Raw genomic sequence first — 72,089 nt, 5'->3', positions numbered from 1 at the left:
CAAGCAGAACTTTTGTACTATGAACTCTCTTTCCTAATGCTCTAAGCGGATGTTTGTGCATATGGATAAATAAACGCAGCTCTAGAAACTGTCAGATTTCTCAAAAACATAAGTTTCTGCTCTATTATAAAAGCATCATAGTTTTTAAAAAGATTATTAATTATTTCAATGTTCATGTTGGCAGATATAGCTTAGTATGTCTATTAAAAATTAATGACGGCAATTTTTAAAGAAAGCTTTCCCAAAATTTGGGTAACATTTAGGCATTAGAAGCTAAATGCATGTTATGTAGCTGAATATAAAATGATGGAAGCAGAGCGCATTTATTCTTTGTTTAGCAATAAACTGTCAAAAAATTTCTGCATGACATTTTAATTATTTGCGGCTAGAAAACAGTTTTAGTGTTGCTAAAATCAAATTGAATTTACTTTGAAATTTTCTTACAGGATTAAAAAAAACTACATGTTCATGTATATCTGTTATTTTGCATTGCAGCTTTCATCCATATTTCACAACTCTGGGACTCCTATAGCATCATAGTATTAACCCTTTTACTGCCATAGACACATTTATGCGTTTTCTATGGTAGAGTGCCATAGACACAGTTTTGCGACTTTCCCAGTCTTTGCGTAGGAACGTAATTTTATTATTTGTTGGAAACATAATCCAAGGTCTTGAGGACTTCACGCTATTGAAAGCGTTGTCCAAAAATTTTTTTATAATATTATTTTAAAATAGCGAAGCAATTTTAAATTTCTGTTTGACATTTTCCAAGCTAAAAACGAACATTTTTGCGTGAGTTTTGTTAAGTACCGCGCGAGTCGGAAAACAGATAATTACTTATGTTGATGACATTATAGCCAATTCAGATTTAGATTTTCCTAATTATACAGATAATTAACGTAGAAGCACTGACTTTGATAGTAGTGAAAGTAATAGTTTTCTAAGAGTAAGGAACCTTGTGGAGGATCGTTTTAGCTTTGTGGCAATGGTGACTCCACATAGCTTTATCGTGACACAAAAATAGAAATATTGAATTTTTTGCATAGCAGTGTTGGCTAAAATGTTGGCAAAATAAAATATGTAACACAAACTTTCTAAATAGAGTTTGAAATTGAACATTTTTTTTACAGTTCATGAAGCGACATCGGCAATTTTTGGTAAAATGGCTGGCAGTAGGCCGATAGCTAAATCTGAACATGGACGACAGTGAAAGGGTTAAACTGGGACCTTTACTATATTTTTGTTTAATCAAAAGTTTTTCTTGTTATAAAACAAATTAGCATCCATATAATTGATTAAAAACTCCTAATTGTTGCAAAACCAAAAAACTTGTATGTGATATATTGTTTTCAGCTCCAAGTGCGCCACAGAACGTAATTTTCTCTTCTGTCAAACAGAGCATCAATGATAGAGAAATGTGGAATTACACAGCTACTTGGGAGGTAACCAATTATGATAAAATAGTTACTTATATAGGAGAAACACCTACATATTGCTGATTAGCTTTCTAAATAAAAATGACTGAGATAAGGATAATAACTGTAGTAGTTCACTACAAATAACATTCTCACAGAGCAAAATAAAACTGTTTAGCATTATTTTGCTCAAGAGAACACACAGTACTAAGATGAGTGATAAGTTTGTTGTTACACATTATAGTAATGTAGCCAGCAAACTATTGACCCAGCTGACTAAATTGCGCAAAACAGTGAAAAACCACTTATTTTTGCCATTTTTCTTTATTTAGATGACTTTAAAAGTGTGTATTAATTTTGTCTAAATGAGCACCCTCCAAACAGTTTTTACAGCCACGATGAGATTGTTGTTTTTTTATTTAGCATTTTTTAATCTAAAAATCACTAAAATATTTACATCTTTTTCATACAAATTTTCATAGATATAATTAATATCAGTATTACTTCGGTCATGGCAGCAAAATGCAGCTACGTTGATTATCATATGCTTGTTTGTCTTGTTTATGTCATATTTGTTTTGTTGCGACAAACATAGTGTATGACAGGTGGTTATAATTTAGTTTTGTAATAATGAAGCTTGAAAAACGCCCACATTTTTTAAACGCTTTCGACAAAAGTTGATGTTTGGTTAAATTCTAGTATGAAATATTTAGTGAGAGCAAACCATGTCAGTAAATATCATGGCAGAGAAACAAAGCTGAAAAAATATATTTCCATCCTTAGTTCAAGCATATGGAAAAGTTTGATAAATTTACATACCATGATAAATGTAAATCATGTGTTACACAATTATCATATCACAATTATTATACCAACATAAGTTTTTTAGTATTCCTTTACAAATAAATAAAGCTGTTAACATATTCTAATATTTTGACATAAATAAACCTTCGGAATTTCGTCAGTGTTTTTTTTAACTAACTAGTCATATCGATATTTTTGAAAAGTTTTTACCTTCTTCTTTTTTAACTTGATTATTAACCTTTAGCTCTACACCAATAGCTGAAAATTGTTTTAACTTTTATTGTAATATTTAATTTTTGCCACAATGCTTCAGTTCAATATGTTTCTTGTGTTTTAAATATTGTTCAGTCACTATTTTTATTTGGCTGACAAATTTGAGACGCAAATAAGAATTTATTGTTTTCACAACTGTAAGTTTAATGACGTTTGAGATCTTGTATTGTATTTCTCCATTAAGATAGGACTTGCAGATTTTCTGCTCAAATGTTTTTTTATGAAGCTTTACCTATAGGTTTTCATTTTTTAACAGTTGTAAGTCATAAAAATAATTTCTGGAGACATTGTGATTTATTATATTTTGTAGGTGTGACAGGGGATCTATAAATTTGGTTCACCACCAAACTTATTTTCACATATATGTGAAAATAAGTTTGGTGGTGAACCAAATTTATAGTATTTACAAGTATGACATAAAACGGTGAAAGCTACAAAGCATTACAAAATATTATATTTTAAAATAACAGCCAAAATGTCAAACACACGAGTGTGTCAAAAGTAACAAAATACAACTAAAGTAAAAATAGCAAGCACCTAATAACAGCAACGAATAAGCTAAATGACAAATATTTAACTTATAGACTCAAAATCGAAGATTAATTTAATCAAAAAGTGTAGTTTTGCTTTATACTAGATCCTAGGGGCAGTTGTAGTGACAATATTTCCTAATTGACATGTAAGTAGAAATATAGCGCTGCTCATCTAAAAAGCGGCATAGCGTTAATGTGTTAATAAGAATAAAAATAACCGAGTTAGACTAAAATCAGTGTAGAAGAGACAAGAAGTTTTTAGCCTAAGTTTTGTAAAGGAAGCCTATATTTCCTTTACTATGCACCACACCAAATCTTGATCCACAACGAGCTTGAGTTGAACTTAGGTATATGTACTGTATATCTGCATATCATAATATATACATAGCAGTCACACATATATAAGCAGCATGGAAAGTTTCATTCACTTACTTTGGATGTCATTCTCTTTATACATTTAAGTCGTGATTAGGTTTTATCTATACTAAATCATTTTTGTTGTCTCCTTGCCAAAAGTCTGGTTATTCAGTTTGAGTTAGGCCAATCTGAGCCAATCTAAAAATTGGCCCACCCACAAGATCAGCTGGATCCCGCCACACTTTCTCCCATTTAGAGTGCCATTCTCCAGCTAGATTTTAGGTAAAAGAGCCAGATTAGCCTAGACTCTGGGCTGCCTGGCCTCATACTCAAGGCTGTTGATTTCTTACTGTTTTAGCCACCTATTGGAGACATCAAAATGGCTATGTATAGCTATTCAGGTGTCACCTGGATATCTTTTTCTTAGCCCTTGGTGTCCTAAAACAGGTGTCTGGCTTTCATCCATAGCTGCTCTTCCATAAATTGACTAAGGAGCTAGAAACCCATCAATTTAGCAAGCGTCTTGGATGCTGTGAAATTCCCTGAGCTAGTTTAAATTGCTGATTTGTGGGCAGAACTCTCAGCTTCTCGATGTCTCCTTAGTCAGATTGGCCAGCTCCAGGAATGATTCTGACAGTTTCTCCACTAAACCGGGTGGTTGCAGAGCCAAACAGTCTTTTTTCATTTGGGGGAGTCAGCTTATGATCTCTTTTTTAATCTTATCACTGCCGGTCCTCTGTGATCAGCATTGGTATATAAAAACTCATCACTGTTTGGGGGTCTCAAACTTGCTTAGTTAAAAAATAGTCTAACACTGACTGATCTATTAGATTGATGGGTAGCTTTTAGTTCTCAGTATGGTGTTCGCCTTGGTACTGCAGCACTTGATATTGAACAACGTGCTGCTGGCCATGCAGGCGTACAAACACATCGAGGTGCTGCATACATGCTGTCTGCTTCTGCGACTGTTTGTATTAAAATGACAAAACTCGCTGTGATCTTTGCCTCGCTTTGATCTTGCCTAGTGTGGTCGCCAACATTTGTAGCATTTGTGTAGATATGTGTTATTTCAACTGCATGATTCCTTTTTTCTGTAGGTCACAAGTGGTTGATAGAATCAACCTTTGTGTAACTTACAGTTTTAAAGCTTTTGCAGAGGTGATGGAATCGACGAATGAAGCTTGTCTGTTTTTCAGGGTGATTATGTCTTTATCAGATATACTCCAACAGTTTATGTTAGGTTAGTTGCAGGATCATCTGCTACTCTTTTGACAGATGTTTCAGCTTAAGCTTACTTCAATCAGTTCGACACGTTATAGAGTTTAAACTCAGCAGTGTCGTTGGAAATATTGCGCTCAAATATTGCTTCTTTTTAAAACCTGGTCCCAATTATCTGACCATTCAGACCAACTAAGAATGAGTTGCGCTTGCTGCCCATTTTTAACCTTTTACTGGCAGTTTCAGACTTTGACAAATGTTTGCATGACCCGAGTTCCATTTTAACATTTCTGTGCATCTGCAACTGTTCAGAATTGATGAATTTTAGTGACGAGTAAATGAGCATAATATGTTAACATAATACTTGCAAGCTTACTATTACAATAGAAACATAATTAGATTGCCTTTAAAGCTGCCTCAGACAGTTAGTACAAGTATTTAATTATTAGTTAGGGAATAAATTAAAAATTAGCAAAATAGCATGCATCTCACCGGGATGTTGCAAATGCATTATAATCAAGACACGCAAAACTTTGTGCCAACTCTCTTAACTTAGTTTTTATTACACTATAAACATCTATACATTTCTAAAACATTACAAAAAATGCTCATATATTTGTTAATCAATTTTGTAACAGCCTGCCATTCTTTTACCACAAAAGTGGGCCAGAGAGTGCTTTTGCCAAATAATAGATTTTCGTTGGGTTGGTTGGCCTGACGTACACTAACTCAGATGGTTTGTGAGGCCACTCGGGCTTTTAGTACCTTAGATCCTCAGAGAGCTCTGCTTGTTGTGCAAAATCTCATGCTCTTTATCCGTGAGCTCCAGTTATTTGAGGGCACTTTCTGTCAGATTTGGATCTGCAAGTTGTTGCCACAGGTTCATGACCCCTGGCCAGCCAGCTCGCCAATTTGGTCAATATTCCTGGTCATTATTTGGGCTGTGTGCGTAAAAACCCCAGCAAAGTTTTAACCCTGATCATATTTATGCAGCTGCCCAGGGCGGAGTTTTCCTTTTCAGAGTCAGCAAAGACTTTGAAACTTTCTAATGGAGCTTCCTGCGGTGCCTGTAGTCGATCCTGTCACTTTAAAGATAAAAGACCCTTTTGGGCGGTCAGCTGTGCGAACACGATTGGGTCCGCTTGAGTTGGTGTTCTTTCTCAGCTAACTCTCGCCAAGTGGGCCTGGCATCCTTTAACTTGATGGGCTTGAATTGGTGGCCGCCTTACCAGTCTGCCTGCTTAGATAATCATCATTTTTGGACATTTTGTCAGTCTGGTAATCCAGGCTGTACTAGAATCTTGCTAGAATCCTCGGCCATTTAACAACTTTGTTGGAAGGTTCTATCCTACTGCCTAACTAATGTATCAAAAAGGTGTGTTCAATCTGTAAATGAAAAATTAGGCTCTACAAGTATAGCCTTATGTGCTTTACAGTTATGATTGCCACCAGCATTTTTCTCCTCATAAGGCGATAGTATGGCTCCAGAGGTGTCATGGTCTAGCTGAAATATAACACCAGCTTTTTCTCTTCTTTGTATATGAAGCAGGATTATTTTAACCGTGTCTGCTGGTGTCGCTGTCCATGATATGCCTTGCTGTAGGGTAATGGTACCTCAATACAAGCACAGTATCGATGCTACCTATGGTCTCTTAAAAGAACAGCTTCTTTTTGCTCAGAAATATTCCAGAACTCTTATTTGGGCTCTAGCTTGTGTAGGGTTTGAGCCACCCAAGCAAACTCATAAATGTAACGCAGGTAGTAACCGATGGTACTCAAGAATACTTGTAACTCTTTGATCCTTGAGGCATCAGTCACTATGTATACCATTTTCTTATTTGCTGGTTTGGTTGACAATCTATCTCTGCTGAAAATGTGGCTCATATACTAAACTTTGGCTGTAAAATTATACACTTTGATGGCTTTCGCTTCAGTTTGCTTTCTGCAGATTCGGTGATACCTTTTCAAAATGGTGCAAGTGTGTCGTAAAATATGAAGTAATTACACTATCATTTAGATACTACAGACAGATGCACTAATTCAAGCTGTGCAAGACCCCATCATGAGTCTCTAGAATGTAGTTATGGTAGAAATCAGCCAAAGGGATAAACCTTTCACTTCCATAAATTTGAATGAGCGGAAAAAGTTTTCCTTTTGACATCCTCAACTAGGGGCACCTGCCAATACCTGCTGATAAAGCTGAATGCTCTGAGGAACTAGCTTCCGCACAATCATCTAGGTTGTAATCTATTTGGGAAAAAGAGTATGTTTCTTTTTTCAATAATGGCAATTAGACATTATTGGTCAATACAGAAGTGCCACTATCTGCCCTTCTACTTGACCAAGGCTTGATCTCAAGGCTAGTTCTAGTTTAGTTAGTTCTATGAGCCGCTTTTCCAGGAGGTCTTACACCTGTTGCTGGGTCTCTACTTCCTACACAAGTTTGAGCCAGTGGTTAAGTTGCAAGATGTGCTTGCTGGGTTATTTTCTTGAGTGAGATAAAGTGCTTGAATTCAAAGGTCTAATTCATGTGGGCCCAGCACCTCGAGTAGCTGCAGTGCTACTGTGCATGTGGGCCTCATCATGCCTTAACAATTGAAAATCAGCTTCATTTTTTGTTCAACCTTATTAATGTTATAACTATATACTTATTTTGGCCTAATGTTATATTTCTACACACCTGAAAAATTTGCATGTATATATATATAATGTAACACCTCTAACTGAACTGCACAACTATTTGAATGCCACCTCTATTTGACCGCCACTTTGGCACTCTTTGATTTTTAAAAACCCATTTAACAGCAAGTGATCTGTTGAAAAGTGTTTACAAAATCTTATTAATATTGAATCATTTACATCAATAACAGTTAAGTCTCTCGTTGTCCAACTTCAAGGCTTTTTTGATTTTTTTGGGTAAAAAATTTGAAAACAACCCCTAAATAAATAATTGGTAAGTGTATGAGACCAATAGTCACTTCTTTTTTCATGCGGTCTTGACACTTCAACATATGGTTGAAACAGCTTACATTCATTACGCATTCTGAATGGCTAGTTTTAAACTAAAAATTGTGCATAGCTCGCATATAGCAGTTTTTGCTAGGTTTGCAGCTTGCAAGTGTTTAAAGGTGGAATTGAATCACTAATTTGGAGATGGTTCTTTGCTGTTTTATTAAATCAACACCAAAACTGTAAAACTTACAATTGAACAATATATTAACAAGAAGTTCTTTCACTGCAATACAAAAAATAATTATCTTATAAAAGATGAAAAAGTATCGACACAAACATTTGCCGTTTTAAAAAAACACTCACTGAGCTAGTTTAAGTAGTACAACAAAACCAATTGACAACAAATGTCTTAAAGTATTGAACAGAAAAAATTGTTTATTGATCATCAGCTGTGTGTTGTTTGTTGCATTCAAAAACCATAATGCCAAGGTTGTTCAGCGGATAGTTACCAGAAGTAAAAATGGGTTGAGACACAGGGCCAGTTCCTGAAGACAGTCCGATTCCACTGGCAAACTACCAGCACAGTTGGCCAAACACAAAACAGGCTGAAACAACTCTCGTGGCGCCTTTGACCCAAACAAAAAATTATTTAATAAACTTAGGACGATTAAATCTGTGAATGCGTAACAGGCAAAAAATGTTACTTGGGTTCTCTCACAGTGCATGCGACTCAAAGTTTATCAATACATGTATTTGTGCTGAAGGCAAGGCGTGAAGGCTTTGCTATGCTTAGCAACTGTTTTGACGCTAATATCGACTAGTTTAGCAGTGCAGAAGAAGGCTTGAGGCTCAGAATACATTGTGGAAGGTATTGAACAATCAGCAAATGTTTGTTCCAACAAAAGCAAACATTACCAATGCAACTGGCCATGGCCAACAAATATCGAGAATATTTGTGTTTCAAAAACGTTAGTCTTTGCTTCTGCATAAGTACATGTAATATAAGTATGGTTTGTTTATGTAGCTTTCATATGAACATAAAGTTGAAGATTTTAATAGATTTTGCCTATATAACTTATAAATTTGCCAATTCACAGCATATTATTTCATATCAGCATTGTTGTAATTTGATCTTACAGTAAATATAAACTGGTAACTCCCCTTCCATTCTACATAAAATGCTAGGTTTAGATGCAAAATGTAGCCAACATATTAATAAATGCAATGAGTTATACGCAAATATGTTAAAAATAAAGATAAAATAAAAATTTGTTAACAAATTTAAAATGAAAAAAATTGAAACCTCCAACAGATTGCAAAGTCGGACTCAGGTCATAATATCAACACAGGTTAATCGTAAGTAAAATATGTCCTCAGGTATATATGTTTCTTTGTTTCTCAAGGTATATTTATTACTACATTTTTAAAAAGTTGGAGGTACATGAACATTAGCAGATTAATTGCATTCAAAGAGGTTAATGTTGCTCTACCGGAAGGAGATAGCAAAACATAGGCAGCATTCACTTCGCTCCTTAAAAGTACTAAATTTATCTTACTAAATTTCTGATGAGCCAATCGAAAAATTTGACCACCACTACTGTGGAAACTTTTACGTCGCGCTTATAATTACTTGGGGTTGCTTGAAGAAGGAATAAGTTTCACTGCCAGTCTTTGTTATATTTAGACTACCGTGAAGTCTGTAAAACATAACTTCACATAAATTAAGGAAAAATGTTACATACATGTAATACTAATTAATTAATCAAACATAAACTGGACAACACAAGAGCATAAAATAGCACAGTATATAATCTAAAAATCATGGAACTAAAGCTGGTAATGATTTGTGATTTTTTTTGTGATTTGTGATTTATTTTCATCAAAGAAATTAGTAGAGCAAAATAAAAAAACCGGAGGAGAAAAAAAGGTGGCTGCCTAACCTTTCCATAAAAAGTCTTTCAATTGCGAAAATTAACTTTGTTGAAACATGTATCTTTACAGCAAATAAACGGTATTACATCAAAAATCTATACATTAAATTTACTGACTTTTGTCTCCTTTTAACAACTTTTGTTTAATAACATTGTTCTGTAGTAAACACTGTTTCCAGTACTAAGGCTTCTAAATTAACTGTTTCCAGTACTAAGGCTTCCAATTAACTGTCTCTGAAATTGGCTGACTTATTTGAATTTAAAGAAATATAAACTAGAGCACCAAAAGGGTCCTTGAATTAGTCAGTTTTTCTGTGAGTGCAACTTACAGTTCAATCAACGTCAGGACACGCAACGAGCTATTGCAACGGGCAAATGCAACGGGCCAACGCAACGCGCTAACGCAACTGGACAATGGAAAAACATGTGGAATTCACCACCAACGCACTCAGGGATACGGGTGCACTCATTGACATGGAAAAAGCAGGTCACATTGGGCCGCCTTATTTAGTGCTTGTAGCTGTTAGGTAATTAAGAGGCAGGGTGCCTTCCTGTAAAATGTTTGTTATTTGTTTCTTTATTAAAAGTCTCACGCACATAGGTGTGTTTAAAAGGTTTTTACAACTACTATAGAGGAAGGGTGTAAAAATAAAGCACAATGACGTTCAACTACAGGTTTTGCAGTATGCATATCTTTATATATATTGTAAAGGTTTTGTGCCACCCTCGCTTACTCCACCAGTATAAGACCCAATGCATAAGTTTATACATGTATTTCTGCTTTGTTCATAAGAGTACAAGAATAGCCAAGCACATGCAATGAACAGGCCCAGAACAGCTCTGCTTTCTACCACAAATGTTCAGGCTTATATAGTGGGTAGGCCACTCTCCTCTCCTCTCGTTTTACTTGGCTGGGCTTGACCCGGCTCGGCCTATGCTTGGCTCTACTCAGCTCGGCTTGGCTTGGCTCTACTCGGCTTGGCTCTGACTGGCTTAACTCTCACCTCGTTATTCTGCCTGACTGAGCACAGCCTGGCATGGCTAGCTCAGCCTTAGGCTTTGCTCTCAGTGGATCACATTCCACAACAATATCGTATAAATATATATCGATGTATTTCCATTCATTCGTGCTTCTGTACTTCTGTCTGTTTAGCTATGGCAAAAAATTTTCAAGACTGAGATATTCGCCGCAAACTGGATTTGAACTCACATCCTCCAGGTCAGCAGACATACATTTATCCAATACAAAACACTGTCTAACTGGCCACACCATAGAATAAATTTGACAAATACTTGGAATACATGCGAATCATTTATGCCTTAAAGTTAAGCACTGAAGCTAGCTTTATGCGTGAAGTCATACCAGAAAAAAAATTTGTGAAGCCTTACCAAAATAAAAAATGTATGCCCATAAAGGAGAAAAAAGCGTAACTACATATAGCCAACAAGACTATTGCAATCAGTGTAGATCTGTAATAGGCACTGCAGCCGGTAAGGATTAAATTACTCAAAAATAAAGAGTAAACAAAAATAACGCACTACACAGAAATAAACAAACAATTTCATTTAAAAGTTACAATGGTAAATGACGATGTTACAAAATTCTGAACTAAGATATAGGACAAATTCTTGAAAAAATACATGCGGTTAAATGCATAAACAAGTTCATGCTTATCAGGATGTTTTTGCTTATGATTGCGTTTAATGTTTAGGCACGAGCCAATGAACAGTGTACTGAACAGCCAACATTCAGATACTTTGTAACTCCGGGAAACAGACCTCCATGGCAGAGTGGATTAACTGGAAGTTTCTACTTAGATGGAGACATACCATATGTCTTTCAGGTTAAAGCTAGAAACAATGGAGGCAACTCTCCTTGGGAAGTTATCAGGGACAGATCTGGTGCACTGAGTGAGTTTTATCCTCTTACCGCCAGCGTTTAGGCAACTGACTAAATAGTTAGTTTAGGCTTTAGCTTTCATTAGGCATGTTTAACTTAACAGCTTGAAACATTTTATAATGCAAAAATGGGCTCCATTTAAATGGCTGCATGAATTTATAAATATCAATTAGTTCAAAGAAGTCAGCAAGTAACTTTCAAGCGTAAAAAAGAAGTAGTTGAAATGTGAACCAAGCAGCTTCGCATAACTAATTGTTTTTAGAATTTCATCTTCAACGTATGTGCCAAAAGAGAATATCAAATTTTTAAAAAGTAACAGAAAATTAGTTTTGATCACTTTTAAATGTTGACAGTGATCTATTTTCTTGTTACTTTTTGCTATGTCACAATCAATTTTTAAGCAATATAATATATTATGACTCTTTAACAAGGCACACGGTTTATATGAATATTTAAAATACAAGTCCATTATGAGTCAAACTATCCAATAACAAAAATAAGATGAGTGCATAAGTACCTAAAAACAAAGGTTCCCTTAACAAAATTTCAAATTTGAAAGAGATTGGTATGCAGGCAGGTAAACCTTGCCACATGGAAAACACTCATACCTGATATGTAGAATTTAATAATTACTATTTGGTATTCTGGTAAGTACTGTTGTGTCATTTTACAAAGTAGAATTTTTTAGTTTTAAAGTAACAAATATATTTAATTTCAGCTAATAAAATAAATTTTGACATTCTCTAGTGCTTAGCCAGTCGCTGTAGAGCATGACTACAATTACCTTGCTAAACATGTAGTCATTTATATTCCTACAAAACCTTTTTTGTGCACAGCAACTAATGCTATCAGTTTCTAATTAGTCTGTAATATCCACACAACTGCAGAAAATCCACTCACAGTGATCAATAAAAGTAAAGCTTTGAAATTGTTAAATTATGAATGATTGTTTCTGCGGCATTTTTATTACCAAAAGGAACATTAGCAACCGATTAATCTTTTTTAAAGTTTTTTCGCTTATTGTCATTTTTGACACAAAGATAATATAAGGCATTTAACGTGTATATTTGGTTTTTGGCTCTAGTCTTGCAAGCCTTCTATAAAAACTGCACTCAAATGATTAACCAAAATCACCCTTAAAATTAGTGTAAGCTTCAATGCAATTATTTGTATACATCCAGAAATCTAATTTTCTTATCATAAATATTGATTCAAATGACTCTTTGAAATTTCTAATTAGAAATCTGATGAGAAAACGTATTTTTGTTACATTGTCTTAATGAACCTCTTACATAAGTTTGCTGGATGCTCAGGTCCACAGTTTATCTCCGGTGATATGCAAGTCATGACAATCAACTCAAGTTGTGTGACAGTATCATGGTCTGAACCTACTTATCCTGGAAGTAACATAAATTCTTAACAGGTGAGAAAGTACTCTTAGGATGTACTATTTTAATTTTGACTTGAATCGAAAGTTTTTATTTCAACTTTGTTTACAATATACATGCATATGTGATCAAACTATTTAAAGTGTTAGTATATATATTTCATAGACTCGTTAGTAACACTTTTATCTGTTGTCTATGACAAGCTTTGCCATAACATAAATCTGAATACCTCACTATACCATATGTTTCAAACTATTAATTCAGTTTCTTCTCAAAAATACTTTGTATCTCTAACCTGTAGGCTAAGGAAAATTATAATGCTCAGACTTTAAATTTTTTTTAGCATCATTTATGTATACTGCAATTAGGAAAAACATTTTCAATATAATCTTATTTAGTGTTTACCAATAAGCCATGCAAAAGTTTTTTTTTATTCAATTAACATTGTAAACTGTCCGTTTTTATATTTTAGCAAACATTATTCATTGGTATGCTCTCATCAACCGTTGTAATTTAGTTGAAGAAAGTTCTTGTTTGAAACATTACAAGTCCATTGAGTAAATCATCAGAGCTTAGCAAGTTTTTGTTGGTTACCTTTATTTCCTTTTTTATGTGAAAATTTCAGAGCAAATGTGAAACCCATGAGTTTACTGCGGCTGCTACTGGACAAAAGAGCAACTCTTTCTGTGGTTATAAACCTTACACTGATGTCATGTGTACAGTACTGGCTTCTAACATTGCTGGAGATGGTGAAATATCAGCATCGAACAAAACACTCTGCGCTGGTGAATAAGATAGATCCATGTGTGTAGTGTAAAATATATGTGTTAAACATGTGTTGCATATAATAAGCAAAAGAGGTCCTTTTTGCCGTACAAATTTGTAGGGCTAGAATTGTTGGTTAACAAATGTATGTTTTAAGGTGTAAACACACTAGGCGATTTTATCGCGAGCTTCATGAGGAGGGCGGAGATATCGCTAGCGTGTGCATTAACACACTTGAGCGATTCCCTAGCAAGCGATATAATGGGCACGCCCACAAACTGCCAATTAAATTCGTATCATTAGTTTCTTCGGAGTTGTTAATAAATTTAGGTCAGTCAATATGGCGCCGTCTAGGCGACAACGTAAACAACTTACGCATTTGTTATTAAACCTATCTCACTTTCACGGATTGTACACTGCCTACACTACAAGGAGACATAAGAAAAACGATTATTGCATTTTAAACTGTAACATTTTTCACTATTTTTATACATATTTTATTTTGTAGTGGTTTTTTATATTTAGGCCTAATGTATTAAATATTTACCGTTCTCAAGATGGTCAACCTGTGCAACGATTGATTCTAAATGTTGGTTTTCAACTTGGATTTTTTGTAATTTTTGTTTGTTATGGTGCACATGACTGGGAGTGCTATTATTAAAATTATGAACAATTCAGTGCTCGTTCTGAAGATGTTTCAATATTAACAAAATAGCAAATTGTCGCTGCTGTACGTTGGTGAACATCGATAAGAAATAATTACCCGCCATAAAATTGCATTCTGGTAAAATCCAACCAATCGAAATGCATCTCGCTAGCGATAAAGTTGTGCAGAGAAAGTCTAGCGTTATCGCTCTGGATGAGCACGCTGGGTGAATTCTAGCGCAGATTAGCGCTACGCGGCGCGATATCGCTCTCAATATCGCCTAGTGTGTTTATACCTTTAAAGTTATTTATGAAGTTTAAGCAGAGGTTTCGACGACAATAAGGTCACCGTGTCTGAGCTTAGACTTCCAAAATTAACTTCGGGGCTATACCAATTTTTATATGCTCAAACGTAATATATTTTTACTTAAACTGTTAAGAATGTTCAGAATAGAAACATACAGTTGGCTCTGCCAAAGCTCTAATTACTATATATGCTGATTATATCGTTTTTGATATCCTAGAAAGCAGTTCTATGTATGAATGGTCTTGTTTTTGTACATAATCTTTGAGCTGAGCATCGGGATTCTGATGAGATTAAATATTTCAACAGTTTGCATGGACAAGTTTAAATTGTAGCTCCAAAGTTCACAGCAGAACTAATGTTTGTGGATAAGTACAACAGTGGTAACAATAGCAGAGAAGTTAAAGTTGAAGTTCAACTTAAGGTATTTATGTATTCCCTCTTAATAAAGTAAATTTTGTGGAATTAGTAAATGGCAATTTCGTTAGTGTGTATTAGTGAATTTGCAAAAAATGCTAACTACAATATATTTCAGACAATAACCATAAACTGTGCCAGCTTGAATGAACTTAAATACAAGATAGGCGATAGGCAGTTCAAGACAAGCGCTACATTTAAGGGTCTGAAGGCAGTTACTTCATATAACTTTACAGTGAAGGCAACCAATGACAAAGATCTTTTCAGTATTCAATCTTTCATGACAACTACTGGAGAAGCCAGTAAGTATCAATTAGATATTACATCACATTTTGGCAAAAATTACATAGTAAATAGCTATCTCACATGTTTGAATATAAAAAAAATTGTTTGTTTTCATAGTGTACTTAAAAGTAACAACCGTTTTTATGTACACCGAAAAGTTCGTTAGAGAATGCTCATTTTATTAAGTAAAAATAGCTTTTAGCAGTTTGCTAGCAATAAGGACAGGCATTACTTCTTTAAAATTTGAAGTATAAAAATAACTTATTTCAGTGTGCTAGGTTATTTTAAAACTGTAATGTTAGCCAGCATTAAAAACTCAAATTTTTCAAAAGAATCAGCCAAGAAAAAAAACTGAAAATTTTTTACATTTTTCCAGTAGTGATAAAAAGAAACATAAAGCCATTTTTAAATATGTTTTGTTATAAAAGTTTAAAGATACTGTCACATGACCAAAAATAGAAAACCAATGCATTTTTATTACAAGTAGCTTACAATTAGAAGATTTTTTATTGCATAAAATGATGAAATAACCAACACTTGAGTAGGACCAATCGAGGTATGTTTTTAGCCAAGCAAACTTTAGCAATACCATGCCAATAAAATACAAGCTTATAATTATGCCAACCCTCTACAGCATATTTTCTAGTTTATAGCATTTTAGTGATTATATGTTATATACATGTACATCATTTGTCCCTACTGCATAACACTAACTACGTTCTTAAGAATTTTTTGTAGCCTATGTGAAACAGTAGAGGCTAGGCTCAGTTAGCCGTAAAATAACATTCAAAATTTCTACTGCTAAGTAGCTAATAAGATGTTAAATAGGTTTACTTTTCTATGGAATATATACGTACTTGGAGAATATAGGAAAGGGATTTTTAACTGCAAATCCAGCGTGCTATACCGTACATTGTTTCATCTTGCTGCCATTATTGTTATTAAAATTACATTAGCTGATTAGTTTTTATCCTTATAATTAGTGGACTGTAATTTTTTAATCTTCACCAATTATCGTAAGTAAATTTCATGGCATAATAAAGAAGCAAGAAGTACTAAACAAAGATATTTTTGGTAGTTTTAGTCATAGCCAAATCGGCACCATAAAGAAAGACCAATTACTGGGGTAATTTTATAGTAGTTGTAAAATGCCCCTAACATATTTTAGCAAAACTATCAAACTCTCCTCAATTCTGACAGCATATATAGAAACTTACTTTTTATATTTGCAGCAAACGCTTACTAAGTTTTTTCATTTCAGTAGATCCTTTCAACTAACTAGACTGATCAGTATTCTTCATGCTGACACAGGAATTCCTTTTAAAGCTGTAACATAACTTTTGGCTAATGTTGCACCATATTCCTAAAAGGTAACACCAAAACCTAACCCAATTTTACCAAATTTATTATTGAGTAATTTAGTTGTTGCAATTATTCCATATATCAAATTAAAATGTTATAACATATTTATAAGGAGATGTATTAAAGTAATTATAGTTAACATAAATACAGGTACAAACAAACATTTTAGGTTTTTTCTTCTGCATGCATATATGAACTTTTAATTTTTTATCTTGAAGATGATTGCTGATACAGTGAATAATGAAGCTATTTAATATTTAGCTTTGTCTGCCACACTCTTGGTTATAGTATAACTACTCCAAATAGTTTTTTAGTAAGGTGTCATCTATTTTTCAAGCTTTATAGCAAAGTACTTATAACTAGTTGTCAGTTTAATCCAGGCTTTTTGACCAAAAACCAGTTGGCATTCAATCACAACTATTTTTTTACAATTAGCAATTAAAATTAAAGGTAGTCATATACAATCTAAAGACCTTGAGCGATCAGCTCAGTTCAGACGCTTGGGGTTTCACGCGATCTGCAATAATAGGCTTCCCATGATATTAACAAATAATTAATTTTACATAACGAGCAAGCATCATAAGCAATGGTGGCTAAAATGTTCCAATAACTGTAAGCTTGTGGGAAACCACATGTTATTTTTGATCTATTTTTGACGTTTTTACTTGATCTTCAGACATCAAGCAATAACCATTAGCAGAAAGGTTTTTGGAAAAATACCATGGTAATGATTCAACATAAACTTGTTTTCTGGCTGTACTGACCATAAAATATTATGAATCGGTTTTTGAGGTGAATCCAGTTAAATTCTTTTCTTTTGAGCTGCATTAATGAAAACTTTTATCTAAATAAATACTCGATCAAAAAAGTTTAGTCAGTGTTTTATATGCATTTTCATTAAGAAGGTTCTGCATTATTTCTCTGCAATTATTCATTATTAGTCACAAGGAAACAGCCATGGCATTGTGATTAACGCTTCAGTCTGTCTAGCAATGAGTCAGACAACAGACCAACTGACTATTAATTGTCAAGAAAATACTATTGAGTCCCCAAAGGTGCACTAATCATTTTGTAGAGTAAATTTTTAGCTGATTGTAACTCCTTGTAAAGCATCTCGTAAATGTTCTGTGGAATGCAGACTATAATCTGGGTAAAATAGCAAGACTGACTGCAATTTCATTTCGAAGATTACACACTGTAACTTGTTCTAAATATTTTGCTATTGTCTGACAATACTAAATATTGGATATTGCTGGATACATGTAAGTGTTTAAAATAGAGCTTTAGGAGTATTACCATTGTTTGGTATCATCCATACAAATGGCTGTTGCGTAATATGCATTGAATCATTAGTTGAAAACAAAGAGTCGTCTGCATTATGCGAAGTAATGCATTACAAATGATATCACATGCTTGTAAGAAACATTGAAAGACTGGCATTGTGTTATAGAACCTAAAGAACCCAGCAACTTGACATACACAGAAAATACTCCATGTGTCACGATACATTGGGAGGAACCTCTTACTCCAAATGGAATTATTATCAACTATTCGGTAAGTGAAAATTATCCATTATTTGTTTCAAAGTGTTTATAGAACTAAAATGCTGTTCAGTCAAACTTCTGAGGTAAAAAAATCGTGGTAAACCAAATATATTGGTTGCATAACTTGTACATATGTGGCATAATATTTTTATAAGTAAGTGCTACTATTAGCTGTTTCTCATGTTTCTGTTTATTCACCTGCTTTTTTGTAGCAAAATTTAAATAATAAAGATTTATACTATTTTTGGAAGCTTAAAGAAGCCAGCAGAGGCTGATGTAGATAGTAGGCTCAGCTCTTTATACATTAGTTTCCCTACAATAAACTGGTTATTATTTGTTCAAGCCTCATCATTGCAAATATTTTAGTAATCTTGACCAGCGCATGCGAAGAAATTGGTTATTGCGTGAGAATATTCACATTTAGGTCGGCTGCTGTAGGCACATAAAAATAAAAGTTTCAATATCTTAACTGCACTTTTTCTTCTCCAACATTTTCAAACTCAATTAGAAGGTAGCATGCATTTACCAATAAATCTATGAGCCATATTAAAGTAGTATCAAATTTAGCTACATTCGGGTGGAAAGCATTTCAACGGAAAACCGTATTTGTCCAATGAGGACCATTTTTTCAAGTAATCAAATGCGCAAAGTTGATTCTCCATCTTTCTATTCAAAAGGCTCATAAATGGAAATAGTTGATGGCATTTATTATTTAAAATATCCAATGGTAATAGAGAAAAATACTTTAGAGAGCTGTTTCTGATTTGATACTACTTACAGATTAGCTGAATAATAGTAGTAGCTGTCTTTCAGCTGGTATTCTGTTAATATTTGAAACAGATTCTCTTTTAATTTTTTGATTGTTTTCACAGTAGTTTTGAATTTCTCACTTCATGAGTTACAGACTATACCTAGTTTTAGAAAACCTGCAATGCATGGAATGGTTTTATAGATGAGAATTTGTTAGCACAAGTGTGAAGATTAGATATTTTATGAGTAAAAACCTCTTCGGCCTCATTTTTTCATATAAGTCAGTAATAATCTTATAAATGTTTGTAGTACAATGGCTATCAATTGTAGTATGACGACTTCATTTTAGATTGGCAACATCAAAGCTGACAATCTGAAATGTTTGCTGGCCGCAAAGAATAGCATTTGTTACGAAAAATTGCAAATCATTTTATCACCAAAAAAATTATGGAAACGGTTTTTAAAGCTAAAATATCATCAAAATACGCTTAATGAAAAGCTTGAAAAAATGTCCTCATAAATATTATGGATTCAAAAGATTTTTTTATAATAAAGTAACTAGTGCAAAGCAGAAATTAGCATTAGTCAAAAATTGTTAGAGTAAACTTTACAAAAACTGGTAAACATTTAATTAAATTCAAAATAAATGTAAGTTCCGCTACTGAAGTAAATTTTTGCCACTGAATGTCTGTTTTGTGCTTTTAATTGTTTTGTTTACAGATACCATGATTGCTTCAAATCCATAACTTAGCAAATTAAGTCATTGAAACTTTTTCTACAGTCTGTTGTCTATCTAGTGCCTAAGAGCCTAACATCAAACGTTGAAGATGGTGAAGTGTGCATTCAAGTACTTTTAGGTACAGCTCATGAATATATTGTTACACTAAAAAATTTATTTTTTCAGAGAGCTATTATAATAAAATATTTCAGCGATTTTTAGCTCTTTAGAAAAAAGTAGATATTAGGTTGTACATCAATGAGAATTTATGTATAATTGCAGCATTTGTGCCAAAACGCTGAAAGCAATGACAATACTAAAGAATGGACTCGTACAGAAGAGAAGGAGGCTGTATATTGCGGCTATGATGCAGGAGATAGAGTGAAATGCATAATTAATGCATCAACTTCAATAGGAGTTGGACCTGGTGCACAATTAGTACTACAGATGCCTTGTAGCAGTGAGCTATTATATTTTATTTAAATAATTTGTAGCAATTTTGCACCAAAGTTAAACAATTCATATAAACTGAGTTTATAATGGCAATTAACCAGATGGTGCAAAACAAAAAATGATTTTATTACAAAATAATTATACATGAAAATCAACTACAGAGTAAGCCTGAAGTAGCTGTTGTTAAATCTCATTTTTCAGAGAGTTTAGTTAAAATACAGTATCATAGTTTGATTGAGAAAAAAACATAACACCTAAAGCCATGGTCTTATTCTATTTATTAGAATAGTTTATCAATTGATCAATTAAAGATGTGCTTCTATATTCTACCTCCCGTAAATTACCTCATAAATGTATTTTTGAGTAGCAAAAAATATCAAACCGCTTTACAGACCTTTTAAAAAGGTAAACTTTCTAATGACAACAATGGAAAGGTTACTGAAGAAAACAAACAATAAATCCTTTAACAGTCAATGAAATAAGCTTTATTGCTGTTTGCATTTGCTGAGAGCAACAGAAATGGTTGCGATGATTGTAGAGATTCATGCTTTGTGACCACTGGTAAACTTGGGAGCATATTTAATTGATGCTCTAGCATTTCCTGGACAAGTCTTAAACATTTAGCAAGTTTGCTTTTGATCCATATTATTGCAAGCTTTGCAAATAATGATAAGTTTCAAAAGCATATGTCATTTACAATAGCTTTACACTAACAATTTTTGCTATTAGATCACTACAAAACAAATCTCCAACCAATTTTATTGTTTAAGCAATCTCCATATCATTGGTTCAACCATTTCTTTTCAGGTCCCGAAAATCCAAAGTTTGAAGTTAATCCTTTCCAAACCTCATCAGCTTCTCTCAACATTTCACTTGAGGTAACTTTAATGTATCATGTTTTGTTTAATGCATGATTGCTTTTGAAATGCTAAACTTACATTTTTTCAAGAGGATGGCTACAAAAGTTTGCTAGCTACTTTTATGGAAGCTTTCACTCGGAAACATTTTACTTTGTTTTAAAGCAATTAATTGCAATAAATTTCATTAAGAAAAACTTACCATATTGCAAGAAATTTAATCTATTTCCTAAGTAAGAAGGCGCATTTGGAAAAGCTGATTGATTTCAAGTACAACATAACTTACTGTGACCTTGATTGATGCTCTAGGGATCAACTCCCTATTGTGAGAGGATAACCTACTATGTCATCACTGTTGGCCGTGATGGATCGGTGATATACAATGAGACTACAGAATCTCATGGGACCATTATAATTTCTGATTTGGAAGGTTTTACTAACTATTATGTGACTATAAAAGCCGTTAACAATGAAAACCTTACGAGTGCTGCAGTCATCCAGCAAGTTCTCACAAGTGAAACAGGTAAGCGTGTCATCTCATGCTTACCTTTACATGACTTCATGCTCTCTGTAGCTGAAGTTACAATTCCTGGGTATAACCTAGTTTCCGTAAACGATATTAGATAAAAACAAAAAATTTAAACCCCTTTTAGTCTGGCGCAGATTACGTTTTAAACATTTAGTTTGTATCACTGTGTACATGTATTAAACAATCCTCGAGACGCTTTACATACTGTTGTTACTACTAGTTGCTATTAGAGTCTGTTATTACAAAACTTTCTCACTAAAGTTTGGTAAATCAAAAGTGTTTATTTTGTTAATTCTAGCATTTATTAGATGCTATGATGACCTGGATAGAAGTAGCGTTCAATTAGTCAACTCTTTTCTTAAGGCGGAGGTCAAAAAAGTTGGCGTTAAAATAAAGGTGGCATTCATATAGAGGTTTTATGGTAATTGAGAATGATAAAATGTCTTAGCATATTGGTTATATGAGGCTGTCTGTAGATTTACAAGTTAAAAGTTGTGAGTTTAAATCCAGTGCAAAGTGGACTTATCTTTTCAAAAGATTTATTGCTATAACTTAATTTGCAATCTACTGACAACAGACAAATACTGAGTTTATATATATGTACATGTATATACATATATACAACTCAGTATATATACATATATATATATATTTATATATATATAAATATATATATATATATTTATATATATATATATAAATTTACCTATATGTCTGCCTACTTATCCATATATAGGCAGATGTAACCTATCTCTATATGATAAATTCTACATCATATGCAGACCTGAAAGTTCTACTTTAAACAAAGAGTGTGAGCTTGTATCAACATGTATACATGCTGGCAGATTCCTTCTGAGTAACTATAAAACTTAATGTTTAACAACTAAATTTTTAAGCTTTGTCCCATTACTTTGTACATCATTGCATTGTTTCCTAATTTTAATCCTACATATAAGCGATGATTTCAGGTATTTTAACAACTATGCTTTGATTTCAACCAATATATACATGGCACTTTCAATGTTAGCTATTTTATCTGATGATTATTGCTTTGCAATATGAAACTACTAATAATAAAGTTGTTTTACACTGAACTCATAATAATTTTAACTTATTTAATTTTATAATGTGAAGGATCTGACTATGGTAGCTGAGTCAACTTTACTTCACTAATAAGGGGGAGCGTAACCTACATTCCTGGGATGCCTTATCTGAGGCCCGCTTAAGGCGCCCGAGGGTGGTCAAGTTAGTTCATGATAAGTACCCGGTCGTCAGGCTTACTCTGAAACTAATCTTGTTCTCTAGGTCCCTATATCAGGCTAGTCTAGATCCACTAGCAGTTCGCTCTAGGACTTGATTTCTTATGCCATGGCACACCTGATCAAGTTTATATAAAACTGAAAATCAATCCTTCATCCTATAGAGCCACCCTGGCAGTCCCGTCCGATGCTTAGAATAAGCCTGCTTCTGCAACTGTTGAGCCAACCAGACAAGCGTTAATATAAGCAGTTCTGTGAGTTTAATAGTTTTATTTCGATAGCTAAGAACATGTATACACAAAGTCCAGTGGTCTCAAGCACTTCAGTGCAACTCGTGCACTGGCTTATATAGCTGTCTAAATTCCGCCCACCAGTCTACGTACATCACAAAGAAATGCATTGGTTATAATAAGATTTCACACGTAGGATAAATATAAGATTACAAAATAGGAAATGAAGTTCAGGCAATTGGATAAAGTCAGGCAAGTGCTAATAAGAATATAATAAAGGTAAAGAATCGGTATACAATCTCAGTCCTCCACACTCTCCCCTCCCCCCCCAATTCCTTGGCCCGGGGATAAACCATTAACGAAGAGTGTCTAACTGTATTGTCGAGCGCAGGCTCTCAGTCGCTGGGCCTCTTTTCGGCACTCGTCGGTTAGCCGGCTGTAATGATGGCAACGCTCCTCTTCCCGTTCTGCCCGGCGAGTATAGTCCTCTTGCCTACGTCATGGGTCATCATTGATTCTTCCACGAGGCTCTGCCTCTCTACCAGCAGGGTTGTGGACCTGTGGACCGGTTTCCGAATAGACACTTGCTATGTCGTCGGCACTGGCATAAACTTCCAAGGTGGCACCATCTGCTCCTTTTACATCTCGGCTATCTGCGGAAACTCCTTTAGTTGGTGAGTCCATCCTCGGGCTGTTGGGTATAGTTGTTTCCTGGCATACCTTCCGACTTAACTTCAGAATCATGTATTTGGGTTGGAGGGGCTTGTTAGCCATCTCCCCTCCTTTGGGTGATCCGCAGCAGTTTATGTGGATGCGAAGGTCGAGGTGGCCACTCCTCTCACCCTGGCTGTCTCCTTGGTAAGCACACCCCTTCCTTTCTGGTGGATTGGTCCTTGTCTGTTTCTGTCCGGCCCTCCTGCCTCTTACCCATCAGCTTCCATCCTTCAGGGAAAGGCAGGCTTCAAACGGGGGGGGGGGGGGGGGCATTTATCCCACTGCATGTGTGCGCAGAAGTCTGGATACCATTCCTGATCCACCTGGCATACGATACCGGGGTGAAGTTGGTGATCTCTTGCCTTTTTGTGGTGTTTATAGATGCTAAAGAATGAGGGAGAGCTTTTTTGGTACTTACACTAGAAGCGCCAATAATGTTGCCCTACGTGCCTCCTGACTACATGGATTTCTTTGTTTTGGAAGCCGCAGAGCCGGCATTCTCCTCTCTGGCGGTCTTCGGCGGCCTCCATCGTTTTGTAGGAGGCGGGGGAGTACCATATGTCCTTTGATATTCCCTCAACTGTTTCTTTTTTCTCTCAATCTTTTTTGGTGGAAATTGGCTGGATGTTTACTGAGCAGACCCTCATTGGCCTTGGTTTGTCCCTATTTGCCGTCAGTAGAATTTGCGGTTGGCGATTCCTTCTGGTCTCTGGCAGAGGGCTACCCTTGGGTGGCTCACCTCTACTCCCGACCCGAGAACTCTGTCCCACGGAATTAGGCCTGCCTTAGTTTGGACTGACCTTGTTCCGGGGCGCCTCGTTCTTCACCAGTTGTATTATTCTAGTGTTTGTTACTACCTGCTCTGTCGGTCTCTCTCCTTTGTAAGCAATGGGTAATACGCCTTTCTTTGTTTGGACATCCATGGATAGTTTTCTTGATCCAATTCTTTTTTTTCTGATGGTATCTATGTTTTCTCCAAAATATCATCCAGTTCTGCTAATGATAATCGTGACACACTCTTCTCGATGGCTCCCTTATCGTTTTGTTCCTGATCCATGTTGAGTTTATCGATATAATTTTTTTAAGGTAGAGCGAGCTTGTTGTCTGTTAGCGTACTGCGTATGGACTGGTTGGAAGTCGCCCCAAATACAAATGATGACCACTTTCCAGTTCCATAACACCTTTTTTCTTGAAAAAATCTGCTGTCTAGAGTCCTCTGTTGAAAATACTCGTTGCCAGACGGTTTTTCTGTCTCTTGAATTTTCACGGCCGTTTCAGCCTCCGCCCTTGTTCCGGGACCTTTCGGTCAAGTTCCGTAGATCTCGGTCATTCTTCTACGTGTTGATTAATGGCCAGCATCTCTTCCAACTCCGAGATTGATTCTTTTAAGATCTAGTACTGTAACATCAACTATTTTTTAGTCCTCAGGTCTCCTATCTCGAGCAATTTTTCCAGTTCTCCCACCATGGCTTTGGTGGACTAGTATCGTTCTATGAGTTTGACCTGGTTCTCTATTTTTCTGACTTTTTGTCCTTAGGACCAATCTGAGGGCATACTGCCTGGCCGTATCTTATGGGTGGTCTTACCGTTTGGCTGAGTCTCCCGTCTCACCTTCCTACTATGTCTCTTTCTGCTTACCTTGGTCCTGGGTCTACCTGTTCCTCTCCTCCAGCCTAAGCTGGTCAAGAGGTATCAGACTGGGATATGTCTCTTTGCTCCGCCGCTCCAGTTGTCAGGGTCTTGCCTGCTGATGTGCTTTCCATCTCCTCTTCCATTGAGTCCGACCCGAGCGGCTCCACCAGGGGCTCTGGACATGGCTCGAGATTCGATTTCTCCGGCTCCATGCTGGTGACCCTGGGTTGATCCGTTGCATCCCTTGTCCTTTCTCATTTAGCGTGTGCATACGGGATACGGTATATGATAAGGGCTCCGATTAATAAAATGTGTATAGCTCAGTGGTAAAGCATGTGGTTTTGAAACTTTGGGTTGCAATCTCCGAAAGTTCAAATCTACCAGAGTGCAAAGATTATTTCTAAAATTTCCATAGCTCTAGCTGGAGATACACACTCATACACACATGCACAAACAAACAAAGACACACACGCATACATACGCATATACACGCATACACACACATAAACATTCATACACACACTTACACATGAATAAACATTCATACACACTCATACACACTCATACACACTCATACACACTCATACACACTCATACACACACATACACACACATACACGTGCAAACGCACACACACGTGTATACACACATTCACACACGTGCACACATGCATGTACGCACGTACGCATGCATGCACGCACACATATATACACACGCACACATATATACACACGCACACGCACACACACACACACACGCACACACACACACACACACACACACACACACACACATACATACACACATATTTATAGAAACTTTGTTGTGTGCAACATCTACTGAAAATTGCTCAATGCTAGAAAAAGCATATGAAAAATGTATCAAAAAAACTAAAAAGTTAGCAACATTTTACTAATATTTAGTTTTGTACAGTTAAAAGGACTGCACTCATCACATAAAATTTGCCTAACACAATATGCTCTATGTAAGGTATACATAATCAGATGGTAAACATGATTAGAAGGGATTACTAAGAATTACAGATGTAATTTGTGAAAATTAAGAGTTACAGGTATAGCTTGTAAAAGCATGATGTTTAAGCTATATAATTAGAAGATGTTATTAAATGACACGATAGCTTAATAAAAACTTTGTGGCATCCTTACACTTAGAAACCATTTCTCTTCTTTTTTCAAGAGATGCTACATGTAAATGTGGTTTGTAAATTATGAAGAACTTTTCTAAAAGACAAATCTCACACCCCCAGATATATTATTACAAGAGGAAGCAGTTCATAAAATTTTCCTATCTATGATGAAGTTAATGTTACTGTCCTTTAATTGCCATATATGTTTAAGTAGCTATCTTGATAGTCTCTTATTGGCATGCTTAAATGAGTTTTTGTGGTGGGTTCTTTCTGTGAGCCCAACGTAGGTGTTGGTTTGCTTAGTGTCTGCAGTGGTCACTGTTGCCTGGTATATAAGCGATCGAGTTAGGCGTTTTCCTTCCGGCAGGCAAGTTTGTTGTTGCCGGAAATAACATTCTTTGGTTTTTCTCCTGTTGCTGTTTAGCTTGTCGTTGATTTATTGTGGCTCATAATTGTATGTTGTATATGGTTCATGCAGCTATAGCTGACTTTCCAGTTGTTGTTGCTAAATATTTTTTGCTTTTTGCTGCTAGGTAGAAATTCAGTAGCGATGATTTGCATAAATATTTTCCTAGTTTTAGTTAGTACACTCTTACTATAGGTAGGATTGTACCATAGGATTTTTTGACGACTTCGGTATATTTTGGGTGTTGTAGTAGTGGGTTGCTGAGTATGCTTTAGTTGGCGTTCATATCTGCTTGTCTTAATGGCCTGTTGGAAATTTGGTCCTGTTCTATTAAACGTGTCTTGGTTTGAGGAGATAGTTGATAACCGCTTGTTTATAGCGTCTGGAATGTTCTTCAGTATTCGAGGATGGTAGTTAGATTTACTGCACATGTATGTTGGTGTGCTGTTTATTTTGCGCATGGCATAAATGTCTCAGTGTTAAGGTTGAGCATGACATGGATAAACTTCCCAATATTTTTGTTAGCACCAATTGTGATATTTAAATTAAACTTATTAAAAATTGAGCATCAATCTTCCTTTATTTTGTCAATTTACCTTGGTGTGGGTTTTATATTGCCAAGTCCACCATCTTGGTAAAGGCTAAAGTTCTTTCCATGGCTTTTTAAATTTGGTACAGTAAGTACGATCCCACTATTTCACAGCATTCAGCACCGGTCATAGCTGCCCATTTTAATGTCAAACAATTTGTCCGCGCCCTTTTTGCCCAAAGCTCTGCCTTCATGGAAAAGAATAGAGTTTTTTGAACTCATAACTATTTCTTTTTCGTCATCTGACTTGCAATTTTACTAAGATGCAAAATTCAATGCCGCTAATAGTAGCTTTTTAGATACTGATGGAAAAAACTCTGCAACATCAAAAGTTGTAAATGAAGGTTCTTGTTAATTATTTATATTATTGAACTAGATTAAGACGTCTGTTGTACTCTTCTACTGAATTAAGTTAAGAGATTCCGAGACCACTCTATTCACTTTGTTCAATATCTTCTTGCTAACTTTGCCAATATCTGATTTTGTGGGATTTATCAGTCGGCATGTTGGTTTATTGGTAAAATCGGCTTTGTAGTCTCTTAAAGTAACAACTGTATCTTTCTTGGCTGTAGAGTATTTTTTGTCAGCGTGCTCTAACTTATTTGCTATTAGTTTAGCCTCGGGTATCGGATACATTGTTGGTATATGCACTTTCATGTAGTCTTTGGTAGATCTGGTTGATGCCTTTAGATATTAGTTATTGTGTATATTATGTTCTTGTGTACTCATCAAGTAGCAATTTCCAGATTCATATGCAAGTATCACCAAAATTTTACCCCCTCTCAGTTTTTGGATTCGTTTTCACTATAATTTTAGCCAACCTTATTAAAACCTTTTTAACCTAGTTTGATAGGAAAGCTCAAGTGATGCTGCGTTCGTAATGGTGTAAATTTTTGTTAGCTGATTAAAAAAAATTGTCTAATATTGGGCCCTCTGATTAAAAGGCTCACAACTCCAGCTTTGTAAAAAGGTTCGAAGGGAGATATTACGTACCACTTTTCACATGAAGAATGCTAACTGAAAAGCATCTCGCCCATGATAATCTGAGATAGAGAAAGTCAAGCGTTATTTCTAAGCATCAACTTTCTGAGCAAGTTCCAGTGCAGATTGACGCAACGCTGCACATTATTGTGCAACTATCACCTAGCGTGTTTGAGCCTTTGAATATTAATATAAACTACCTGAATGTCCGGCGTTGCTCGAGTAAAAAAAGTATATGCATAGAAAATATACTTTTATTTAACATATAACAACAGTTACCATTCAAACTTTCAAACTACATATCATGAGAAAAGGGTTCTGTGCAGTTTGAATAAATTAGGAGAATAAATAAAACAACTAAAGGTTTTCAAACTTTGTCTAACAACTGTAACTTTCAATATTCGTACCCTAAGAAAGATGTTTTCAACAGCTCAAGTAGATTAGGAAAAAATAAAACCTCTGTAAAAGTGTTTAAATGTGCATGTGACATAATCGTTTGCCTGCGTGTGCATGTGAGCATGTGTGTGTGTGTGCATGCACGTATGTGCACATGCGTGCGCGTGCATACGCGTGCGTGTGCATTCGTGTGTGCATGCGCCCGTGTGTGCATCCGTGCGTGCATGTATGCATGTGTGTGTGTTACAGTGTGTGTGCGCGTGTGCATGTATGTTTGTGTGTTTGTGATTACACTACTGTCAGTTACATACATAAGAATATTACAATGTAGCAAATTTCAATCATTCATTTTCCTGAGATTCGGAGGGATTCAGAGTTGACCTCCGACGACAAGTTCTCCCCTACCATTTGAACGAGTCGGAGTTGCACTTAATCAATTTTTCAGTACAACCGGTGTTATCCTCAAAACCGAACTAGCTAAAATAGACTCGCTTTTTGAGTCAAATTACCTTTTCAACCCATGCTTTGTACATTTGTTGCAATTACTCAGCCATGATAGCTTATCAGAATTTATTTTTCGTTAATAATATTAATGTTCTTCCATATTACAAAACAGCAATAAAGTTTTTTACTTACTAAACAGTTATTAGTTCAGGTCGCATAAATGCCAATGGTTTCTAGCAATAAAAGTGTCTATGCGAGATGAGCTAAGCCGTGGAAGAAGTCGGCCCCAATGCCGGGGGAATCCGTACGATCGGTAGGATCAGTTATTTAATGATTAAGGTATTTATTAAATCAAAGTTAATTATTGCATTATTATCGTGTTACCAGCCTATCATTGGCAATAATAGTTAGAACATACTGGGGTAATAGTGAAATGAAAAGCACTGAATTTTTCACCTCCACTAGGAAATTCTTAGCTGGGTGTTATCGATTTGAATACATCAGCAGTGAGTGTTTCTGAGACGTTGAACAGTAGCCTCACTGCAAAGGCCTGCGCATAATTTTTTCAAAATAAAATGGCAGCAAATCGGATTTTACCATCTCTATGATTTAAAGTGGCAGCAACTCCAAATCTATCTGAAGCAAAGAAACCCGTTAATGATGTATTAATAATCATTTTCAGAGTACCTCATGATAGAGTGCTATTGACTGCAAGTGACTATTGACTTCTGATCTGGCCAACCATGCTACTGCTTAAAAAATTTAATGTTGCAGGTGTCTGTTCAGTGACCATGTACTTTATAATTCAACGACTATAGAGCAACATTTTGAGCCAATTTTTAAGATATATTCAGTTATGAGATGTATTTGATCCACATGTAATCTAGTCTCTTTTTTTAGTTGGTAATATTAACTAACTCCTTACTAAATGTATCATTGACAATAGCATAAATTTACACAGTATCATTATTCTTGCCACTGAAGCTCTGAGTATTGAGTATAGGCTGCTCTCTAAAAGCAATTTTACGTATAAGGGCAAAAATTCCAAATAAATACATGTTCATGTATGATTTACATACAAACAATGTGTAACAAGTCTTACACAAGGGCATTACTTCTAGATGGTGCTTCTGTCTGTTATTATATAATTTTGTTGCTACATTTTACAAAATGGGAACTGCTTATTTTCTGCTTGACTATAAACTGTGGCACTAATATTAGCTAGAGTTGTTTTAATAAATACTCACATTCACGCACTATATTCAAGTATTTATCATTATTGTTTCTGATGAAGGCTAAACTTTGTTGCAAACTGTCATAAACAATTTTATTCATCCTCGTTTATTTTATGATTTTAGTTTGTATTATAGGCACAATATGTTTAATAGATGTGCAATTTTATACAAATTCCATAATATTTTGTTCTACTTCAAAAAAGTAATGCAGCATTAATATATAGTTTATAATGTGACAGAGTTGCAAACTTATTAAATATGAATTTCTGTTCAGCTGCCTATGAATAGACCTTTATTTGTATTTAGATCTGCCTGGAAAGCCAAATATCATTGCTTTGGAATCAACTGCAGACAGCGTCTCTATTACTGTTATGCAACCTGAACTTCCAAATGGTATCATCAAAAGATATTCTGTAAGTTTGCTTATTGTCTAATTAGTATTTGAGTTGCTTTCAGATTTTGATTGCTTACACATTCTGAAGCATGTCAGCGGTTCAAAGCATTTAAATAGCGTCAATATCTATAGCAAAGATGCGTAAAATTATAATTATTTCTGTCAAACCTTTTTTGGCAAAAAAAAACTAGAATTGTCCTTGCATATGCTTTACTTCATGTAGATGTACTTAGTGTATAAACTTTACTGCATGATAAGCCTGGTTTCATTTTTTATTTATTGTATTTATGCTTACATAGATTTGTTGCCCTCTGTCATTCAGCGATGACTGAGGGCAACAATTTGTTTTATTGCGACGATTTATTTTATGTTGTAGTTGAGTTGCTACATCAATAAGAAGCAAGAAAAAATGGTTAGACAGTCAAGTGAAAATGCATTTGAGAGTTTTTTTGGCTTGCCATCTGCTACAAAAATAAATTGTTCAGCACAGGCTGGGAACTCAATTGGATTAGGAAACACTACTACTGAATACATCTACACCCAACTAAAATGTAGGTTTAATAGAACTGAAAGAAACTTTAGATTTTGATTGAAATTTATAAATACTTTGAAAAGTTTTTGAACCTGTTTAAGTAAACATTTGTTTGTTTTTGTCCATTTTGTTTTAATACAAATTACGATTTATTTATTGAAGAATAAGTGTCACTCTTTGCCCTTATTTAATACTTTTGCAATTCTGAACATACCTAGTCATACACCTCTATTCATTAGAAACAGCTTAAAAAGCAGCAATGATGAAATACAAAAACATTTAACTGAAACAATTTTTATATATCAGATCGCTTTATTACTCTACCAAAATGTTTAGAACTGAATCCTGAAGCTGCCATGTTTATTCTCAAATATATCTGACGGGCAATTTGTTAATTGTTAATTGTACTAGTGTGACTAATACTGTGAAGTTGCTTTCAACTTGAATATAATCAATTTTACTAAATATTGAGCCATTTTAAACATGCCTTAGCTCCTTTAAAATAAGTTTCACCCTAATTTGGAAATTCTCACTGTATGTGGCTAAATTGATCCTTTTTGTCAATTAATATTGTAGTGCAATGTAAAGAGTTTTATGAAAGAGGATAGTTGCACAAAATTTGTACCATATTTTGTGTGTATGCTTTGTTTATTGCAATGAGTGGGTTAGTAGCCACCCTATTACAATTCACTAGAGTATGTTGATCAAAAGAGTAATTTTGTTCTTGTTCGAAGTTTAGATGTGCCTTTGCAATTCCGTCAAAACTAGTTCACCTTTTGTTGCACATTTTTGATGCTGAGTTCAATAGGTTCTTATTTTCTGTAGTTGGATAGTTATACATTAAAATCTAGTTATTGGCTATCAACAAAATACTTTCAGTCTACATTTTTGACTCATTGCAGTGAAAAATGCAGGAAACATGCAACCAACTATCAATCGACCTCCAAAAAAAGCTAAACTTCCGACTGTGACAATAACCATCAGACCCTTATTGGTAGAAAATGTTGATGTCAGGTAAGAAACGTTTTCTTAACATGCTTGTATTGCTATCATTCCAGTACCGCTAAAATATTTTGTAAAACAAATCTGTTTCAAAATTATGTAAAAACTGCATTGATTTTAGCTAGCACTAAATATGCATTGCTGTAGGAAACACCTTCAGTTTTCAGCTTTCAAAGAACACCTTTAGTTCAACTGGTGTATTTCGTGCATAGAAATCTGACACTGGCCACCTCTTTATCATAGACCTAGAAGTCATAAACATTTATTGATGAACTAAATATAGTACATGCAAAACAAATACTTTGAAAGTTATAAAACTGAAGTGCATATTGTTTGCAGTGAATACCTAGTTATGCTGTCAGAACAGTCTCGAGAAAAAAGATCTTCCACTGAAACTACCTGTCCTCAAGTCTTAGCTAAAAATTGTTATGTTGCTAAAACTATTCCTGCAACTGAAATTGGGAGTGGATACAAGTTTATAGCAGGAGACGGATCCGATGGAAATCCTTCTCTTAATTTTGGGGCAATATATGATGTGTATTTGGCAGTACGAGTTTTTGTGGAGGTAAGTACTTCAAGTTGAAATTTATCTTTAAAGGTTTTAAATCTATTTTAGTCAGTATTTAGCAAATATCAGAGAAGCCTTAGGAAAACTATACTATATGCGTATATAATCAAATCTTTTATTAAAAAACATTTAATTTGAAATTGTTTGAGTTTTAGGACAAAATATGATTTAATATTGCAGGAAGGATATGAACCACTTGTTATGGTCCTTGAACCACAAAGTGTTACTGGTATGTTGAAATACATCTCCTAGAACTCATCCTAGATTATCAACAATTATATTTAACATTAAATTGAATCTAATTATTTGTTACACAAATTTTGGGAAACAACTGACTAACTATTACCTATTACCAGACATTTTACTGGATACAGTTTCAGTGCTCATGAAAAGGTCAGGTTTTTTCCATCGGACATCCTACAACAAATATTTATTTGCAACTTACTTCTGAATTAATCAGCATGGAAAACTAATAGTGCAAAAACCATTTACCTATAAGTACATTAGTTGTACTTTAGGTTCATTTATACAGTGAAGATGAGTAGGAATCAAATTGTAAAGCAAATTTTATCTTTTAGCGCCACTAAATTTGATCTAATTAGTAACATAATGTTAGTTTTACTGGTTGAATTCTACAGCTCAAACAGTAACTCAAGTTTCAACCGGTCATCTAAATAACTATAAAAAATTTACTTGTTTTTAAAACAATACTCACACTTCCTAAATTCTTTAACCAGTTACAGTCTATTTCCAAAGTAAAGATATGTAGCTCGCAGGCTATGTGGAAAGTTTTAGTGACAAATTTGCACAGGTGCTGATAAAAATTAGCAACATTAACGCAAGATATTACTTTTAAAGTCAAATTATTCACAGCCAGTTAAGTAATTAAAAGCCTTCAACACAACAAGTAAGAAGGCTGGTAGGCTACTACTCCAACTAAAAAATTGTTTAACCAAATTGCATAAAGTTATGCCTACGTGCTTTTGAAAGCATTGATATAACAAGCAAATTACCGAAAGCAACATTAAACATTCCTAAAGAAGTTTATTTCCAAAATTAATATTGACAAGACAGAGTCTACCACAATAATACTCATAAGACGTGTTTAATAATCATATGAAGTATTTGCTTTTTAGTGCGATCGGAACAAAATTCAACTGGAACAATTGCTGGAGCCGTAGTTGGCACTTTTGCTCTCCTTGCCATTGGTGGAACAATCTTTTTAATATTGAGGTAAGAACACATTGTAAATAAATAGGCCACTTCAAAATTTTTGTGAGGTTTGTTAAGAAAACTCTAAACAACTTTAATTTGACTTGAATACAAATGCAATGCTGTTAGCAGTCACATATAAAACTACCCAAAAAAGTGACAATTAGGTACAGTACAAAGGGTCATGATTTGATCTTGTTGTAGTCTCTTAGTCAAATCAGTTCAATCTAGGATACTAAAATTACTTTATGAAACTTTTACTCATCTAAGTTTAAACCGTAAAATAATCATTATGCTAATTTTTATATATTGAATGACTCTTAGTTATTAGCTCATGCTATTAGTTGAAACACCCAGATTAGCCATTATAATTTTGCTTATTACCGAGCAAAAATGCATAGATGAGGAATCATTTTTTGAAAAAGTATATTTAACAACCTGATGAAGTATAATCATGGATATACATGTACATAGAAGGTCAAAAGACCAACAAAATTCAGCACTCAACAAAATATTGTAAATTGTGTATTCAACACACTTTATAGGTATAGAAGACATTCTGCAAACCATGATAGGAAGGATTTGAAAAGTTCAACAGAACTTTATTGCCTGGATGAAAGAGAACTTTCACCTTCTGATGAAGTTTCTGCACCTAGTCGAGTACCAAGTCAACCAATAGCATCAGCATCAAATTCCTTACCATGCGCAGCACCAAACCCTGAACCAAGACAAGAACCAGGTAAAAAACTAATTCTCTGAACTCTTCATGCTATTGATTGGTATTTTGCTCTTGACTGATAACATAGTTTTACAGCTGACGGTGAGCAAGCAAATGATGAGATGTTGTATGAAAACCCTACAAGAAGTGAAGATAGGACTAAGACTATTGCTGTTGATGAGCTGGAGTTTCACATCAAAACTAATATTGAACTTATTGAAGAACAGTATAAAGTGGTCAGTTTACAAACCTAGGCTACATGCTAGTATATTTTCTGCTTATGCAATTATAGTGATTGTCCAAAGCTATCTCAACAATAACAATTTTTAACGTTGATTAGTGAAAAACAGGAACCAGTTTTAGCATCAAGTATTTGATCACAGTTTTCATAAGTTTTAACGTTTCTTGGATGTGATTAGCAGTTTTTAGGCTGATAATTCTCAGCATCTCAGGCAAGGAGTATTTGAACATGCAGCTTTAAATATTTTAGGAGCTTCATCAACTGCCCGCTCCTACAATGAATGTGGCTTTAACAACTGAGAACAAAGGAAAGTGTAGATACAAGGGACTGTATCCATGTAAGTATCATATGTTTAGGATGTCATGATAAGTGCAAAAACAGGTCTTCTCCAAACTTCATAATTTGCAACTTAGTTCTAGTAAGTGAAACCTTTTCACATCAAATAAGCAAATCAAACTTAATAGTTTTAAGTAAAGTGTTTTTTATTGTTGTAGCTGATAAATACAGAGTTTGCTTAAAGAGAACAGATCTAAGCAAGTCAGACTTCATAAACGCATCTATTATGAAGGTTAGTTTAAAAAAAAGGTTTATTATAATTGTTACAACACTGTGCTTTTCGATCGTCTTTCAAGCTTTCTCTTATTGCAAAGCACTTGTATTCAGTGCTTTTGTATTTGAGGCTTTTGCATGCCTCTATAAAACAAAATTTTATTTTACTCTTGGCTGAGCATGTAAATAATATAAAACAGAGTGTGATATCATAAAAAAACATTTTGCTATCACACCAGCAAGAACAGTTTCTGGTTTCAGTTTTTCAAGTTGTTTGTAAGTTTAGCTTGCTTCATATTACATTTTTGGCAATGATATGTTATAATAAGTGTATATATATGAATGCTGATTTGTAATATTGAAAATTTGACAACTCAGTCATTTGGTTGGTTTTTGCAAGTTATTGATAAATATTAACATGTTGTAGGGCTATGGCAGAGAGGCACAGTACATTGCTGCTCAAGGTATTTAGCACCAGGGCTATATTTTATATTATATTGGTGACTCAATGCTATGATGAAACATACAACCTCATTGTAAGGTTTCTCTTAAAATAGAGAAACTTAACAACTAATTCAATATCAAATTGCAAGTAGATCAATGTAAGACATTCCATGTTGGTACATATGCTAATGCTAACACTGTGGACTTAGAGTTATCATCAAGCTGACACTTTCAAGTAGATTTCTGACAGAAGTTTGGGTAGAGCTGATGCAATATCAGACTTGTCAAAATAACTTTTTTGATACAAATAAAAAGTCAGTAACTTAATATAGATCATTTTCTTCTTCCTTACATGAAAGTATTCATTAACTGTAGGCGAATAATTTGCATATTCATTAGAGTTTTTAAAAAAATGCAAAAGAGCATGATGCACTGTTGCTCACAAAAAAGACTTAGTTACATATTCTAGTACTAATTAAGTAGTTTACAGCAACAACTATAACCATTCTGGCTTTGAGTGATGTGTCTGCTAAAGCTAGCACAAGACACCTACATTTAGGTAACCGTGTCACCTATTTCAAGATTTATAAGAATTGACAAACTAGTTTTTTTAATGTGCATTCACTCGTGTCTAAGTATTTGCATCACTACATTATACATTCAGCTATACATTCAAACTTTCTATTACTCTTAACCTTTCTAAGACTACATAGAAAAGTGCATGTTTTATTTTAGTATGTTCTTATTAGTTGCAAAAAGCCTGTCTTCAATCTTCAACATTGTATTTATATAATTCTATAACTTTAGCTGGGGCGGTTTTCAAAGCTCAAAGAACCTTCAAACTATTAATAATACAACACCAAATAGGATGCGGACATTACTATTAAGAAGTTAGCAATGTCTGAAGATATACTTTGGCATTAAATTTAAAACATAGATAGAAAGGTAGTGCACCTACTCTATACTGAATGTAAATTGTTTTTTTTTATCATTTTTTCTACCATTTCTAGGACCATTTACTGACGCTGTCGTTGAGGATTTCTGGCTAATGATATGGCAGCAGCAACCAAGTGCTATCGTCATGGTTACTCGGGCAATTGAACAAACAAAGGTTCAAGAGTTTGCAGTTTATTTTAATCTTTAGAACAATATTTATGGTGGAGGTTTTGGAAACAAGACAAGGTTCTAATCTATTCAGATGTGCAGAGACTACTTACAATGAGTGTTGCAGAATGTCAATTCATTGTTTTTACATCAGTGATCAGAATGAAAAAGTACATCAATACTTGAGCGAGTGATATGATGAACTAATTGTAAGTGTTAGAACACCAACATAGGCTGTTTCAACCAAAAAAACGTTATATACCGATGGCAAATAATTTTCAGCTAACCTAACAGCTTGTAATTAACAAAATGTTTTCAGGACTGCTAGGCAGTTTGCTTTTGTTTCTAATAATAGCATAAATAAATAGTCTTGCCACTATCTTATGGACTCACTCATTTCGTGTAGAAATATTCCGTAGACGGGCAAATTTTATAGATGTTTATGCTTCTAATTGCTGCTATGGTGCTCATTTGTATGCTTTCAAGTCATACGTCAACTGTAAAATGTTAATGATTGTAGATGAAATGCAAACAGTATTGGCCACTGAGTAAAGGACATGTCAAAGTCTTTGGAGATTTTCAAGTCGAACTAAAATCGAGTGAGACCTACTCAGACTTCTCTACGAACCAACTACAAGTTACTTTGGTTAGTAGGTTTGAGTAACTCTTAAGAAGTTAGGTATGCGGGTGCATTCTTTTTAATAAGATTGTTAGCAAAAATTGGAATAGAGAATGAAACACATTGGTGAATTTAAAGTAAATATCATACAGAATGACTTACTTTTTAATCACTTCAATTTAGTGAATTTTTATAGGAATTAATATCATGGTTATTGCCCACAACTCAAACAATATTTATTCTTACTTTTTCAGAATGGCAAGTCAAGAGTCATCCCGCATTTCAACTACCTAACTTGGCCAGATCACGGAGTTCCAGACATTGAAGTTTTTGTGTCCTTCCATCGACTAGTGACAACTACTATCAGTCATAGAAGTGATCGGCCTCTTCTTGTTCACTGCAGGTCTGACACAGATGTTACTCTGATATCTCATATCAACTCGTGCACATACATGTGTTTAGTTCTTTGGCTTAGTTATGAATAAGAATTTAAAATCATTGTCATTATAACTAACAAAATGTTGAAGTCTTTTTTTCTCGCATCTCATATATACAAGGTAATTCTTATTCACATGCAGACAAGCATTTCAACATGCTAACTTTTTTATAAATAAAGTATTTGTAAAGGTTCTCATTGGACAGTCCACCAATGTAATTAAATGAGAACAATTAAACTTTTGGTTTCTCGTCAGCGCTATAAGTTAATTTATTCCATGCTGACTCAAGAATATTTTTACGACTGATAGATTTACTATTTTATGTTTTAGCTCAGCAGGGAGCATTTTATTCAAAAAACATTGAAATTGACTTTAGCGACTTTCTGAATTTTTGTTTTGTTTTCTCAGTACGCTTTATTTGTATCATAACCAAATTTTCAATTACATTAATCCTAGCAAAAAAGATATACATGTAATTTAGCTATTTTTTGCTATTTATTTCACATTTACATTTAAACACTTTTACCGCTGTTTTATTTTGTTTCTTAATTTATTTGACCCACACAAAACATTTTTTTCACAATATGAACTTTGAAAGTTACAGTTGTTTGACAAAGTTTGAAAACCTTTACAGTTATTTTACTTGTTTTCTTAATTTATTTTAACTGAATAAGACAGTTTTCTTATGATACAAAATTAAAAGTTTGAATGGTAGCTGTTGGTGTATGTTAAATCAAAATACTTTTGTTTGTAAAGACTAGTGTTACCTGGGTGACACCGAGCATTTAGCAAGTATTTAGGTAAATTTATACATGTATATATATTTATATATTCAAAGTTAGTCTGATTTTAGTGACTTCATGTATAAACGGCTTCATTTAAATAGAAAGCTTTACTGTAAACCATACAAAACAATTTTGTAGTGCAACAAATTATAGTCGCCCAATAACTTGTTTTATATATAAATATAAATATATATAACAATATATATATGTATATAGATATATATAATTATAATAAATCTTATTTTAACAATTATATATATATACATATATTTTTTTCTGTATATTTATTAAACAAATTATAGATTGTACATACAAGTCAACTAGTATTTATAGCAGAAAAAGGTCTCTTCACCTCGGTTAACCCATATTGGTGGTAGTTTCTGCTTCAACTCAGGTCTCCTACCAGAAACCTGGAAGCTTGAGCACTAGCCTCAAGTTCTTAGCTGTTCCCAAAGGCACACTTATCTGCAACTTACTTGAGTTTATTGCTGCCGGCATCTGGTGCTAGCAAAATTTTATGCGAAGGTGTTATTGCGCCCAGTGCGTCAATGACTACTGGAATTACAGTTGTTCCTTCATCCCAGCATTTTTCAATCTCTTCTCCAATATAAAGACGTTTCTTCACTTCTTCTTTACTGGCTACATTGTAGTCATTGGGTACTGCTATACATATTATAGTAGCCCTCTTGTTCTCTTTGTTCATCACCACTATATCTGGTTGGTTTGCTAGGACATGCTTGTCAGTCCAAATGTAGAAATCTTAGAAAATTTTAGAACTGTCATTCTCATTGATCTTACCGGGAGCTTCCCAACAGTCTTGTGGTTTATTGAGGGTATACTCATCACATAGGCCTTTGTACGCAACAACTGCAAGATGATTATGCCGTTCAGTGTATGCCTTTCTTGCTAGCTGCTTGCATCCAATAATGATGTGTTGGATGGGCTCAGATGCATCTTTTCACAGTCTGCATCTACATTAGGATCGTTTCTAGTGTGATATATCTTCGTTTAAATTTGCTTTGTTGGGAGCACTTGCTATTAGGCTGCCATGAATAGCGACTCTGTATTTGTCGTTAGATTCCCTTTGTTTAGTTGTATACAGTATGTCTGGTGAAGATTGCCAACCTTAGATATTTGTCAGTGGTAAGCACCATGAAGCAGTTTCATGTGCCAGTCAAGTTCCTCATCATCACTGCAAAGGTCAATTGTCAGAGCGGCTGATTGAATATCAGCTAGCAACTCATCTGTGGTGGCATTGGAGGCTAGATAGGTTTTAATGCTTTGTTTTTCCTCTTTCACTGTCTGTTGCACACTTTTGAGTACCCTACCTCATATTTCCTATCGAGATACAATCTAGTAGTATCAGATTTTAGGTGCAGTGCTCCATGAATTATAAGCAGTTTGCGAGTTGCTATAATATATGTATCCTTAATGGCCTATTCAGTCCACTTATATATAGATGTATATATAGCTATATATATATATATATAGATATATATATAGATATATATACATATACATATATATACATATATATATATATATATATATATATATATAGATATATATATATATATATAGATATATATAGATATATATATATAGGTATATATATAGATATAGATATAAAGATATATAGATATATAGATATAGATATATAGATATATATATATAGATATATATAAGTAGACTGAATAAGCCATCAAGGAAACATATATTATAGCAACTCGCAAACTGCTTATAATTCATGGAGCACTGTAGATTGAGGTTATTTTCATTTTCTATCAGTTTGAGGTTATTTTCTACCAAATAAAGGCCTCCTGATTGGTATATACTTTTAATTAGCTATTTCATGTAGAAATTATATCTGATCTAGCTATCTTCTACCAATATTGCTTTTCTGAGCACTTTTTAGCAAATAAACACAGTTCTTCACTCATTGCACACCGAACACCTGTAATTAAAGGGAAAACATGAACATATTTTTGTCTTTCTTTTCAAAATCTTTTGATTTCTCGCAAGTATTATCTGTAAAATGATGCGACCTGCACTAGTCATTCAACTATTCAACACTGACACTGTGCAAAAGCTGTGTTATTTTTTATCGAACAAGGGTAATTTGAATTTAAAACACTTATTCCACCTCTCATTTACTTTATTTCACTTATATTCTAAATATCTTGAGCAGCAGGCATTCTCACTTAAGTTTTAAACTTGCGATATTAACATTACAGTGCAGGAGTAGGGAGATCTGGTACTTACATTGCCCTGGACTATCTGATTGACCAAGCTAAAGCTGAAGGTGTTGTTAACATGTTTGAGTGTGTGAAAATGATGAGAGAGAGAAGACCATGCATGATACAGACTGTGGTAAGTGAACAACACTAAGTTTTAGCTGTTTACTTCTGGACAAAATAAATTTTATAAAATGTCAAAAATGATTGCTAATTTGCCAAAAGAGGGTGCATTTGGCATGTGAGCAGTAAGTTAAATTTTTATTTTCAGTAAAAAATGATTACCCATAATTTTAGATGTGTTGTGTTTCAAGTTAAAAGTTTGAAGTTTCAATTTACCAAAACTTAATAACAAACTTGGTTTATTAGTACTGAAACAAGTTATCCTTCTTTTAACTCCTCTGTCTTTACTAATAAAGTTAAGTTGTGTATTTAGCTTTTTGAAACTGACACGTTAAAACCGAATTTGGTTGAGATTCAAATCTTACTTTTAAAGCAGTCTGGGGTTTTGGGTAGATCTCAAAGTATGCATGTTTGAAGGTTACCAATTAACTGGAGCAAATAAAAGATTAGACCAAACTTAACATTATTAATTTTTTTGTTTTATTCAACTAAGCAAAGATGAAAAACAAACTGATTGAAAGTTGAAAATATTGGTTTCAGGAACAGTATGTGCTGCTACACCAAGCTCTCTATGAGTCACTAGCAACTGAGAAATTCATCTGTCAGCCTTATGACCTGGAAGCAAAGATTCAGTCACACCTGCTGCAGGATGATGAAAACAAAGATGTTATATCTTTAGAGTTTGAGGTATGTCAACTGCTAGTCTTAAGTCAGTTATTTTGTGCAAACCAACGTAGCACTTCCTAAATGGTCACGCATATATATTAGTTTTCCACTTTTAGCACGCGATGAAAAGAACAGCTTCCCATTGCTTGAGCTATGACACTGCAAAGCTTCCAATAAATCAAGATAAAAGCAGATTCTCTGAGATACTTCCACGTAAGTTTCTTTATTCTAAAATACTACCACATCGTCATCAACATTCCAAAAGGTAAATATTGAAAGAATCTTGTAATGGTCACAGATCATTATACTTCCTTTCTAGTTTTGTGAATTTTTGGGATCTCATTTTGACCTAATAGCTTTCTTTTGCCTATGGATCACATGAGACTTGATAAACCTTAAGCTAGGAGTGAGTCAATAAATTGAAGATTTTTAGTAGGATAAAAACGTAGAAGTGAGGCATATAATTTTACATTAATATTGTATATGCTATTAATTCAATTTATGCTTCAAGACCCCTATGACCTCAGATTATACCTGTCATCACACCTTGATTTTTCCTGTATTTGTTGAAGATGTAATTAGCATAATTGGATTTTCTGGTGTGAATTGTCAATCAACTGACTAATGATACTGCAAGACACTGTTTAAATTTTAATGGGATAAATTACACAAATCTGAAAACTATTTTTGATATATTTCTTATGCTACAAGTCGAAACCAAATATACTAGCACTCAGCTGCACAAAAGGAATGCTAGTTATTTCTGATATTTTTCATTTCAAAGCAATAGTGCAGACTAGAATTTACATTGTATATTTTATAGCTGACTCATCCATGCCATATCTGAAGAACTACTCCAAAGGAAATTTTGTAAACGCAGTACTTGTTGATGTAAGTAGAAGTGTTGCTATCTTATTAACTACTGGTGCCACTTTAGTTGATAGTTACTGAGTTATATAATTCTGATGGTTGGGTAGTGCATTGAGATCTTGATTTTTATTGTAGGCCCTACGCGTTTCCCATAGAATATTGCTAGACCGCCCACACTTGTCTGAAAATACTTAAACACATAAGTTTTTCTAGTATATTCAAGCTGTACATACATGTGTACCATTATCAATTTTTTGTAAAAAATGCTTTTGTCTATCATTAGCGGTCATATTTGTAAACAGCTTTTGCAAACATATTTTGTGTGAAGATGATTTTGTTCACTCATAGCAGAGGCTAAAGCTTAAGTGAATCTTTAGCATAATGCATAAAAAACAGTATACACAGTCTACATAACATGCTAGCTAGATAACTACCTGTATATATAATACTGTAGCTAGCGTGAGCATGCACATATCTGTGCATCCAACTCATGCGCATACTTTTGTAAGCACATGTGGTTAGATGGGTATGCTATGTTAGAAATTTATTCAACTCTGTTACTTACAAAGCTATAGTAGGTAGATCACCAAATATTTGAAACACAATTGAAAATATCGCACCATCAAGTTTCTAGAGGTTATCAATTATACGTTATTTTCGTTAACATAAATCAAATCACACCGATTGACAATCTTTATTCAACTGTGGTAAACAACTAATAAAAAACAGACACAAATCATCCTATAGCCATTCCCTATTTCTATCGGTTGTGATATAAATTGAGTAAACAATACCGTTTGCAACATGCCACTAGAAAACTCGGTAATATAGAGTTACATATGCAAATAGCAGAATCAACAAGAAGTTTGGCTATGCCGGCTTTAAAAAAGTTTCTCAAAATTTTAGTCATATTTAATTGCATCTATGTATCTAATTTATTTGTTTTTATATCTGAAGACGCTTTTAATTTTGTAGGGTTACAAAGAGAAGAAACAATGGATAGCCACTCAACTGCCACTATCTATCACCACTCCTGATTTTTGGCAGCTAATACTAGAGCTGGAAATCTCGGCTATTGTTCAGCTAGAGACAAGTCCGGTAAGGGATTACTAACCTGAGTGAAGTTCTGTTAAATTCAATTTATTATTGGCATATAACAACAAATATATTGAAGAAAGGTATGCATGAAACAGGTTATAAAAAAGACAGTCTAAAAATGGATTTATGACTTAGTCCATTACCATTTCATTTTTTATTTTCCGTTTATGGATAAGACTCATAAAAATTCAATAGTGATATAGGAAAAGCGAGGTAATTGACTAGTCAGACAACTTTTTTCAGTTTTCATTTCATGTGTATAGATTATGACAATGGTTTTCAAAAAAGCTATAATATTCTCATTTCTTTATTTGAAATAGTATTACTTTTGGCTTTTCTTTAAAATCATCATTGTTATAGAAAGTCCTTACATGCTCATAGGTAAATTATCTCTATAATCCCAACAGACTAGAATAAATGATGAGATGCAACAAGAGATAGATACATTTTTAGTAAGCTTATATAATTGTGGTTTGGTGGCTTCACAGTTTTTAATAAACCAACAAGCTATGTATCAAAGTGTTTTACTATTGCTATATTTTAGTGTAACGTAAATTTCTGTAGAATTAATGGTTGCTGCTCAAGTTAATCCTATTGTAATATGAACCGGTTTAAAATTTAACGCAGTTGCTCTCTGGCAAACAACGAGGAACATAAAATAAATAATATGCTTATATTGGCATCAATAAGGAAAAGCAGCAATAAAAACTATTTATTTGTTGCTTATTATGCTGAATAGGCAAGAGATCAGGCGTTTTGCCTAGTTTATTGCTTTATGAAATAACTTTATTACATCAGTGGTGAGCCTAACTTTATTATTCTATTTATGTGAAAGGTTCTGAAGATTTCAATTGTGGTAAAAAGTTTTATCTAACAGTTATTTTAAATAAATAAATTTATAGTATTAAAATATTTTGAGTTGCTTTAATAAAACCATGTTTTAAAGAGTCTGGTATTAGTAAACTAGGAACATAAAAATTAAATATGAGTCCAAATAGCTAGGAGTTCTTTGTTTTTCTGTAGTTTAAAGGTTGCTTTAAATACCTAAACAGTTTTGTGTTTAATCAGGGTACATTCACAATTTCACTTTGGTCCCATTGTCTGCTTGCAAATTTCTGATGCTCTGCACTTAAAATGCTGACAAAATTAGTGTTTATGTGTAATCAGTGGCAATTAAAGCATCATAATTAGTCATTTTATTGATCATAAATAGCCAGCAACAGAGTTTTGCTTATTCATTGAAATAAAAAATGTTATTCTGAAATTTTACTTCATTGGCAATCTAGAACATATCTCATCTAATGGTCTTACTCCCATGAAAAAAAATTAAAAAATAGGTGAGTAATGATTCACCACTTTAACTTGTTCCAACTGCTAGAATTGTTTTTTGCTTTTTGGTCACATACATATGCAAGAAAACAACTATTAGTTGCAGGCTTTTGATGTCGCATACCTAGTGCATACTTTTGAGAAAAAAAGGAAAGTTTCTACAAGTTTAGTTTTGTTTTATTATGAATAATATAAGAATGAGGCAGCAATGAGTGATATGGCATTTTGATTAGAGGATTTTCTATGAGTTGCATCAGTACCAGCATTCACTAAACACAAGATAAACTTAGCGTAAACCTGCATGTACAGTGGCTCTGTGGAAAAGATGTAAACATACTAAAATATTTCAGCTTGTAATTTCGAATATAAATTATAAAAATTCTTTTTGTCAGGTATTCAAAATTTTATTAAAGCAATGTTTGAACTCCACTCATTATACTCGAGTTAAATATTAAGCGACTCTTACATACTATTATTTCAGAATGCATTTTATCCAATGAAAGATGAGACAGCAATAGAAGTGGAGCCATTCTTGATTAAAAGATTCACTTCGGCTGACAGGGAAGGAGTCAAAGTTATCAAGGTTTCTTTTGAAAAGGAAGGACTTGAAGTATGTACTCATTGAGCATAGCAAACACTTCACATTTGATGCTTCTGCTGTCAGACATACCCCTGTACTATTATATTTTTGTGAAGGTTCTGTGTTTATTCTTTATATATTCTGCTCTTCAGAAAAAATCTCTTACTTAGTAGAATACTGTAAGAGTATGACTTGTAGAGTGGTTTTTAATATTTATAAGATTGGGCGTGCTTTTGAGTTCTCCATGCTTATAGTGTAAGTATGTGGCATCTGACTTCCTTTGAGGTAGCACTTACAACAGTAAAAGATTTACAGTAGCATTTGCCTTTAATAAGGTGTATAAGTATTTCTTACAACCGAAAAAGTTAAAATTTGTTGACAGGAAATAAATGAAGACAGATCCATGCGCCAATATAAGCAGTTGCCACAACTATTAATAAATGATTTATAGGCTAGAGTTACCTAGTTTTAGTCATGTAATCAACTAAATTGTACATTGCTTGTTGTGTAGAATAAAACATTAAAAAACAGCATTTGTTAGTTTAAAAACGACGCTCTATTACTTAAAACCATTTACAGATAATAGGACTAAAAACTTTAATGCATCACTAAGCTTCTAAAGAAAAACTAAACAAATGAGTATTGGTAGTAGACATTAATTTGGAACTTATTTAAATTTTTCAATTATGTGCTTATTTCTTTTTTATTGCAGCCAGAATTTCAATTAAATTAAAAAAGAAAGAAACTAGTGCAAGCCTAGTTTGGATTCTTTTTTGTTAGAAACTAAAAAATGATTTGAAAATAGCAACAACAGTTTATTAAATATTTTGTCGATGAGAAAATATGACGTGCAGTAAGAGAGTACGTTTCTGGTCAAAATTAATTGTAGATAACTGTGTATCCAAAACTATAAAAAGTATATATTTTTAAACTACTTTATATACTTTAATTATTCATTTTTAATAGTATCACTTTTGGCAGTATTCAAGAAACATTAAACCCTTATACCCTTATACCCACTACAAGTGCCAAAAGAGAGCTATTAGAATATGGCATAGATTTAAAATAGTAGTAGGCCTACTGACTATATAATTCCTAACCAAGCTGAAAGTCTATTGCTGCATAAATGATAAGTAAGATGATTTTACCAAAATCTTTCTAAATACCAGCAATGTTAGGATTTGTTTTAGATGCGTGAATAGACTCCGCGATATTACAAAAACCCATTTTGAAAGAGTTAACAGCGCAATGCTCAACAAATTAAACTAGAACCGCTTAAAACGAATATTAAAAAACTATTGAATTATTTATTGTCGGCTATTATTATTTCCAAGAATTAATCTATCAATCATGATCGTAAGTACATATCATGATTTAAATTGTATTTATGTTCATAATTTTTGCTTTTCTGAATGTTAAATCAATACCAAGTTGTTTTACAAATAAAAGCAACAGAGTTTGAGAAATTTTTACTAAAACTAGCCTATATAACCTAGTATGATTGAATTTTAAAAATATTAGTTTTGCAAACTGCATACATAATGCCACACAGTAACATGATTAATACTATCAAACTATTAGATGCTTATGTTCAGTAACTTTAATTATTATCATGGGTTTCAGGATGCCAAGAATGTTCAAGTGATTGTTCTGAAGAACTGGACATCTGAGACAGTACCAACTACCGATATGATTCTTTCTCTACAGAGAGAAGTTGAAACTGCTCAACAGAAAGTGCCCAATGGGAAAATCTGTGTGACTTGCTTGTAAGAGAGTAACTAGTCTTTTTCAAACTTTTTTGAAGTAAGCAAATCAATTGTCACACAAAGTTATAAAAAAGTTTATTAATGCCTGATGATTTTATGATTCAGGTGAAACAAAATTTTGAAAAATAGCATCGACCAGATATTATGCAACGTGGTGATAATAAGGAAATCACACTCAGCTGGCTCTATGTCAATAGTGCAAAAACTGTTGTACCATAATTTCCTGATAAAATATTTAAACTTGTTTTTAAAAAATAAACTGTTACTTGACATTTATTTTCTCTCAGACAAGTGGCAAAACCCACCATTAAAATACTTTGAAATGCACTTGTACAGAGTTTGCTAGTCATTGCTTTATTTTTTCTTGACCATCCATCACAAACAGTAAACCATGTTCAATTTCTACTAAACCAGCCAACCACTCCTACATTGCTACCAATAGTATAAAACTTTGATAAGTCTGTCTAATGAAATTCCATTACTTAGGGATGGAAGTACAAAATGTGGGATATTTATCTGTGCCTACAACGTCATAGAAAAGCTTAAGACAGAGCAGATGGTTGATGTTTACTACTCTACTATTATGGCAAAACTGAGGAGACCACAGTTCATCCCCACTATGGTGAGCTTGATGTGCATTCCTGTTTGTCACTTGACTATGTATCTGGAATAGTATTAAATGATAGCTACAGTTTGTGCTTCTAAGCATAAGCTTTAATCTGTAGAGAATACTGGTATTTGGTTAAATTGTGTTAGTTTGTGATAGGTATGTTTGCTGAACAACAAATTCGCCTAAATATTTATACTGTATGTACACCAACTATGCATCTACATGTGTCTGTTTGTTTTTCTTTATTGTTATCTGGCAGCAAATAGCAAGAAATTAACTTACAGGCTTGCAAGGCTACATATTTTTATTGCGATAAAATTATGCAATTTTGTTTTATATCTATGATTTCGATGTTGAAAGAGCATAAAAACAATTATTGTGGCAAAACCCGTTTATGCAAGCTATAAGCTGTGACATGAAGTATTTTTCCAACAAATGCAAAGCAAGGATCTATAGTGTGAAAGGCTACCAGTTAACCAATCTATTGAACTTTCTTAACTTAAATGCCGCGCTACAACCTTTGGTTGTGCAAAATGATAGATGATACAATGCAACTTTGAAACTGATTTCAGAAATATATATGTAATAAAAGTCTGTGCCATATTTATAGGCTTTAAAGTAAATTGAGACTATTTTAGTAGAACTGCATCAATCGATCGATGTGCATCTGTGTATGCGTGTGCGCGTGTGCATGTACATATGTGTGTGCATGTATGTATGTGTGCATGTACACGCTTGTATGTTTGTAGATGTGTATGTGTGTGCTTCCATGTGTGTGAATGTGTGTGGGTGAGTGTCGTGTGTGCGTGTGTGTGCGTGCGTGCGTGCGTGTGTGTGTGTGTGTGCATGTGTTCATGTGTAAGTGTGTGCTCATGCGTGTGTGTGCGGGTGTGTGTGCGCGTGTGTGTGCACATGGGTGTATGTGGGTGTGTCTGTGGGTGTGTGTATGTGTGTGTGTGTGCGTGTGTGCGTATGCGCGTGTGTGTGTGTGCATGTGCACGTTTGTATGTTTGTGTTTGTGGATGTGTATCTTTGTGCTTCCGCGTGTGTACGTGTGTTGGTGGGTTTGGTGTGTGTGCATGCATGCATGCGTGTGTGTGTGTGTGCATGTGTACGTGTGTGCATGTGTATGTGTGTGCATGCGTGTGTGTGCATGTGTACACGCGTGTGTTTGTGCGCGTGTTTGTACGCATGTGTGTGCGCGTGTTTGTACACATGTGTGTGTGCGTGCATGTGTGCATGTGGACATGCATGCTTATGTGTGTGAATTCCAATTAAATAGAAAATAAAGTTTTAATCGGTCAAAAGTTAGCTGTTCTCAAGAGTCATTTGTGTGAAACCTTTTACCGAGTACTCCTCGTTTATAAAAATATTTTCGAGCACAAAGTGTTCAGATAAAATAGTTACAAACTGCAGTTTTCTTATAATTATTTAGCAATACTGCAGTTTTTGGTCCAAATTGAGCAGAAATTGTGATTTTTCAACCAATTTTCAAGCTATAAAGTATTGATAATTGTGCTATTCTAGCAAAAAACACAACAAATTGTGCTAATCACCACACAAAGTGCAAGGTGCTACCCACAATGTAAGAATATTTTGGTACTTCTAGGTACCCTTTAAAGCATATCTTGTTTTTTTCTACCCACCATTGTATTGATTGGTGGAAAATTTTAGAGGCTCTCTTATAAGCTTAGCTCTAAACGTTGCTTGCCTGATATGACTATTCCTTAGTTTGGTACCACATATTTGCATGTCTTTTTAGGAGCAGTACATCTTCTTGTACCAAGTTTTAAAGGACTACATGGATGCTTTTGGGGAGTATGCAAACTTCACATAATCCTTCAAAGTTATCTCGGCTGCACTTCGTTGAACTGAATATACAACTAACTTTTCTACTAATACTAGCTTGTGTACTTTTAGTTTATACCAGTGATTGAAGAAAGGAACATTTGTGTGTTTGTCTTTACTAAATGCTCAATATTTTTATATTTTATACATTTAGTGAACTATACTTGATTTTTTCCAGACTTGAGCTCATTATCAAAATCAAGTTAACACAAACAGCTATTTTTGCTAGTGTGGCATATTTCAAACAATATAATAAGTTTCCCTGTGTGAACTGTTACTGTATGAATGCATTTATGTTAAAACAAAACTATTGACACCCAAAGAACAATATGCAGAGCTTATTCTGCCCAAGTTTTTAAAGCTTAGTGGTAAAAGTACTTTATTTCATAAATTGTTGAGTGCCCCTATCCTTTTGAGTTGAAAGAAACTCCGAAATGCTTCACCCAGTCTTTGGTACAGTGGAAAAGTAGTTTTTACAGTGCTTACCTTTCACTTGAAATTTTTCAAGGATGTGGCTGATTAGCTCTTTTTCTCACAATCCTTGCAAAATTTATCAATATTAGTGGCAGATGGTATAGCTTTTACATTTAATAAACTATCACAATTCATATTAGATTATGAAATGTTACCACCGCCGAGTTCTTTCTGAGATTGCTGGAGGGAACAGATACAATTGCCTGAGTAGCATGCAACAGCAATAAGGAGTGCACAGTTTTGTTTTGTAAACGTTTATTTCTGATTAGGCACATTTTCTAATTATCTTAGTAGTTACATGTATAAATAAGGCAACTCCAGTCAGCTCCAGTCAGTTTTATTAACATTAGGTGCTAGATAGCAATTCTAGAATAATAAAAACCAGAAGACGACATTTTGAAGAATGGTGTAAAAGATCTGCTGTGTTATTTTACTTTTCAACTTAAAATCACTCATTAGTTCTAGTACTATAATGATATATCATTCATAAATATAAAATAGAGTTTGCAAAATTGTTCAAAATGCAAATCGATTGCTCTCGATGCTTTACTATTTTTACGTTTGACCTGTTTTATATGCAGCAGGTCCCACCACGTAAAAGCCGAAGCCTGGCAGTCTTTTTGAGGCCGGCATCTAGTTGCAGACTGACCGATTGCTACTAGATGACATTTGGTTGTAAAAGTGACTGTATGAATGGTGGAGGTTTTTCCCAGGCTGGATGGCACCCAGTGGGTCACTCTTTTGGTCAGTCGTTCATCTTTTCTCTTGTTCGAGTAGAGCTGAGCCATTTCTATTGGTTCTACAGGCCTTAGCTATTTTCCTATTAGCAGGGTAAGGCTGCAACCAAGCTGTGTTTTGTTGGTCGGTCAAAATAATGGTCAGCCAGCTTGAACCACTCTTTTCACTAGAGGTGGTGAATGCTCTAATATACTTGCAGGAGTCTTAGAAAATAGTTGTAGAGGGATAGCTTCTCTTGTCTGGTAAAGCCGAGCTGTGTCTCTCTCTTTTTCTCATATTCTGTCTCTCTCTCTCAGTGGCCTTTCCACCAAGTGAGTAAGGCTGTGGCCAATTGGTGTTTTTGGTAATTGCAGTCAGCTGATTTTTGCAACAATATAACGATAACATGTACCAATGGTAAATTATTTTTACTGCAGTATCTTTACTAGTAAATTAGCAGTAAAACTCTTAAGGCTGTCAAGCTTTTATTACATCTCAAATTTCCTTTCATTTTTTCCTCTGGCTAGTTTGTGGCTGCATGTATAAAGCAGTAGTCTTTGTTAGGTCAATGCAAAATGCAAAAAAGTTGTTGTGTGATCAAATGCCATCACCCATATATTTTGATGGCAAGTTTCACATTTTCTTAATTATTGACAGCAACAGCAACACACACTTTCCATAGCTGTTTACTTGTCCTCATCTAACCAAATTTAAGCAAGAAAATCATCAGTTTTTGTAAGAGTATAAAGGTCACAAATAGTACATAATATAATAAAATTGATCTTCAGTTAGTAGGCTCCTATATACCAAACATGTTGTTGCATTAAGTCATCAATAACCTTGAAACTTGGTGGCTTCGGTATTCTATTGTCTTTGTTTGACTTTTGGCTATCATGTGCTTGACAAATTTTAGGTATGCATTGATTAATGACAAATATCTACTATTAAATCAAATGTCTTTTTTGAAAACATAGACGGTACTTGTTAGCTTCAAAATTCTTGTGCAGAAACTTTATAGCTCAAGGCTTTGTATCTCGAAGGTAAGTTTGCTGCTTTTAAGACTTGACATAGATCTGATCCAGTTCTTTGAAAGTACATGAGCTCATTATTGTTTCAGCATCTGACAGCAAAGTTATTTATAGTCACTAGTCCCTGAATTTCTAAACTTTTGTTTGTTGTTTCTTTATCTGTAATTAGGAAAACATATAAATGTCATTTAAGTCTGACTAGGCAACTTTTTCGGCAGTATGTACAGTCATGTTTAACTAATTTTATTGCATCTGCCTAAAAGACGGCAATAATAAGATAATAGTAAAGACCCACGGCATAATCTTGCTGTGGGTCTTGTCAGACAATTCAACTATTTTTTATCATCAATTTCTTGTTCGATTAACAAATTTAAAAGATCACAACATCATCACATGTTTAATAAAATCTGACACGAGTGCAACATTGAAACTAGCTTCAGGTGCACTCCGGTTTTTTAGGTAACTTTTCAGATACACGCAAGTCTCTAGTTTTACCAGAGTTTTAAAAAGCCATTATAGAAAACACAATAATTGTTTTAGTTTCCAATGTACGCTTCCTTTCTCTTTTTTACTAGGTGTTTCTTTAATTGCGAGTTGGCAGGTAACTAAGAACTGCTGGCCATCACAAGCTTTCCATATTATCCAAAATAAACAATCATCCTTTAAGCAAAGTTCTTCACTTGCAATGCTTTGTGATCATTTTAAAAACAAAACTGTGGCACAATAACTGCTGGAATGCTTTCTAACATATGAATCATAAAGTATAACCAAAAAGAGAGAAATACTGGTTGATTCCTAAAATGTGACACATATTTCGAATTTTCTAGTATTGATGTTGAAGTAGCTTATGAACCCTTTGCAAGAAAACCATTCTCTCTATAATAATAATGCTGAGCAGAAAAATAAAATCATAATATGAAAGATGGCAGCAACCAAATTCACAAGTCAAGCAAGCAAAGCCTTGTGAGGCTTGAGTGAATTTTGAAAAGCAAATTCAATTTGTTTTTTTATACTTTTTGGTTTACCATGCATGCGAAACGATTGCCCAAAATTAGCATTGAGTACAAAAGGATGCCAGAGCCATCCAAAATTTCTTTGTAGTGAACCTCAATTACATAACAAGTCAATACATAATGAACCAGATGGTTCGACTTCTGATGACAAAAAGCTAATGTTTGTTGATTACAACAAACAAAAATAATAATTCACAAGAAAAAGATCAAATGAAACTTTGCAGAATACAGTACATCTAGTTTTATCTTTGAGACAAAAGCAACTAACAACCGAATGCCATTAGCATTAATGGCTGTTCTTGTGTGCTTCTCGTCTAACAAAGGCTTAGACATGCTAGTCATGCTAAGTCATGCTAGAAATATGCTAGTTCATGAACTGATTCACAACCAAACAAGCCTCTGATTAGTCTCAGAAAATGCTGTGAATCAAATTACAACTACTAGGTCATAAGCACCTGCAAAATCACCTCAAAACTAACCATTAAAATGTAACAAAACTTCAGTTTGCAGTTATAGAACAAATGTAGCTTTAAAACTGCCCAAAACTTATGCATGAGATGAAATTCTAGTAATTGAAAAAATTACTCATAATGCAGAAGCTCGTTTGCAAAATTAGCCACCAACATATTATCTACATTTGTAATTCCATTGTACTGGGCAGTCTCCAAACTTGTTACAATTGTCTCAAATAATAACAATGAGACAGTGCATGACAGGAAACCGCTAAAACCCTTGGCTTTAAAATCTGATTTCGGTGGATCACATCTAAAGCAATCAACTACTTGGCCCAATTATACCAAGCCAATCAACAAAGAAGAATGAAGAAACCGACTCGGAACTCAGACAGAAGCGGTAGAGCTTGCTTGCAAAAGCAGAGCATCTTTGCAGCTTCGCATTATACAGAATGTATTTTATCTTAAATGCTGACATTCAAATTAAAATATATGTATTTAATGTATGTATTTACCTACAACTTTCTAGGTAATTTAGGATCGATGTCATACAATGCGAAGTGTCTCTCATACTTTGCTTGCATTAACACGGATACAAATATTAAAATATCAGAAAGCGGCTTTAGTCATTATAGCAAATTATATTTGTATTTTAAAAGCTACTTTATAAGCAAAATATTAATATGCACTAATTTTCATCACTTAACAAGGTTTTACAAGCTACCCTAAAAATATTGCTTTGAAGTCTGTTTGAAGTTTGAAGAATCTGTAAACGGTAAACATCTACAGTGTACATAAAAATTCAGCTGTTGCCATAAAATGACATGAAGCTACAATAGCTGATTAAGCGTGTATAATAGAGTGTATAAAAATGAGCAATAGTTGTTTACTATGATGAAGCAATTGATATATAGTATCTTCAAGTGAAACTATTAACAGCTGCTACAAAAAATGTAGCTCGTTACAGAAAAAGAGCATGTGGAATAATTGCAGATGTTCGTCATTTTAACAAACAGCTGAAATATATGTCTGAAAAATTACAGACACGAATTACAGTTAAAACACTGCAATGATGATGCTGCCAAATGCAAAGATTAATGAGGATCTCACCAGACGTCGTGCCCAGTATACAGGGGTCTACCAAGTGTAAGTTGGCTTCATTATACCTGCTGCTATTGAATTGAAATTGAATAAAAACAAGAACTTATTGAGCCTATGTGCTGATTGCTGGTACATCTGCGAAAATTGACTAAAAGCATATTGTTTTATCAAAAGAACAATTTAGTCGCATATAGGAGCACAATGTTTCTCTTTGTTATTTGACATTGAATTAATAGATTTAGTTGCAACTCTAAACTAAAATTGGTCACCAAATATTTTACACCACTCACTGTTTCAAGAAAAAAGAAGGTAGAGAGTGAAAAATTCAGCTATACTTAGTGCCTTACAGACTTTGCAGTTCAGCAACTATTTCCCTAAACAGATATTAAAATGTATGCCACCGTTTGTACAGCCTATTTGTGTACACTTCACAAATCTGTCCGGCTGTCTGTTTAAACTTGGTAATAGTTCTATAATTACCAACCAATGTTTCATTGACGGACTAAAGCAATTATGAAGACTCTCAAAATTTAAAAGCTGCATTAATGGTCACCACAGATGCCTATATCACAGTAAATGTGTAAACAACGAAACATCGTACTTACTGCTGGCACGTGCATGGATCGCGTACACCACTGGTAAAAGGTATCGGACGGGGCAAAATTTCACAAGACAGTGCACCCTCAGGTTATGACTACCCTGGTTTACAATTTTTTCACCTTACAAAGTTGAACGTGGTGAGATTTTCACCTCATCGCACAAATTTCATTTCACAATCCGAATTCAAGAAAATGTTTGCCCAAGTTCCAATTTGGCAGTCGATGTGCTTTATACGTACATCGGATTAACAAAGACTCTAAAATGCGGTTAGCCGAAAACATTCTCCCGAAGTTCAGAAGAGACATGATGATCGGCTTCTCTCAGGTCAGCGTTCAACGGAGGAAATTTTGCGAAAAGTACATAAGCGAGAGCAAATATTGATTTTTAGTGTTATATTTCCTTTTACTATAAATTTTTATTCAGCATACGTATATAGCTACACGTATTTATACTTAATTTACTAGCTATAGATTCTGAGACTGATACGAAAAAGAAAAAATTGATTTAATGACAACATAGTTGGAGATCAAAAATAAATGGGAGAGAGGCGCCCGTATTGTTAACTTTGCCAAGGAATATGCTAGCAACCAATCAACAATTGCAATCATTATTAAAAACAAAAAATCCATTAAAGCAAGCACAAGGAGAAGCTTACGACTGATGACTTGAAGGAGTTAAGGATCAGCATTCAAAAAAGCAACAATTTAGTGGGGGCTGGGAAGTAAAAGAGGCAGAAAAACCTACATCGGCAGAAATCAAAAAAGCTGTAAGTTGGTATGAAAACCTTACTACGTTCGTTGAAAATAAACATCCATAAAAGGTCCTAACAGGCCATTTTATTGACAATGTTAATAGAAGGTGCATGAGCTATTTTAGAGAAATTGTGAAGAGTCGTCAGAAACAGACTTCATTGGATAGATTTTTATTCAAAAGAAAAGTGTCGAAAAGCACAGATAATAGCAGTGAATCTAACAAAAAAGCTAAATATAAAAGCGCACCTGAAGAAGTAATATTAGATTATGTTTTTTTTAAAGAATTTTTAATTTAAAGTGTTTAATTTAGTAATGTGGACTGGTACATAAAAACAATACTGTACAATACATGTATAATGTATATCATTATTTTTTTGTGGCATGCATTTCTTGTTTTATTCATTTCATTTTTTGCTTTATTTTATTTCATTTTTAATTTTGTGTTGTTAATTTCATGTTGATTTTATGTTTTATTTTCTTGTTTAACTATCTCTTTGCAATTGGGCCTGTTTTCTACTACTCAAATACAAATCCTCGCATGTACGTAATTCATATATAACTAGCTACTGAAGATAGTTGACGCATCCACATTACCGTCTAGGACTCGCTAACGCCCTGTCGTCTAGGGTATAAATACATACAAACTTATGTTTATATGGGTACATTGATTCTTGTGCACAAAACCAACAATAAAAACTACAACCTCCTTTGGATCCTTTCACAAGTGTTAGCTCACTAGCAATTTACTGCATTGCATCAGCATTTACAGTGCACCAGCAAGCATCATCCTCAATAAATGATCAAGTAGAGTGTTTTCTACATTGCGCTAAGTTAGCCTGTTTTCTTAGAGCATTCTCTGCATCAGCAGGAAAGCTGTGTCTTCCTGGCCATTTCTGCTTTGCAGGAGCAGAAATTAGTAAACACCTTCTTTTGAAATCAGTAGAAAAATTGAAGTTGCGATCTTTTTGACAGGACTAGACACCTTTTAGCCTGCTAAAAACATTCCACTTCACTGCGTGTTCAATTTATTTTCAAGTTCAGAGTAACATAGTCAGCATCGATACACTTTTGCCTTTTCCCTGTTCTACTTGTTACAAGTACCAACTCAGTCACGTAACCCAAAGGTATGTATGTCCTGTTTAGTAAATAAATTGTTTTTTTTTCGATGGATATTAAATGGTCAAGTGTGCGAGAGGCCGCTTTTGATAACCGCAGTGCTCAGGCCTTTCTTGTCAAATTAGGTTGAAATTTTTTTTAATTAGACAGGCTAAATATTATAGTGAAAATGTAGACAGGAACTAATGAGTAATAAGATTTTAGGAATAAAAAGTTGAAATGCAGTAAAATAGTTAAAAACACATGCTAAAACTTAGTTTCAAGTGTGAGTTTAGTAAGCTAAACTTATTTGAAGAGAATTAAAACTTTATTTTATACATGTGTCTTGAAAGTTAGAACTCATTACTGCGCGTACTGCATTTGGTACGCACATTCTAATGTTGCATTTTATTGTAGATCATAACAATTACAATACATTAAATACATTACAGTTACTGCAGGTAACTATAGTTACTAAAGTTAACATACTATTTTGTTACTAATTTTCCATATGTACATATTTTAATAAAATTTTGACAATTTTTACCAGAGAATGTGAGCATTGTATAATTACAATGGTCTCAATATATATATATATATATATATATATATATAAAATTTATTCATGTAAAACCTTAGATAAAAAACAACTTCATTACTATTAGTTTCATGTCTGTTACGCAGACAATCATCAGATAAAATTGTTTTGGTCCGACTGAGTTATATATGTAAGAGAGGTGTAATTACCATAACAACTGATAGCTATGTAATTGCATTTCGTAGTGTGTATTTAGCAGAATGTCGGCATGTGGAAGCTAGCTCGTTACGCTTGTTGAGTGAGCTCATTTCTGGTTTTGTGAGGATGATGTACTTTTCTGATATGCACAGGTTACAACGCTTGGTGGCTGGGTCGTATGACCTTGCGTGTTGAACGATTTTCCATTTAATTGTATACGGTGTGTTCAGGCCTTTTAGCTGCCAGATGTAGTTACAAAGCTCTGTGGCAGATTGCTTGTCCTGGTGCCTGAAAGATGATATGTGGCCGCTGAATCGTGTCTTAAAGGTATTTTCTGTGAGGCCAATATAACTTTCTGTAGGTTTGCTACCGTCGTCTGCGGTGACTACAGCTTGGTAAATGAGCGACTTGCTAAGACAGTTTCCTTCGAGAGGGCATTCATTTGGTGCGCGACAGTTGCATGTTTTGTTGTTTGCTGGGTGCGTCGTGTGTTGGATCCTGCGACCAACACGTAGAGGCGACCTGGGTCGGCTTACTCTACCGGTCTGCATTCACTCTCCACAGGGGCCGTGTAAGGGTTGCCCGTTGACCAACACGCGGAGGCGACTAGGTCGACTTACACCACCGGTCTACTTCAACCACCTTACACCAGGAATTGCTCCCTGGGGGATATTATGCTCGTTCGACAAGGTCGACCTGAGGTCGACCGGGTCGACAGTGTTTCTATAACTCTACTCCCAAAGCACAGTCCGTAGACTGAGGCTTGGAGTAAGTAAGTGCTCAGTGTGATTCTGTTATTGCGCAAGGTAACAGAAGAGTGTGGGTCCAAATGCAAAGCATGTATTGAACAACGTAAATGAGCCGAGGCTCTGCCTTAAATACAGCTGAATATGCAAATAAGGTAGCAAAGGCCAGCCTCCTTTAGGGGCGTGGTTACATAAATGAAAAAGAGAATACAACTCCAAATGATATAAAGAAAAATAGGAGATGGCAACATACGTTTCCATCACACACGCCGCCCCTATAGACGACCATCGGCTATATAAAACCAACCAAAAAAAGAAAAGAAAAATAAAATAATATGAGAGAACGCCAACTAGCTACAACATACCAAAAGAAAGGAAAAATACAATAATATGAGAGACACCAACTAACTAAAACATACCAGAAAAATAAGGATAAACAATGTCTTTCGTATCTTCTATGGGGTCGACATTCTGTTCGCCAGGTCTTCCAGACGACGAGCCGTCCGTCGGAGATTGGCGGCCTCTTCCCGCAGGACGTCCACCGTGACTCGGGGTCGAATATCCCCCAGTCTGCTCTGGACGCTTCCGACCGTGGTTAGTTTCCTGGGAGCTGGGTGGAGCTCCAGTGGAATGGTCACTTCGGATAATAAAGGCAAGGCTCCGATGATTGGCGAAGCCTTCTTTACTGTCTCTTTCGTTATTTCCATGTTTAGAAGAGATATAGGTGCGTGCGCTTCGAGTTGACAACAAGCAATGAGCGCGCTCTGTCTGGGGCCCAAGATGGCCGCCTTCTGACCTTGAACTCTGATGGCTTCTCCCGATTGGACGGCGCTAGTGTCATAGTCGGCCAAATACGCGGGAGGCCTCCTTATTCGTTGGGGCCGTGATGCATTCCCAGCCCCGGTATTACTAGCCTGGGCTCCCGTATTTTCCGTGGTTCTTTCCTCCTCGGTTGTCAATTCACCGCCAGGGTCGGGGTCAGCCATCGAGTTAGGGTTGCGTTCCCCTGGGGAGACCAAGGAATCTTCGCCGGGAAACCGAAGTGCTTCTGACCTTCCCGGCGACTGGGGTATTTGTAACTCCGTTAGTCGGCTAGGCAGGAGTGGTTCTAGAATAGCGGCCTCCGGATTATGGTTTCCTCGTGAGACTCGTCTTCGGGGTTGACCCCTCATGTTAGGACGTCGGGCAGGCTCGACTTCAACTGGGGCTCGTCCTTGTTGCACCGGACTGGGGCGACAGAGTCTTAACCTTCCCTCAGCTTGAATGGATCGCTGTCCATACCTCTCTATTTCGTAAGTATGATTTTTGTGACTCCTTAATACGCGATAGGGTCCCACATACTTGGCCGCTAGTTTCGGGTTTTCCCCTCTTCTCCGCCGCTTGCTTAGTAACCACACGAGGTCACCCTCATTGAATAGCGGAGGCTCTCTCACATCAGTTGACACAATTTCCTTCTGTCTATCTCGGAGGAGAGTGTGGGCTTGCATCAACCGGTCGTGGACAGTCTGGACATACTCATGTATGCTTGTAAATGATTCCAGCCTGTTTCCATACAGCAACTGGTCAGGAAGACGTAACTCTCGACCCAACATCAGGTAATTGGGTGTTTCTTTAGTAGCGGAGTGCGGTAACCCTCGCAGCGTCCGCATGATTTGTGGCAGTAACTGATCCCAATCTTCCTGTCCTCTGCCCAGTAAGAGAGCTCGTAGGGAGTCACCCAATACACGATTATTCCTTTCAACTACACCATTCCCTTCGGGGTGGTACGGAGTGGTCCTAGATTTATCGACTCCCCACAAGTCACATAGCTCTTGGAATAAGGAGGACTCGAATTGGCTCCCCTGGTCGGTGTGGATAACTTTGGGCAGACCGAAGTAGCTAAATATTCTTTCGTCCAGGACCTGAGCTACCGTTGGGGCCGTAGTGTCGGGGATGGCTAAAGCATCTGACCACCGAGTGAAATGGTCAGTGAGCACCAACACCCAGCTATTTCCTCGAGGGGTCTGAGGTAGGGGTCCCACTAAGTCTACGGCTAGGCGTTGCCATGGCCTCCCGGCGTACAGCCGTTGTCTGTTCCCGGAGGTCCGGCCTTTTCCTGTTTTGGCCCTCTGACAAACTTCGCAAGAGAGAACTGCCCTCCGGATATCTCCAGCCATACCTGGCCAATACCAGTCCAATTGGACGCGTTTCAAGGTCTTCTCCACACCGCAGTGCGTTTGCTCGTGGGCTTTCCACAGGATTTCCTGCCTCAGCGTTTGCGGGCATACCACCACCACCCTTTCTCGCCCATTCTGAGTGAGATGAAGGGTCAATACACCTGACTCGTCGAGCTGGAGCTGGTGGAACATCCGGGCCAATCGCTGCAGCTCGGGGCTGCCTACTTGCAGCACGGCCTCTTCTATTCCCCTCCGGTTCCTGACGGCCTGGTAAATGACCCCTAGGTCGGTAGCGGCTCGCTGTTGTAATGCCCGTACTTCATCCAGCGAAGTCTGCACCACTGTCAACCGTTCTGGAACCTTTGGGACCGTGCTTTCACCAGCTCCCTCAACGACTCTGGTTTCACCTGTCATCTTGATGGCCTGTAACCGAGGATCCTGCAGCCTTCTGGGAGGGTCGTCCAGCACTCCGGGTGACCCCGCACCGCCCGGCAGCCGTACTGGGACTGGACTGGCTGGTGTGGGAGTTGGGAGGCCGGGCCCTAAGGCATGTCCGCTGCCGGGTAGTCGAGGCCATTCATCTTCATCCAACTGGCGGATGTTGGGACTGGATGTTCCTGTGCCTCTTGGTGGCTGTACTGGAGCCTGGTCCACTGGCACAGCAGTTTCCCAATTTGTCCCTGGGGTTACTAGAGAGTCACACACTTGTGACCTCGTTGGCCCCTGATCCCGCTTCTCAATGGCTGCACACTGCCGGCAGTCGACACACTGTCGTCGACTCAATCCATCGGCGTTACCGTGCTTATCGCCTTTTCGATGGATAATTCGGTACTTGTGCTCGGCCAGGCTCTCCAGCCACCGGGCCACTTGGCAAGAGGGTTCCTTCCTCCGGTGCAACCAAACCAAGGAGGCATGATCGGTCCGGATGGTAAACTCTCTGCCATATAGGTAGGGCCGGAAATGCCGGACAGCCAGCACAACTGCCAGCAACTCTCTTCTAGTTACGCAGTAATTGCGTTCGGCGGAGGAGAGGGTCTTGCTATAGTAGGCTATGGGTCGCTCCTTGCCTTGCTGGACCTGGGATAACACAGCCCCGGTCCCTACGTTACTAGCATCGGTATCTAGCACGTAGGGTAAGGAGGGATCGGGATATGCCAGTACTGGAGCGTGTGTCAGCGACCATTTGAGCCTAAGGAAAGCTTCCTGTTCCTCTTCTTCCCATTTCCAGGGGACCCCTTCGCTTGTCAACAAGGTGAGAGGTTTGGCGATCGAGGCGTAGTCAGGCACGTATCTGTGATAGTACCCAGTGGTACCCAAGTATGACCTTAACTGCGTCACGTCCTGGGGTGCTGCCCATCCACTTATGGCCTGAATCTTCTCAGGGTCGGTAGCCACTCCCGTGTCGCTGACTATGTGGCCCAGGTACTTGACTTGGGTCTGGAACAAACTGCATTTAGAGGGCTTTAGCTTCAGCCCGGCTTGTCTCAATCGCTCTAACACCTCTGCCAGCCTAGTGACATGACTAGAGAAGTCTGCTGACATGATGATGATGTCGTCTAGGTACAGCAGCAAGGTTTTCCAATGTAGCCCTTGGAGGACGCGCTCCATTAGCCGCTGGAAGGTAGCCGGGGCGGAGGTCAGTCTAAAGGGGAGCACCTTCCACCTCCATAACCCACTGCATGTGGCGAACGCCGACCGCTCCTGGGCCTCGGCGGAGAGGGGTACCTGCCAGTATCCGCTCATCATGTCCAAGGTACTGAAAAACCTACTGCCGGACAAGGCGTCCAAACTCTCGTCAATCCGGGGGAGGGGGTAGGCGTCCTGGCGAGTGACACTATTAAGTTTTCTATAGTCTACACACAATCGCCACGCCCCGTCCTTCTTCCTCACCAAGACCACCGGAGAGCTCCAGGCCCCGTGAGCGGGCTCAATCATGCCTTGCTTTTCCAGGGCCGAAACCTGTCGTTCGATTTCGGCTTCTTTCTCGTGTCCTACACGGTATGGGTGTTGACGGATGGGTTGTGCCTCTGGAAGGAGGGGAATCTCGTGTTGTACCAGGGTGGTACGCCCCATGTCCTCGCTTCCTTGGCTGAATACATCCGCATAGCGGACCAAAAGGTCTTCCATCCTTCGGTGCTCGGTAGGGGACGAGCAATGTGGTGCCGCCTGTTGGAGCAAGTCCAGCATGTGGGGAGGTACATTGGAAACAGGAGGGGGAGTTTCTTTGGAAATCTCGGCTTCTCCCTTCGCTGTCCAGGGGACCCCTATTTCGTCCGGCCCGACTCCAGTGTATAATCCCACGACCGTTCCTGCCGTCACGCTGACGGGATGGTCGGTGGGGTTCATACAGCGGATGGCCACTCTCCCCTTCTCACCGGGTTGGTGTAGGCTGGCGGCCACCATATACCCGTTTCTTATTCCCTCGATTAACCCGACTGGTTGATAGGATGAGGACGTGAGACGTCCGGCAACCAGGACCTCGGTTCGAGGGGGAAGCGTTGTGGCTCGCATTATTTGAACGCTGCTTGTCAGAGGTCGACCCTCTCGGTCAGTGCAAGTCAACTTCTGTCCATTTAACACCAACGTGGGTTGCTGAAAGTTCATCTCACAGTGGTGGTCGACCAAGAAGGGCATGCCCAGGATGGCGTCCTCCTTCAAGGCACACACCACGAGAGATACAGTAACCTGGACACTCCTGACTCTGACCGGGAGAGTGATGAGTTTGTGAAACTGCAGCCGGGTACCATCTGCCATCCGTCCATAGTCCTCCCGAACTTCTAATTTGCTTTTGACATCTTTAGGTAATCGCTCAAAGACATGTCGTCCCAACAAATTAGAGGTGCATCCGGTGTCCACGAGAAACTGGACGGGCTGACCTCCGATGCGACCTGGCAAGAAATAGCTGCTATTATGCGGCTTCCATGTTTCGTCTCCGTGAGTTCGTCTGGCTTTGCTCATCCTCTGGGGGCCTTTTTTGGAAGGCCGAGACGGCTTTGGCCAGACGTACGTTTCGTCCTTGGCTTCTGAGGGTGGGAGACCTGCACACTCAGGTAAGGGTTGATACTGGTTATGCAAGGGGACCGGTGGCGAGCAGGGGGGGAGCCTGTGTCGCCTAGTCCGTCGTGGCCGTTGCCACTGGCCTTGCAGGGGTATATTCGATCCACAGTCAGTACTTCCCCCTACTGCTGTGGATGGTAACCGTTTCCCGACCTCGTGACTTGAGGCGGTTGTCCTTGGGCAGCTTGGGGGCACCGGCGTTGGGTGTGCCCTGTCTGGCCGCAACCCCAACAATTTGGTCCCCTTTTCTCCACTCCCCGTTGTCCCAACAGCTTTCCTTCCCTTAGTCCATCCGCTAATCCTTTTATAGCCATCAGGACGTCATTCAAGGTGGCTGATGGGGGATCCGAATGGACGGGGGCGACTGTAGCGGGGGTAACCTCCTCCTCTTCTACCGTCATTATTAGGGGTCGGGCACCAGGCCGAGGAAGAGTGGGCTGGATTTGCAGGAACTCATTCCCCGCCTGCACTGCTTCCTCCAAGCTCTGGGCCTTCATGGCTAACAGGTGGCGTTGGAGGGGCGTGTTTCCCAGGGTCAGAGAAAACGCATCCATGGCCATACTGGACTGGTAGGAGTCTGGAAGGTCAGCGTACGCTATCTTCACCAGACGCTCCATTTCTGTGGCATGTTCTTGGAGGCTCGTCTTTGGTTCCCTCTTGAGGTGGAGCCTACTCTTAGCCTCTCTCGGGGAGAGCCCGTACTTTGTGCGTAAAGCCGAGAAGATGGAGGCAGGTGAGTCCCCTCGACTACAGCTTCTGGCTCCCTCCTTCAGTGTCTCCCGCAGGTGGAGGAGCGTGGCCTTCTCGCTCCACTCATTAGCTTCCGCAACCTCTTTGAACTGGGAGATGAATAACTCTACATCTTCACTCCCATCGAACTTCGGAGGCTTGAAGCTAGCTTCCTTCCTGGGTATTCGTAAGGCTCTAGTAATAGCCTCTGTTAGTTGACCAATCTGGTCGACCTGGTGTAACTCTGCCTCAGCCAGATCTCTGGTAGCACTCCGTCGGCTGCCTGGCATGGTTACTAGGTTTATCTTGGAAGTCCGTGGTCAAATCCCACCGCTGCCACCAGTGTGTTGGATCCTGCGACCAACACGTAGAGGCGACCTGGGTCGGCTTACTCTACCGGTCTGCATTCACTCTCCACAGGGGCCGTGTAAGGGTTGCCCGTTGACCAACACGCGGAGGCGACTAGGTCGACTTACACCACCGGTCTACTTCAACCACCTTACACCAGGAATTGCTCCCTGGGGGATATTATGCTCGTTCGACAAGGTCGACCTGAGGTCGACCGGGTCGACAGTGTTTCTATAACTCTACTCCCAAAGCACAGTCCGTAGACTGAGGCTTGGAGTAAGTAAGTGCTCAGTGTGATTCTGTTATTGCGCAAGGTAACAGAAGAGTGTGGGTCCAAATGCAAAGCATGTATTGAACAACGTAAATGAGCCGAGGCTCTGCCTTAAATACAGCTGAATATGCAAATAAGGTAGCAAAGGCCAGCCTCCTTTAGGGGCGTGGTTACATAAATGAAAAAGAGAATACAACTCCAAATGATATAAAGAAAAATAGGAGATGGCAACATACGTTTCCATCACAGTCGAGGCGTTGTTCAAAAGCTTCTTATTGTGATTGTTGATGGTTTGTTTGATGTTAGGCATGCAGCAATCTACCTCAAGCAATCAACCTCCGACTATCAGCAATCTCATCCGATGCTAATGAGTTCAACCGAGCAGCACCACCGTACCAGCAGGCATTGACAACAAGCGGATATACACACCAGCTGAAATTCACACACCATGAGACCACTACACCAACTAAACAACACAGGCGACGAAGAAAAATCACATGGTTCAACCCACCATATAGAAAAAATGTGGCAAATAACATCGGTCAGACATTCATCAAAATATTAAATAAATCTTTTCCGAGCAATCACCCTCTAAGAAAGCTATTTAATAGAAACAACACAAAGATTGGCTACAGCTGCATGCCTAACATCAAACAAACCATCAACAATCACAATAAGAAGCTTTTGAACAACGCCTCGACGCACCCAGCAAACAACAAAACATGCAACTGTCGCGCACCAAATGAATGCCCTCTCGAAGGAAACTGTCTTAGCAAGTCGCTCATTTACCAAGCTGTAGTCACCGCAGACGACGGTAGCAAACCTACAGAAAGTTATATTGGCCTCACAGAAAATACCTTTAAGACACGATTCAGCGGCCACATATCATCTTTCAGGCACCAGGACAAGCAATCTGCCACAGAGCTTTGTAACTACATCTGGCAGCTAAAAGGCCTGAACACACCGTATACAATTAAATGGAAAATCGTTCAACACGCAAGGCCATACAACCCAGCCACCAAGCGTTGTAACCTGTGCATATCAGAAAAGTACCTCATACTCACAAAACCAGAAATGAGCTCACTCAAGCGTAACGAGCTAGCTTCCACATGCCGACATTCTGCTAAATACACACTACGAAATGCAATTACATAGCTATCAGTTGTTATGGTAATTACACCTCTCTTACATATATAACTCAGTCGGACCAAAACAATTTTATCTGATGATTGTCTGCGTAACAGACATGAAACTAATAGTATTGAAGTTGGTTTTTATCTAAGGTTTTACATGAATAAATTTTATATTTGAGCTCAGATCACTCATTGAGCACTATTTGGCAGCTTTAACACACTACATTGGAATATATATATATATATATATATATATATATATATATATATATATATATATATATATATATGTGTATATATATGTATATATATATATATACATATATATATACATATATATATATATATACAAAAAAATTGTTTCCTCACCCCGGATACCCCGTATGGGTAGTAAATTCTGCTTTAACTCGGGTCTCCTACCAGAGACCTGGCAGTTTGAGCACTCGCCTCAAGATCTTAGCTGTTCCCAATTGCGCACTTTTCTGCAACTCACCTGATTTGATTGTTGTTGGTATTTGGGCAAGCCACATTTTATGCGCCGGTGTTATTGCGCCCAGTGCCTCAATGACTACAGGGATTACAGTTGTTCTTACATTCCAGCATTTTTCCATCTCTTCTCCAAGAGAGAGAGACATTTCTCTACCTTTTCTTTTTCTTTGCTGGCTATATTGTAGTCATTGGGTACTGCTATATCTATTATAGCAGCCCTCTTGGTTTCCTTGTCTACCACCACTATATCTGGTTGGTTTGCTAGGCCATGCTTGTCAGTTCAGATGTAGAAGTCCCAGAGGATCTTAGCGCGGTCATTTTCATTGACCTTACCAGGAGTTTCCCACCAGTGTTGTGGTTTATTATGGCCATACTCATCACATAGACTTCTATACACAACACCTGCGACATGATTATGCCGCTCAGTGTATGCGTTTCCTGCTAGCTGCTTGCATCCACTGATGATGTGTTGAATGGTCTCAGGTGCATCTTTGCACAGTCCGCATCTAGGATCGTCTCTAGTGTGATAGATTTTCGTTTGGAGTTGCCTTGTTGGGAACTTGCTGCTGGGCTGCCATGATTAGCGACTCTGTATTGGCCGTTAGGCTTCCTTTGTTCAGCCACATATATGTCTGGTGAAGATCGCCAACCTTAGATATTTGTTGGTGTTAAGCACCATGAAGAGGTTTCGTGTGCCAGTCAATTTCCTCATCATCAGGGCGTAGGTTCGTTTTAAGAGCAGCCGATTAAAATTCATATATATATATATATATATATATATATATATATATATATATATATATATATATATATATATATATATATATATGTATATATATATATATATATATATATATAAATGTATATATATATAAATGTATATATATATATAAATGTATGTATATAAATGTATATATATATATATATATATTTATTTATACATTTATATACGTAAATATTTATATAGCACATTTTCAAATGACAACAATATAGACAGCACACACAAGAAAAGTAGAGAAATATCTCTCACTCAAAGACAAGATTGAAAAGTGCTGACATATAGGAATATAAAAACAACTGTAATTTTTGTAGTAATTGGAGCATTGGGTGCAATAATAACACCGTCATATCAAATTTTGCCACAATCAACACAAGTCAGCTGCAGAAACAAGTGTTATTAGAATTGGCTAAATCTTTGAGGTGGTTGATCAAACTAAAAGGTCTCAAAACATCAAAAATAAAATTTTTATTTATGGATGCGTAAAATCTTTATTTTCAAATATTTCATATATTACACGTTATCAATAATAAGGCATGTCTATGTAAGATAGACATCTTATGTTTTTAACAAATTTTTCTGTTTTTTTATTTGGGATAAATTATATGAATCGACGTGAATGACGTTGTTCATGTTATATTTGTATACAAACAGAAGAAAATTTTAGGTTTTTATAATATAGGAACAGGTTGAAGTTTAGATTGTGAGTGTGCTGTAACACAGTTGTAGCATTTTATACTAAATCTAGTAAAAATATTAGTATAAAACAGTTTATAGAGTATTTTATATGTTATTAAAATGTCATGAAAGTCATGAGATAAGATCTTTCTATAATTGTTTTCTCAAACATTGTGTACAAAACTATGGGATAAATGTGCAGATAAAATTAAATGAAAAAGGTTGATAATTCATTCAAGGTGATCACTGAGAATACAACTAGTAACAAAAGATGTGGTCATAGTGATCATTCTGTCTCGCACTCCATTACATAATGTATTTAATATGCAAACTAAATAATTTAATCGATGGCTGAGAAGTTGGAATAAGTGTTGAACTCCGATAGGTAAATTCCACAAATTTGTACAGCGCTTCCAACTCTTCCTACAACACAACATATACTCATATGTATACGTTCAGCATGTATACAATTTAAATCAAAAATATATATAACAATTATTATATGGGTAACAGAAAAATACAAAGCTAATAGTTCCTGCAAACCTGCAGGTTTGCATGGTTTCGCAACCGCATTTTGTCATGATAAGCAAAAAATTATTTAATACATGTTTGCATGGTAAAAGGGTTTGAAATGAACTCGATGACGATGTTGTAGTTATGCGTTTCTGAGAAGATAACTCTGAAATTGCTTGCAAAAGGAAGATAACTCTTAGCTTCTATTTGATTTGGTGCGAAGAGGTTTATATGTTATGTAGAGTTATGCAAAGTATTAGAATTCAAGTATGCAGAAATTTTATTACTACGAAATCTTTATTTTGTAGCAATATTTTTTCGGCGCCAATTTCCTAACGATAATGAGTCCAAAGTTTTTTGCAAAGTCAAAATATCTTTGTTAACACAGGAACCCTACCCAAATTATTCAGCAGAAAGACCTCAAAGCAAAGTTATTCATGCATTAAAAACATTAAAGAAGCAAACAATAAAAAGCTTACCATGCAAAAACCACCAAATTAAAATGTAAAAACAGGCAAGTGCAAAATAACCAACTGTAAATGTAAACCCTTTCAATTAAACTTTCAAAGGTCTCTGCTTTACAGACTCCACAAATAGATACAATGTCCACAAGAAATGGTTTATCCAAAAATCAAACAAAGTCAAACCGGACTAAGGAAGCGCATGTGAAAGTTAAAAGACAAATCTTTAGAGTACCATATTAACTGAAAACTGATAGTGCATGCTCTGCCATACAGCTTCAAAATAAAACATTGCAACCTCAGCATACTTAAAAAATTCGAAATAATTCACGAGCTACAACCGAGTGTCAAACAAAAAACATGCGTTATCAGTCTTTCTGAAAGAATGATAGGGGTTGTCTTCTCGGGATCAAACAGAGACAATTACATAACCGATTCCATTTCATTAATTTATACCAACAACAGATGTTTAATTACTGTATTTACCGTTTGCCACTGTGAAAGCGTGACTTCGCAAAACTGAATATATGATCAGTATTAGCTAATTGTTTTTCACTTTATTATTATTGCTCTTATTATTATTTTATTCCATTATTTCTTTAGAGTTATATTTTGCTAGTGTTTGATTAATGCTGGTTGTTTACTACCTGATGATTATATGTAAATCGAAAATAATTGTGCGCTCTTTATACATAAACAATAAACTTGTGCAATCATACCTGTCAACTCTCACGCATTGGGCGTGTGACTCCTGCAATCACCCCAAAGAAAAAATGAAAATGCGTGAGAAATGCGTGAGATTTTTGCCCCAATTTCCACAATTGTATATATACTATCATTGATACATCAATTGCCCCAAAACCAAATCTCAAGCATTGCCCCTCTCTTGAGCTGGAAGGCCTGTGTGCAATCACGAGAATGTGATAGTTTATTGTACAATTGTTTGTAACTGATACTACATCAACAACAGACGAAAACGCAAGGCAATTGTTCCTAGTACAGTAATACTTCAACTTACAAGTGCTCCAACGTACGAGAAACTTGAGATACGAGCCAGCTTTTAAGCAAGTTTTAGTACTAACATACGAGCCATGTTTGAGATACAAGCACTTGAGTCAGTTGCCAAGTAGGCCGGAGGTGTTTATGACAACAGCATCAATCTGTATTTTTTAACTGCTCAGGTTATACTTATGTACCGTGTTTTTGTGCGCGCTTTTCAGTGCAGAATTATGTGAATTAAAAGTACTGCGCGTAGACCGAAAGATTGCCAGTAAAATGAAAAAATAATGCAAAGAAAAAGCAAATGATAACACTTGATATTAAACGGAAAATTATTGAAAATATGCGAAACGTGTATGAGTGAGTGAGCTAACTCAGCAATATGACAGAAATACATCCACAATTATCAAACAGAAGGATTATATTCAGGGCATTTAGCTCGCAATAGGACTAACTATAGTTCCTAAACGACGCAGCCATCTTCACGACCGCTGATGGAGAGACGGCTCCAGGCATTGGGATAAAAGATAAACAATTGGCTGGTGACAGCGTAACTGAAACGACGCTATTTGAAAAGGCAGGTGCTATCTATCAAAACTATAAAAATAGACATTCGGACAAGTTGGCTAGTGGTCGTGCATTAAACCTTTGTGACGACACCTGTGTTCGTCCTAATCGCAACATGTTGAAAGGGCGACAAAGGCAAACGTCCTTAGATAGGTTCATCTTAAAACGGCCGGCTAGTCGTGAAAGCGAAACAAATGAAAAATTAGCTAACCAGCAAGAAACTTCAAACTGAACGCCGAAGAAATTTTAATTACGTTAACTTAAAAATGAAAGTTTGCTTTTAGATTTGCTTCTAAGTTTGTCTTTTAAGACTTTGATAAGATTCAAATTCATCAAAGTCAACTGTTGTAATGAAGGATAACTTATATCTCCCTCTCTGGCAAATGCTAGCGTTGGCTGCTATTGTATGTACAGTGTATTTAATTTTACATTTTAATTTATCACTATTCCTTGCATTATTTCTTATTTGTTTCTTTTTGAAAGCGTTTGATAAGTTAAGACAAAAACCAACATGTTTTTCTGTTACAATATCTTGTTTTGAGTGTTTTATTTGCATTTTTTAGAGTATGGAAACCAGTCAATATATATTTAATTGTTCTATATATAAATAAATTGCACCAACATACGAGTAAATTGACATACGAGCTCAATCTCGGAACGCATTAAGCTCGTAAGTTGAAGTATGACTGTAATAGCAAAATTGTCAGAAGATAATAACTCTACAATGCATCTACTGGTAAGTTACAATACATTTTAACATAAAATATGATTATGTAGAACAGATAGTCGTTACTCTATATGATTGTCATTAGTAATAGAACTGGTTTCTTTTATTAAGGAGCTGGTAATTTAGTGCACGCAAGGGAATTCTGGTCACACTGGTAATAAAGCCTTGGAGCAATCAGAACAATTTACAGCAATGCTTTTTGAGCAAAAGAGAAAATGTGCACTTTAGTACATTACCAAGAAAGCAAAAGTTGGCAGTTGAAAGTTTTATGTGCTCTCATTTTTCAATGTTATCTTTAGGAAAT

The 72,089-nt window shown here is 36.1% G+C and overlaps 1 protein-coding gene across 1 annotated transcript; it reads left to right on the top strand.

Annotated features, from left to right (window-relative positions):
• Positions 1-32,281: 32,281 nt before the first annotated feature.
• Positions 32,282-50,154, top strand: LOC137400561 (receptor-type tyrosine-protein phosphatase epsilon-like). The gene is made up of 21 exons (XM_068086888.1): positions 32,282-32,376; positions 32,704-32,929; positions 33,113-33,161; positions 34,069-34,165; positions 34,690-34,883; positions 34,959-35,098; positions 35,353-35,440; positions 35,598-35,671; positions 36,080-36,116; positions 37,107-37,207; positions 37,721-37,846; positions 38,074-38,222; positions 41,276-41,411; positions 41,939-42,085; positions 42,181-42,277; positions 42,888-42,955; positions 43,910-44,032; positions 45,843-45,971; positions 47,565-47,707; positions 48,194-48,329; positions 50,080-50,154. Exons 1-21 carry the CDS (start codon positions 32,282-32,284, stop codon positions 50,152-50,154), a joined length of 2,430 nt encoding a protein of 809 aa, XP_067942989.1.
• Positions 50,155-72,089: the final 21,935 nt, after the last annotated feature.

Source organism: Watersipora subatra, chromosome 7 (assembly GCF_963576615.1).
Source record: "Watersipora subatra chromosome 7, tzWatSuba1.1, whole genome shotgun sequence".
In the NCBI taxonomy this organism is placed as follows: Eukaryota; Metazoa; Bryozoa; class Gymnolaemata; order Cheilostomatida; family Watersiporidae; genus Watersipora; species Watersipora subatra.
The sequence above is the reverse complement of the archived record's forward strand: the minus strand, read 5'-3'. Positions and strand labels throughout refer to the sequence as shown.

What these genes read in the sequence shown, in the direction of transcription:
- LOC137400561 (XM_068086888.1), top strand. Translation starts at nt 32,282, where the DNA reads ATGCAACCAACTATCAATCGACCTCCAAAAAAAGCTAAACTTCCGACT. An exon ending in TTCAGCTAGAGACAAGTCCG is followed by an intron (nt 44,033 to 45,842) that starts GTAAGGGATTAC and finishes CTATTATTTCAG; the next exon opens with AATGCATTTTATCCAATGAA. An exon ending in AAAATCTGTGTGACTTGCTT is followed by an intron (nt 47,708 to 48,193) that starts GTAAGAGAGTAA and finishes TCCATTACTTAG; the next exon opens with GGATGGAAGTACAAAATGTG.